Source organism: Pinus tabuliformis, chromosome 3_2 (assembly GCF_031772625.1).
Source record: "Pinus tabuliformis cultivar Carrire ecotype Pingquan chromosome 3_2, CPIR1, whole genome shotgun sequence".
In the NCBI taxonomy this organism is placed as follows: domain Eukaryota; kingdom Viridiplantae; phylum Streptophyta; class Pinopsida; order Pinales; family Pinaceae; genus Pinus; species Pinus tabuliformis.
Window position 1 is genome coordinate 1,114,560,611 of NC_142302.1, and position 72,089 is coordinate 1,114,632,699.

A 72,089-nucleotide genomic window follows, 5' to 3' on the forward strand; every position below is an offset into this window, starting at 1 on the left:
TCCTCATTTTCGTCAATTGCATTAATCAAAATTTCTTTGCCAGGCATTAGCATCAACATTTTCTTGTTATGCATTGCAACATCTTTGTTTTTGTAAAATAAATAGGGAAATGTTGGATCATTTGGTACAGGGCGCATGCAACTTGTATTCATGTATGTTATATCGTCAGATGTTTGACAATTTGTTCGCATTCTATTTAACGTTGATATGAATCTCTTATTTGTTTGTCGCATCGTCATATGCAATTCGAAGCACTTGACATTATCCTTCCAGAAATCATGTGTTATTGTTTGATTGTTGATTGTTGGTTGTTCAAAAATAAGAGAGTCTTGAATAGGTTGTGCTTGATAGAAATCACCACAAAATATGATGTCAATGTTCCCAAAGTATTTTGTTTGGACATGTTTTATGTTTCTGAGTCTATTGTCAATAGAATATAAGAACCGACTTCCAATCATCGAGATCTCATCTATGAAAGCTACTTGCAATTCTTGATATAGCTTTGATAAGTTGTCCAATACTTCTTTGCTCAGTGAGAACAGTTGAGACTTGTTAAAAGGAATTAGCAATGCAGAATGGATTGTTGTTCCACCTGCATTATATGCAGCTTTTCCTGTGTATGCTAATATTAGACCTTTTGGTTTCATAGGATCAGTTGTGTTTTGTGAATCATAAATTCGTATAAGCATTTGGAAAATCGCTTTTGCTGTGAGCGTTTTACCTACACCTGCTCCACCTGTAATAAAAAGGTAAATTGGTTCCTTGGGGGTTTTTTTTTTTTTAATTGCAATGTCTTTTACAATTGCTTGTTGTTCTTTGTTCAAGATTCTTCTAAGTTTGTAATATTCATTGTTCTCCATTAAAAATGGATGGGCAGTAATTTGAAATCCAAGATTGATTTTTTTCTTCATTTCAAATTGTTTTGGAAATTGCAAGTCCGATTGCAAATCATATTCCTCATAATGGGAATTGTTCTCTTGGTTTTGCATATTCATTTCGTTAGTATTCAAAGAACTAATTTTCTCATTTGCTGCAGTCTCTAAATCACCCCATGTTGGATTGATGTTATATGTAAATTTGGCTTCATTAACTTGAATTGTTTTTTCATGTAATGTATATGCAGAGAGCCATGTAGGCAATTCTTGTTTCAATGTATCTTCACAATTTTCAAATGGCATATATAACAATAATTTCTCTCGACAAAAGTTTTCAATATCATTGTGTTTGTTATATTTGACAAATCGTATAACATTTGGTTTTTTCCTTTTAGATATGGGTTTGCCATTTTTCTTGTAATTTGATACAAATTCTGCAAGGCAGATTTTGCTAATGGAACTTGGTCGTCCAATGTAGTAGTCAACAATGGAATGGCACATAACATCTTCTGAATCATCAGGTTCTTGTTTCAAAAGAATAGGCGGTTTAAGCATAAACGTGCGTTCATCAACTGGAGACGTGTTTACAAATATACATTCCCTTGAACTAGAACTCAATGGCAATGAAAGTGCTATATGCACTGCTTGTTGAGCTGACATTTGCTGTAGATTGAGTAATGTATTTCCAAGTTTACGAATCATTTGCATAGCATCAATTTCATCTTTCTGATGCTCTTTGCGTATTCTTCTAAATGCATTTGTCATAGACTTGTCAATTTTGGTCATATATGAACTACAATATGATGTTGCAGCATATGCATTTAGCACAAATTGTGCATTTGTATTTGCATTCCATAAAGCAGGGATACCGTTTGCAAAACTGTTATTCCAAATGTGAGAAGGTTTTCGTTTCAGGAAAATTGTTGGTTGCTTTACTGTATGTTGTAATAGTTCTATGTACTCATTTTGTAGTAGGCCTATTTCTAGGAGGAAATTGTCATGTGTTGTTGAATCATTGTAGTTTGTTTGCTCCAAGAATGCAAAAAACGATATTGATTTCTCTACGATTTTTTTATTTTCTGCATTGGTTGGTTCAATGATCATTGTTGATTTCATTGGTGGCATGGGGAAGTTGTATCTGCAATTTGAATTTTTTCGCTTCTTACAACTTTTTGTATGGTGATGTTTATGCAATTTAGCAACATCTGGCTCCAAATGATCTGTATTACAAGTGATGTAATTGTCAAGAAACTTCTCAATTTCTGAGTTGCTTTCTTTTCCATATATTGGAGCATTCTCTATCCATAACAGTCCATGTTCATGTTCAGTTCCTCTATTTTGGAATTCTGTTACGAAATAGTAATCAGATATTTTTCCAAAGAATGTAGTATCTTGAGATATCAATCGCTTTATAGCATTAATTCTATGTCTATAGTATTGGCTACATGTGACTGGATATTTTCTTATAAGGTAGTCAATGTCATCATCTTCTAATATATCAATAGCATTTTTATTTGCTTTATTTCTAAACAATGTGACAAGTGTATCTACTAATGGTTTCCATCGATGTTCTGCACTTGTGAATGTCACAAAGAAAGTTGGAGGCCCCAGTTGTCGTATCATTGCAAATATGTTTTTCCTAATTTGTTCCAAATGGTCAGAAGATATGCGAATGTTTTTGAAATCTATGTATCCAATGTCAGACTTCAATAACTTTTCCAAATTTGCTCGATACTTGACATCTTTTGCTAATATTTTCCTGCCTTTTAGTTGTCCTTTTCTTATTCGCACCCATATGCAATAAAGCACTTTATCAATTATTATTCGCATTGTCTTGAAAAACAAATTTGTTGTATGATATTGGAAGTCACCACTTGCTTGTAACAATTCCCATTGTACAATTTTTTGGTAACTAAACCCATTTGTGATGTCATGATCACGTGCATTGCCATAAAATAATGTTGGAAAGTTCATTTCTTCTGCATATTTGTCCTTGAAGATGCCTAATGGTCGTTGTCCTTCAGCAGGTGCCAATTCAATAATCTTGTCTTGCAGATCGTAGATGCGTTGTGATTCTATTAATCCATGCACCAATGTTTCAGTAGGTGTTTCATTATTTGCATCACTATCTGTATCACTTTCATTGTCACTGTTTGAATTTTGTACAATGTATTCATTATTCTCTTGTAAAACATGGGCCCAATTCTCATTTATACAAATGTTGCTATCTTTATAAAGACTTCTAGAACATAGTTCGTTCAATGCCTTCATGACAATAATCGGACGCACTTTACCTGTTTGGTATGCATTTTTGTATTGCAATCGTCTTTTCAATGCAACTGCAATTGTCATTGTATCATTTAGATATTGTGGCAATGCTTTTTGCACAATGTCCATATGAACTGGTACATTGATAATCGATCCTGTTAAGCCAATTTGTGCCCATCTATGTCCCCATTGTCTGATTTGTGCAAATGCAATTCTCAATGACACAAGTCTTTCTTCTAGGTCTGAAAGTATATTTACAGTTGGCAATGAAATGTTACGTCTTATTTGTTCAGGTGCTGCAAATTGTGGTAGATTTCCATTCTCGAGTGCTTTCTTGCAAGAAACACATATGTTTTCATTGCTAAAGGTCCTATTGTTCAACGTCAAATTCATATGCTTTTCTTGCAAATCTATAGTGAAAAATCTAATATTTTTTGCAAAATGCAATTTGTTGCAAACTGCACATGTATTCCTAGGCGTGTCTTCGACTTTTTCCATATAAATTTGTATTGCATTTTTCTTTCTTGACTTCTTATTAGAAAATGCTTTTTTGCATTTGTCATTGCATTTGCGTTTTGTACGTATGAATTGCTTTAGCTTGTGATAATTCAGCCTACAATCCTTGGTTGCATTTGCTCTAAATGACATACTATCTCAAATGCAATATTATTGCTAAAATGTATTTGAGATATACATTGCTCTTTTTCTAGTACATGCTCATGACACAATTGATTACAAACATCATTTGCTTCGATGCACAATTGTTGAGAATTGTGAACATATTCTTGTATCATTGCATGGTAGTGAATATGTGATGTATTTGTCATGAATGAAAAGATGTTAACAATATCATTACATCTCGAATAAGCGAAACTGTAATTGACAAAGTTATTAGTAACAGAGGACCATACTTGGATATTGACTTTAAATATGACAGATATTCATTGTAGACAAAATGGTCGGCCTTCCACTTGTCCTTTTTCATATGGCATTGCCATATTTATCAGATATTGTTGCCAGTTGCTATTCATTGTATAGTGTATCGCATCAACTACTAGGTATTGCTCTAAACAATGCAATGCCTCTTGATTCTTATGCATAACTGCATTGCAAAAAGATTACACAATGTAAAGTCGCAAACACTCTGCATTGAATTCTGTTGCTACTAAATAGCAAATTGCATTAAAGAGACTGTCACCACAATTAGATGTCACTTGCTTTGCAATTGTTAGTCCATTTAAAAGCATATTATTTGCAATGTGCATCCAATTTCTTTCAATATCTTTAAAAATAGGTGATAGGTAGATATTAGACTGGTTGCAAATGCAAATTGGAAACTTTTGGTAAACCAATGGTTCATAATGACCACTAACAGGATTTGCATCGTGAAAGAGAATGAAATATGGAATTGCATTTTCATGTTGATTAAAGAGCAAATATCTCGTTTTTCTTGTCAATGACCAAACTGCAATTGATATATCTAGCCATTTAGCTAACCAACGTATGCAAAAGGTATCACCCCATAAACCTCGTTCAGACTCCTTTATATTTGTAGATGCAGAATAACGCATTTTATGAATATATGTACCAATATCATTAACATCATGTAACTCGTATAGGAACTCAGGTGCTAGTTCATATTGATATGACTGTATTGCTTCAATGTCATTGTTCTTTAAGCAAAAAAGAAAGTGGTCTATTAACCCATTTCGAAATTCATTTGAAGTATAACGAAAATGTAGAAGCATTTCGAATGAGTCAAATAGACAATCTCCTACAGTATATGAAAATGCATTTAGTCTAAAAAGACCATTTCTTTTCAATACAATATCAATGTTCTCAGGAAAAATGCATTGCAATCTGAATTTGTAATTGTCAACATCTATTATTTCTTCCATCATTTGCAATTGCTTACCAGAGTTGGCTTTTGCAATTGTCTTGTACAGCTTTGCAAAAAATATTAATGAAGTTAGCAAAAACTGAACATGGTTGTTTTGAACAAAATGTATGTATATTAAAAAAATAGGCTATTGCATTATCTTGGTAAACAAATATCAAATTTCTAGCAACAAGCCATATTTATAAATAACAAAGAAATTGGAAATGGAAACAATGCAAAGACATAATGAAAAAATGGAGCATAATTCTAAGAATATTTGTGCAAGTTAACAAAAGGGAACAATCGAAACACAAAATGAAGTTAACAAAAGGAAGCAATGGAAAGACAAAATGAACAAATGCAACAGAACTTTAAGAATATTTCTGAAAGTTAACATCATTGTCAATTGCATTTGTGAAATAAAATAACCATGAGGCTATTTATGAGTTTTACATAAGTGGTGCACCAATTCAACTGTCAAAATATAAAAAGTATCGTCTCTGATTTGTGCTAGGTTGCAAATCCAACATATTCCAAGGTAAAAAGTTTCCTACTATTCGGTATCAGACTATGGTTATACTATATGGATCTAAACAGAATTCAAGGATCAAGGAACCCAAACAAGGCATTGAGAACCAGATACGAGTAGTGCATAAGCGTACTTCCATAACGCTTCTCAACAAGATCCATCATTATGGGACGCTGCAGGTATGATCCATATAAATGATGAACATGTAATATGTTCAAAGGACAGCTTTGGCAAACACAGCAACAATCTGCCTAAGCAAATTGTCCCAAGACTGTTGGCAATTGTGGCATGTGAAAAAAGATGCCCAAAAATTACAGATATTTGATGATTCACAAATTGTGGTGAATTGGATGAATGGAACAAATTCATTGGATAATTATAAATTTCAACCTATATTTCAAGAGATTCAACTTGCTTAAACAGAGTATTTAACACATTATGTTTCAACATGTTTACAAAGACAGGAACATGGAAACTGATGGACTGTCAAAAGCAAGATTACACTTGGTAGCATGAGCTTGGATCATTCAAGAGAGAGTGGAAGGAGAGCTCATGGAATGTCTTGACACACTTTTCATGTAATCATGGGATTGTTTAAATGTCAATATCTATATGTATATTTTTTTATGGCACTGTTTATGAACATATCTAGGACCTAATTTTTTATGAGACAAAACTGGTTTCAAACCTGTGATGTATGTCAGAATGACCATGACAGGGCTGTCATATTGAAATTTTTGAAAACTAGTTATGAAGCAACATATCTTCTCAGCCATACTTTTATCACTTCCTATGCTTAAGCATATCTCTATATCTATATTTTTCTATGGGACTGTTTATGGACATATCTAGGAGCTAATTTCTTATGAGACAAAATTGGCTTCAAAGCTGTGATATATGTTAGAATGACTATGATAGGGCTGTCATATTGACATTTTTGAAAACTATTTATGAAGCAAGATATGTTCTCAGCAATACTTTTATCACTTCCTATGCTTAAGGATATCTGTGAAATGCAGAAACATATATAATAAATGTAATTTTGTTTTCATAATAAAATAATTTTTTCTCTGTGAGCAGAATAAGGTAGTTGAACATCATATCAGAACCAATCTGGTTATAACTAGCTAACATGAGATTTTAATCTAAGGTTTAAATAGACAAAATGTCTTGATACATCATTATACGGAGCTAGTTGCATGCATTACCCAACTCCTACTTGTTGGGATCATGTCAAATAATATTATTGTTATGATTATAGCAATTGATAATATTAATATTAATATTAAAGTAAACACAGAATAAACAATGACAATTCCAGATTTGAATTCCAATATAATTGAATGAGAGAAAAAATATAAATGACCGAATACAACTTAAATATCTATATTTTTTAAAACAATCACAGAGTAACTCGACTATAAATCTAGAGTAACTGAACCATAAACCTACACAATGCAAAAATTAAAAGCCTAACAAATTCACAAAAAGCAATTAATAGAAAAATTGACAAAAAGCAATTAGTCGAATAACGCTGTACCTGGAACAAAGCCGAGTGTTCAAATTCCTTCTCGTCTAGACCATATTCATGCACAACAGAGGTTGTACCAAGAATCACAGCTTCACCTAGGTCATCTCGGCCCAAATGACAAGGAAGTCACATGGTGCTCGAAACTGACATTTACAGAAATTTCCATAAAACCCATGCATGTAAGAGAAACCCTCAGTATCACGGAAAAGCTTATAATTTTCGCAAACGAAACATTTCATCCAATATATAAACAACAACAAACGAACAACATCTAGTACTAATATAGCAAACCTTCAATTCAGCACTTCTTAACAAAGCAAATGAACTTAACACTAACTAAATGAACTTAACAGAGTTGTTAACAAAGCAACCTTTCGTTCTAGGAGTAATATCAGAGTCGAATATTCATACATCCATAACAGAATTACAAACTTAAAGAAACATTATGGACCAAAGTAAACATACACATAAATTATACGAGCGAAAAACCTTGAATACACGCCTAAGATAGGAAACCGTGCAGTTACAAAACAGACTGCAATCTTCAATATTTTAACATTTCAAACAGTTCAAAAACCCCAATTTATTTAGATCTTCATGTGCAAAAACAGTTCAAACTACAAAAGACTGCCACTCAATCTGTACCAAGAACCATAGCTTCACCCAGGTCGTCTCGGCCCAAATGATAAGGAAGTCACATGGTGGTCGAAACCGACATTTACGGAAATTTCCATAAAACCCATGTAGGTAACAGAAATCCACAGTATCACGGCAGGCAGGAACCACATTTTGTTTTCACCGCAGACAATACAACAAATACAAACGAAAAATCGCACAGATTGCAGAGCTAAAAAACCAAGTAACAATAATAACCCAAAGGGCGCGAACAGGGTAAAACCCAAGCCGAGTAACTTTCCAGGATCTCGAGCAGGGACAGTTGTCCGCCGATAAGACCACCACAGCACATGTCGTAACCCAAGTTAATTGTAAATCAATCTGAATTTATTACCAAATCAATTGTATACTGTCTGATTCATACCAACATTACACATCAGCTTGGGAGTCACGTGACCACGTGCCCTTCACCTCGAACGATGCGAAGCCCCCAATAAGACCCCAAAACCTTTCCACCCCCAAAACCTTGGTTCGACTTAGGTTATATGGTTCATATAATCAAAAATCACGTCGGTCAACCAACGGCCAGCGATCGATCGATTGCATATAGTCCCCGGAAGGGATCACGGAGTAACTCGACTATAAACCTAGAGTAACTGGACCATAAACCTACACAATGCAAAAATTAAAACCCTAACAAATTGACAAAAAGCAAGTAATACAAAAATTGACAAAAAGCAATTAGTAGAATAACACCGTACCTGCAACGAAGCCGAGCGTTCGAATTCCTTCTCGTCTAGACCATATTCATGGACAACCCAGCCTGTGCCAGTACCATGAGAAAATGTGCAAATGACGAAATTGGTTAACGAAGTCTGCACACAAAACCCTCAGTATTCAACCAGAATGCCATTAACTTATAATGCTCAAATAACCATGGATTGTTGCATGCAGGTAACAGAAACCCTCAGTATTTAACCAGAATGCCATTAACTTATAATGCAGTAGCCGAACTTAACCTCTAAACAATACAACCAAGAATCACAGCTTCACGCAGACATTTACCGAAATTTCCATAAAACCCATGCAGCTAAGACAAACCCTCAGTATTCAACCAGAATGCCATTAACTTATAATGCTCAAATAACCATGGACTCTTGCATGCAGGTAACAGCAACCCTCAGTATTTAACCAGAATGCCATTAACTTATAATGCAGTAGCCGAACTTAACCTCTAAACAATACAACCAAGAATCACAGCTTCACGCACACATTTACCGAAATTTCCATAAAACCCATGCAGCTAAGACAAACCCTCAGTATTCAACCAGAATGCCATTAACTTATAATGCTCAAATAACCATGGACTCTTGCATGCAGGTAACAACAACCCTCAGTATTTAACCAGAATGCCATTAACTTATAATGCAGTAGCCGAACTTAACCTCTAAACAATACAACCAACAATCACAGCTTCACGCAGACATTTACCGAAATTTCCATAAAACCCATGCAGCTAAGACAAACCCTCAGTATTCAACCAGAATGCCATTAACTTATAATGCTCAAATAACCATGGACTCTTGCATGCAGGTAACAGCAACCCTCAGTATTTAATCAGAATGCCATTAACTTATAATGCAGTAGCCGAACTTAACCTCTAAACAATACAACCAAGAATCACAGCTTCACGCAGACATTTACCGAAATTTCCATAAAACCCGAGCAGGCAGGAACTCCACCGCAGACGAAAAATCGCACAGACTGCAGAGCTAAACAAGCAAGTAACAATACCAACCCAAAGGCCGCGAAGACAGTAAAACCCAAGCCGAACTTTCCAGCATCTCGAGGAGGGACAGCTGGCCGGCCATCAGACCACCACAGCGCATGCCGACCACAGCTAAGACAAATCCTCAGTATTCAACCAGAATGCCATTAACTTATAATGCTCAAATAACCATGGACTCTTGCATGCAGGTAACAGAAACCCTCAGTATTTAACCAGAATGCCATACAGTAGCCGAACTTACCAAAGCCACACCGAGCAGGCAGGAACTCCACCGCACACGAAAAATCGCACAGACTGCAGAGCTAAACAAGCAAGTAACAATACCCGAGCAGGCAGGAACTCCACCGCAGACGAAAAATCGCACAGACTGCAGAGCTAAACAAGCAACTAACAATACCAACCCAAAGGCCGCGAAGACAGTAAAACCCAAGCCGAACTTTCTAGCATCCCGAGGAGGGATAGCTGGCCGGCGATCAAACCACCACGGCGCATGCCGACCACAGCTAAGACAAACCCTCAGTATTCAACCAGAATGCCATTAACTTATAATGCTCAAATAACCATGGACTCTTGCATGCAGGTAACAGAAACCCTCAGTATTTAACCAGAATGCCATACAGTAGCCGAACTTACCAAAGCCACACCGAGCAGGCAGGAACTCCACTGCAGACGAAAAATCGCACAGACTGCAGAGCTAAACAAGCAAGTAACAATACCCGAGCAGGCAGGAACTCCACCGCAGACGAAAAATCGCACAGACTGCAGAGCTAAACAAGCAACTAACAATACCAACCCAAAGGCCGCGAAGACAGTAAAACCCAAGCCGAACTTTCCAGCATCTCGAGGAGGGACAGCTGGCCGCCGATCAGACCACCACAGCGCATGCCGACCACGTGCCCTTCACCTGCGCCACGTGCCCTTCACCTCGAACGATGCGAAGCGCGTAATAAGACCCCAAAACCTTTCCACCCCCAAAACCTTGGTTCGACTTAGGTTATATGGCAAATATAATCAAAAATCGCGTCGGTCAACGCAAAGTCAGCGATCTATCGATCGCATATAGTCCCCGGCAGGGACTAATAACAATAAATAAATAAATAAATAAAAATAAAAATAAAAATAAAAGTAATAAAAATAATAATAATAATAATAATAATAATAATAAATAAAATAAATAACAATGAAAATAAAAATAAATAAAGATAAACTAACTAAAAATAAAAATAAAAATAAAAATAAAATAAAAATAAATAAATAAATAAAAATAACTAAATAAATAATAATAATAATAATAATAATAATAATAAAATAGATAAATAAATAAATAAAATAAATAAATAAATATTAATAATAATAATAATAAATAAACAAATAAAAATACAAATACAAATAAAAATAAAAATAAAACCAATAATAATAAATAACAAAAAAAAAAAATAACAAAAAAAAAAAGAGATGAAGGAGGCGGAAAAATGCCTAAGAAAGGAGAGCCGGGACCCAACACCTACTGATTTTCCAGCCATCTTCTCTGTTGAGATTGTTAGGCCTCTTTTCAATCTCCAGTGCTTTTCAATCTCTGTTGACGTGGATGGTCGGGTCTGTTTGGCGTGAACAGTTTGGGTTTTGCTGAAGCTGGAGTACCGCGCCAGTCTGATGTGGACAGAGAAGGTTCGGTTGCCTTTCCCCGCCCTTCAGCGTTGGGTTTGTCTCCTGCGCCCGATTTGGTTTCGCGTAATAGTCACAAGGGTATTAAAGTCGATAGGATTTGTAATTTAAGTAGTAATAATAACCTTAATATTAACAATAATAATGTTTATATGAATAATAATATTAATAATTTTAACATTATTAATAATAATAATATTAATTATAATTATAATAATAATAATTTGAATAATAGTAATAACATTGTTAATAAAAATATTAATTATGATAATATTATGATTTATAATAACAATTTGATTAATAAGAATGATAATAACAATAGGACTAGTAATATTAATAGGAACAGTAATTGTAATTATAATTTGAATAATAATATTAACATTGATAATAATAATTGTAATATTAATAATTTTAACAATTATGATAATCATTATAATAATAAATTCATTAATACTAATAATAATAATTTGTTGGTTGAGATTAATGAAGATTCAGGATTTAATACAAACTTCTCTAACATAGAGAATAATAAAAATAATAGTTCTTCGTGTTCTAATAATAGGGTTATTAATCTTTCCAGTTTCTCCTTTCCCCCCTCCGTTTTTAAAGTTTTGGGTAAAGGTTTAAATTTTGCCTTAGCCCCGAAAAAGATCCCGGTTGATGATATCATTTGTGACATAGAGTATGGGATCAGAGGTTTACCTGATAGGATCAAGGATACTATTAGGCAAGATTGTGCGGTTGTCTTGAGAAAGGCTAAGCCCCCTAAGAGCAACCTTAGCAAGGAAGAGTCTGCAGCCCTCAGATCCTTAAACCAAAACAAGGATATCATCGTTCTGAAGGCGGACAAGGGTGGTGCAGCCGTCATCCTTAACAAGGCTGATTACCGCAGCAAGATGTTGGATCATCTTCAAAATAGTGGTAGCTACAAAAAGCTTCCCAAGAATCCTTTAAAGAAGGTTGCTAGGAATGTGGCCCTTGCCATTAAATCCATTAGCTCAATGAGTCCCTTGCACCATAAACTCATTGAAAGCAACCCTATCACTCCCAGAATCTATGGTCTCCCCAAGATTCACAAGGATGGAGCCCCCTTAAGGCCCATTGTCAATACCATTGGAGGTCCGACCTACCTTCTTGCTAAGTTCCTTGCGTTAAAGCTTAAGCCCCTGGTTGGTCGTACGGAGTCCTTCGTAAAAGACTCGGCTTCATTTATTGAGGAGCTCAAGGACATCAAGCTTGACCCTGGGGACATTCTTGTTAGTTTTGATGTTGTTTCCCTGTTCACTTGCATCCCTATTAATGAGGCCATGGATGTGATCAACCGTCTAACTGATCCTGACACTGCTAAGTTAGTTGAGATCTGTCTCACTTCCACCTTTTTCTGTTTTGAGGGAGAGTTCTATGAGCAAACCTGCGGGGTTGCCATGGGCTCACCCCTTTCCCCGGTTGTTGCGAATCTTTTTATGGAGGATTTTGAGTCCAAGGCTCTTAGCTCTTCCCGCCTTTTGCCTAAGCTTTGGAAAAGGTTTGTGGATGATACCAATGTTATCTGGTCGCACGGCCAAGAAGAATTAGATCTCTTCTTCGATCATCTCAATAATCAATCATCTGCCATTAAGTTCACTAAAGAGCAGGAAGTTGATGGTTGCCTTCCATTCCTCGATATTCTTATTTCTAGGAATAGTGATGGTTCCCTCGCCCACCAAGTTTTTCGGAAGAAAACCCATACTGAGTAGTATCTTCATGCTAGTTCCCTCCATTTTCCGGCTCAAAAGATGGGTGTTCTCAATACCCTTGCTACTAGAGCCCTAAGAATCTCTGATAAGCAGAGCTTTGAGAAGGAGAAATCCCATCTCCTTGATGTCTTTGTCAAGAATGGTTATAGTAGATACATGGGTCTGAAGGCTTTCCTTAAAGCTTCCCAGAATTCTCTGTCTAAAAGGGAACCAAAGGAGCGGGTTCCAGGTGTCCATATTCCGTATGTTCAAGGGACTACTGATAAGATTGGAAGGATTCTCAGGAGGCATAATGTCCCTGTGACCTTTAGGCCCTTGAACACCATTCGTGCATCGCTTAGATCAGTGAAGGATCCTATCGACCCTAAAGATATGAAAGGTGTGTATTTGATCCCTTGTTCTTGTGGGACCCCCTATATTGGGGAGACGGGTCGCTCCATTAATCAAAGGATTAGTGAGCATTCAACGGACCTTAGACATAGGCGAACTAAGTCTTCCGCTTTAGCGGAGCATGCTGAAAAAACCAATCATCATGTATGTATTGAGGAGGCTAGTGTTATTGCCAAGGTTGCGCACTTCCATCATCGGAAATTTAGGGAAGCGCTGGAGATTGAAAAGAGGCCTAACAATCTCAACAGAGAAGATGGCTGGAAAATCAGTAGGTGTTGGGTCCCGGCTCTCCTTTCTTAGTCATTTTTCCGTCTCCTTCATCTCTTTTTCTTTTTTTTTGTTATTTATTTTATTTTTATTTATTATTATTGGATTTATTTTTATTTTTATTTGTATTTATATTTTTATTTATTTATTTTATTATTATTATTATTATTATTATTTATTTATTTATCTATATTATTATTATTATTATTATTATTTTTATTTTTATTTATTTATTTATTTTTATTTTTATTTTTATTTTTATTTTTAGTTTTAGTTTTAGTTTTAGTTAGTTTATCTTTATTTATTTTTATTTTCATTGTTCTTTATTTTATTTATTTTTATTATTATTATTATTATTATTTTTATTACTTTTATTTTTATTTGTATTTTTATTTATTTATTTATTTATTTATTGTTATTTATTATTATTTTTATTATTTATTTATTCATTATTTTATTCATTTATTATTATTATTATTATTATTATTATTATTAATTTTTTTAATTTTTATTATTTTTTATTTATATTTTTATTTGTATTTTTATTTATTTTATTTATTTATTTATTTATCTTATTGTTATTTATTTTATTTTATTATTATTTATTTATTTATTATTTTATTTATTTATTATTTTATTATTTTTATTATTTAGTTATTTTTATTCACATTTAACTCGTATTCCCATTTAATTTATTCATAGAAGTGGTCCTTTGCAACTAATTTACTTTTAAAGAATAATTAACCTATAATTTTTAACTATTTATTAATAAACTATTACCACTAATTTAAATTATTTTTATAACTTATCTCCTTTTTATTAAAAATGTTTTGATCCCTCTCCATAAGTCAATATTAGCGGTTGGTCAAACTAGCCGTTGGAGGCTTTGCTCGGTGTATTTAGCATGCTAAGCTGGATCTGTTTCTCCAACTTGTCCTGACGATGAACCACACTGGTTGGTTCGAAACGCGTCCGCAAATGATATTTCATGTGATTTTCGCCGAAAAATCTTTTGTAAACTTGATATGGATCACAGAAGCCTAAACTCTACAATCTATTACATATTAAAAATTAAAAATAAAAACACACACATAATTTTTTTTGTTGAAAATAAATATTTTTTATTACATAATTTTAAAATATAAAAATTTTAATCATGCATATTTATAATATTACTATGTGTAATTTTTAATGGAGACTTATTCATATTTATTGCATAATTTAATATTTATTATTTAAATACTTAATATATTTTAAGTAAGGGTTAATAATAAAAATAAATTTTTATTATTTAAATAATTAATATTTTTAAAGTAATAAAATGAAAATATAAATAAATAAAATAAAATATAAAATATATAGATTAGTTACAACTTGCAAAGTATTATGTAAAACTCAATTATACTTTATTTTGCATATATATTATTTCAATGATTTTTTCTCTCTAGAAGCATACAATTTAAGATCTTTTTTTCTTGGTTTAAAATTCTAATTTTGTCTATTCTCTTAAAATTATAATTGGTATTGACACTTATAGTAAACCAGAGATAATCACTTATATTATTTTTAGATTCATGAGAGCTATTTGCATATTAGAGAGATGAAAATGATTTGAAAAATCTTGATCATTGTATGTAGGAATAATGCAATTTGAGAAATTCTTGATAATGTTTATATACATGGAATGATATTATGAGGTTTCCTATGACATGAAGGCTAAGTGTAACAATTTTTGAAACTATGTTTAGGATATGAAGCAAGGAGAGGTGCTTGAGCATGAAAGTTAAGGGTACGATGATGTTGTCAAATGCATGAAGTATGATACATGCAGGTGAAGTTAGAAGTACTTTGTGTATGAAGACCTTAAGTTGGTGCTTAGCCAAGGACACTAATGTCTCTAGCCTACACAATATGTTTAAGATATCAAGCAAGGAGAGGTGCTTGGGCATGAAAGGTAAGGTTATGGTGATTTTGTGAAATGCATGAAGTATCATACATGTAGGGGAAGTTAGAAGTACTATGTGTATGAAGACCTTAAGTTGGTGCTTAGCCAAGGACACTGATGTCGCCAACCTACACAATATTTTGATGAATTAGTGCTCAGGTAAAGGGATTGATGCATCCAATAGATCGGTGTCTATAAAGATTTATAAAAATAAGTTTTTATGGTTTTCTTGGGCAAAGGATTCTAGATTAAACTCTATATACTGTGATTTCAATTTATACTCATTCAATATTTTGAAATTAATGAATGATTGTTAAATGTTCATTTAAAATAATATAAAAAAATAAATTTATATAAATTCACCATCCTTTTAATATAAACATAAATTCAACAATATTCAAAACATAGAGTATCTAGTAAACCCCATTTAATTTTAGTTACAGTTTGACTAAAATTATGCACAAGCTCTAAATCTAAGAAGGTTAAAGAAACCCTTAAAATAAGATTCACCAAATTACCCATTTAAGATTTCATCACCCCATAAACTTTAACAAAATATTATTAATAAAATAATTAACATCATCTCAACACAGTTATTTAAGACTTAGAAACCTTTCAGATTTCCCAATTCAAACTTCTATGATCCATATTTAACAATTAAATATTTTCTTAATACCCTGTAAATTTTAACAAAATATCATTAATAAAATACTTGTTTTTCTCTGTTTACATTTATTGAGACCGCTATTGTTAAAATAAACTTTATAAATAAATTATACCTTAACCATCCTCGTCAGAATTCTCCTTCAATCTGTCTCTCGAGAGTGATTCAATTGGCACAACCGCCAACATGACCTTTCATGCTGTTAGTCTTCATTCTTTTTCCAAACTTGGATTCAACCGCCACCACATATTCTTGCCCGAATTCGTTCTGCATGCCACGACATCCTGACAGTGGGCAGTAAAGCAGGAATTAAAAAATAAATAAACTGTAGCCTTTGGTTTTGTCTATACTGCGAAAAAAATGGTTACGGAAACTGTGGTTCCAAGATTTCTTTAGCAGGCTGCATCAATAGCCAGTGTTTCGGTGCAGTTATACGTGGATATAGATATGTGTAATTTGGTGTTTGGAATTGTTTGTATGTCGGTATTTTGATAGCTAATTATATGATATTTTTAGAATCTGATAATGAAGAGATCAATTATTTTACGTCTCGCTTTCTTTCTTAACAATTAGATTTCTGAATATTCGAAAGTATTCTTTCTTAACTGTTAGATTTTCTTAACAATTAGATTTCTGAATATTCCGAAAATCTACTATGAGAGATGGGCCCGATCAACTCCAAAAACAAAAATAATTCCAAGACACTCAACATTGAGAGAAGTGGCAACAAAAGTCATTCTTCTAACAACTCCGTCTTTCACTCAGACTATGCGTTGCCTTCTCCTTCAAGGCAGGCTACACATTGCAGATCAAATCTCTGCTCTGCACCTGATGCGATGGAAAAGCAAATCATATTACATTTTTCTCATTATAATCTTGGCCCTTTTATAACTCAGTCATTCTCAATTGTTCTAACCTGGAAAATAGACATTATTACACATCGTTATGTATCAGTTCAATACAATATAATAGTATACATGTCTTTTTAAAGCTAGATAAACTACTTTGATAACACAGTGTTATTATTTATTTAGCTGAATAAATATTTCAAGTAAATAAAATTAAAAAATATCTTTATAAACAAACTACTTTGATAATAACACTGTGTTATTATTTAATTGGATAAATATTTCAAATAAATAAAATAGATACTAATTAATTAAAAATTATCTTTCAAATCAATTTATATCTGAGCTAACTCCTAAATATTAAAAACAATTTCTTAAAATGAACACTACCTATAATAAGCGATAATCTCGTTCGAATATACATAACAATGACAAGTCATAGCACTAGTTGATATGTATCGCAGACAGCATCAGCGCATCAATAATTATACATGTGTTGATATGTTATGGTTTATAGTAAAACCAGGAGAATTGAGCATTGAATTTCATTCTATCATCCATTTTTAGAATATTTTGAAATCAATTAAATAGAATTGAGGTAAAAAAAATTGACCTCATTCCCGTGAGTCCCAATTCAATTTCAAAATATTTTTCAATGTTTGCAATAGACGTAAAGATGGAATTGAAAAGGCCCAGTTTACGAAAGCAATAAGAGATCCGCGAAGAATTCAGACCAACTGTTAGCAACTCGGAAGAAAAAGGATGGACAATGTAATTGAACAATCACTTTTAGCAATCACTATCGTGAGGCTCTTTTCAAAATTTCAATATTCCTCCAACTTTTATTATTTGTACTAAACCTTTAAAGCGTACGCTGTTCTTTCTAAGCGTAACGTGTTATTTCTAATTAATACTGGATGTTGTTTTTCAGAGGTTGGTAAAAAAAAATCAAAATTAAACCAAATCAGAGGTTGGACAATCGTTTCTAATTCCACCTTTTCAATGATAATATAACTTTTGTGGAGATTTGCCGTTACATCAATACCCAAAAACCCGCAGGTGTTGGTAAACCTAACAAACAGTAATTAGGATCTCGAGGGTGGAAACTACTGATTTTATAGAGGTGGGTGATTCTTCCAACACTCCCCTCAAATGCAACTCGGGGAATGGAAACTGGGTCCAAGCTCTGATACCATGTGGAAGTTTGCGGTTATTGGTAAATCGTAACAAACAGTAACTAAGATCCCCAAGATGAAAATTACTGATTCTACAAAAATACGATGATTCTTCCAACAATTTTCACCATCTCTACAGCTCTGTATGCAACTGCTCGCCCCCTGAAATACTAACCTTTGATATACGTTACGTTGAGATGAGGTGTTGTTAAAAAAAAACCCTTAACAGTTCTCAACTACAAAGCAATGAAGTCAACATTTCACAATATATCCTCTGCGCAATTTGCAATTTGTGTGCGAAGATGATGTGGACTATAAACTCAAAAATAATATATCACTACTCACTGTCATGTACATCATAAAAACAAACTATTCTATTTGGTGTGATGTACATCATAAAATCTATTAGCTGACTACCATATCTTTAAGATTAAAAGAATATGCCAATGAAACGGAGACATATTTTTAAGAGGAAATAAAATATGAAGACAGACTTGGTGTTAAAAATATGATGATGACGGCATGGCCTTCCTCAACAACAATTCCCCACCCTTGGATTTCACAAAATAAATTTGTGCACCAATGTTTAATGTTGAAGTCCCCACACAACGTCACTGCTGATGGGCTCACCTTTTGTTCTATTTCAATAGCTTTCATAGGAATTAAAGTTGAGGCGTGGTAAACCAAGTACGTAGTGAGTTCCATGACCTGTCAACGAACCCAAATGCCTGCAAAATGAAATGAAATACGCTCGAAATGAAGTGAAATGCAGGGGGGAGGGAGCAGAATAAATAGAGGTTGGTTTCAAGTGTGGAGGGTGAAAAGATGGGCATGGGCGGTAGCCGGGAGGGGATTTGAACCAAGCCCAATACACTCATTGTCTGTCTCTGGAAACGATCTGTTGAAGAATCGTCCTCCGTGGAAAATCAAGAAAACAAATTAGAGTATTGGTAGGGATGGAAGTGGTAAGTGGCCACTACATGATCAAGAACCCCTCTCACTGGTTCGAATCGAATCACATGGATAGATCATATCCGATGTCATCGTCAGGGAGTATAGACATAGAGCTGTGGGAAGAAGACCTGTGGCCTGTCGACGTAGAGCTGGATGCCGATCTTGAGGATAGCAAAGATAAGAATTGTAACGACGGGCAATTTGAATCCTCGTCGTCCGCCGGGCTCCGACACCATCATCAATCGACGCCCGTTAACGTGCCTGACTGGACCAAAATACTGGGAGTCGACAGCCGGAAAGAGCAGTACCGCGATGCAGACGATTTCGAGATGGCCGGCGACGAGGAGGAGGAGAGGCTGCCACCGCACGAGTACCTGGCGAGGGAGCACGCCCGACGTCGGATTTTTAATACATCCTCCGTCTGGCTAGGGGTCGGGCTGAAGAGCCGAGACATGAACCGGGTTCGAAACGCGGTGTGGCAGCAAACCGGATTTCTTGGCTGAAAAATAACCGTCTTCCTCTAAAAGGAAGGATATTTGGTTGTGAAATAGGTATTTTTCTTTGTCTAATTATTTTGTTTTATTGCATGAATGATGAATTTTGTATCGTTCCTAAGGGGATCGTCACTACTTTCTGATACATAGATTCACACACACCACGTAGTGTATTTCGCAATTCCCATTCACATATAGCACATAGTGTATTTCGCAATTCGGAAGTCTTTCAGGCTGGAACCGAAATTGTTATTTTGTCCGGAATGGAACCGTTGAAGTTTCGCTGGTTTGACTAATAACCTAAAATAAGAAATATTATATAAATTATTCACTGAATAGTTTCTGTAAAGTTCCTATAAAAGGCATGGACAGATTTATGGTTAATCTATTTGTTTTCAATTTTTGTGAACACACTGTAAAGTTCTTATAAAAAGGATAAAAAGGACGTATGGACAGATTTATTTAACCCTGGTGAATGAAAATGAAAATTGTTTGTTTAAATTTATTGGCCATATTTAAAGAAACATAAATAATATAAGCATATATATATATATCAAAAATTAAATTTGAATAAAAAGTGGCAGGTAGAAATTGTACTGGTGGAACAAAAGTATTAATATAGTGTTATTTAATGAAACTAAGTATCTCTTTATCTTTTTCTACTAACTTAGTGAGTTGGCAAAATTATTAATATAATTTTATTTAATAAATCAATTTATTTTATTTAATAATTTTGATATATATATATATATATATATATATATATATATATATATATATATTTATTGGTTATTTTAAATATAAAAAATTAAACATTTTTTTTCTAAATTCATGTTAATATCACATGGTAAGCAGCTTCACACTATTTAAAATTCTCAAGAACCTAAAATAATATAAGCAAATTGAATATATATATATATATATATATATAACAAAAATGAAATTTAATAAAAAGTGACAGGTAGAAATTGTATTGGTCGAACAAAAGTATTAATATAGTGTTATTTAATAAAACTAACCATCTCTTTCTACTAACTTAGTGAGTTGGCAAAATTATTAATATAATTTTATTTAATAAATTAATTTATTTTATTTAATAATTTATATATATATATATATATATATATATATATATATATATATATATATATATATTTTAGTTATTTTAAATAAAAATAAATAAATATTTTTTTTCTAAATTCATGTTAATATCACATTGTAAGGAGCTTCATACTATTTAAACTTCTCAAGAACCTAAAACATCTAATTTTCATCCTTATTAAGAAAGAGGATAAGAAACATTTTTTTATCCAGAAAGAGAGGATAAGAGACATCCTTGATTATCTCTGAAATTGCATGTAATTTCTTTTCACCAACCCTCAATGGTCCTAAACTTGCCAATAACATTCTCATATAACCTAGTCACAACAGCTCTCATCTTGGGAGAAACCATTATCTCTTCTAGCCTCTTCCATAGCTTATCCCGAAGAAGAGGTCAAAAGCTTTTCTAATGTCAACAAAGCAACATAAGAGCTCAATCTTATTGTTGTGAAATTCTTGCACAATGATTCTAAGAGTAATAAGATGACCTATAATTGGGTGATGTCTCCTAAATCTACCTTGCCCTTTATATCTTTTACCATTGCTTTCAAGCCAAAGGTTAATATCCTTTTCCAAAATGAGTCCATACAACTTGGAGAAAATGTGGCTAATCATAATGGTCTTATAGCTAAATGGAATGTTTTTATCCCAGTTTTTATAGATAGAAAAATAAGGCTTTGCATCCAAGGCTTAGGGATACCTTGCTTCACTGTTAGATTGAGGAATTTGTGTATATGAGGGATGAGGAAAAACCTTCCCATTTTGATAATTTCAACATGGTATCCTTCAATATCCATAGCTTTCCCATTAGCGAGTTTCTTAATCTTGAACTCAATGTCTTCGAAAGAGAAGATATACTCCTCTATATGAGTGCTCAAAATGGTTCCTCCTGTCAGGGGAATCATAAAGATTCTTAAGATACATATCCCAATTCTTTAAAGGGATCAAATTATTTTCTTTTGTTTTAGAACAACTATTTTCCTCCAAAGCTTTATGGCCTCAACTTTAGAAAGGTGAAGAAGATGCTTACGTCCTGTTTATAAAGGAGTGATATAGGATCTTTTCTTCTTTTTGATAAGACCTTTGTACATATTTATTTTTCCAAGATTTACCTCATTAGGAGCACCTCTAAACGCTTTCTTGGAAATTTTACAATTATCATCATGATACCAAGGGTTGGAACTTCTATTATTATTTTTATACAGCGCCTCATTAGGGAACTTGTTAATTGTACTAGTTGAAAGGGTTGTAGTAAAATTGTGGTAGGTGTGATCAATGTTATCATTATACATTAAGCAATCTAAATCACAATTTAAATACTTTAAGAAGATATCCAATTTATTTATCACAATTCTCCTGCATGTGGATAGTATGAAAGTCAAGGTTCAGAGTTAGAGTTTTATGGTCAAAATCAGGCTCATGGTTGTTTAGGAGGTCAAATTTACAACGCCATTGAGAACATGGATATTAGATATTGCGTAATCCACAACACTACTGCGAAGCCCATCAATACAAGTCATCTAGTTGGAGGTTGACCACTTATTAATTCCATTACAAATTAGTAGGTCTTCGGAACTATTAGCACTTCTTAGTTCCTCCAAACTGAGGAGGGGAACCCAAAGCCTAAAGGTAAACACAAACCAATATTTAGGGCTGGAATCTAGCCCTTCCAAAGCAAAAGAGGGCTCTCTCTTATGAAATATTTTGGATCTTACGCTAGGTCTACAGATTAAGGTAGAATAATTTCAACAGTTTGATAAGAGGGGAGAGGGAAAATCCATTAAAAATGGAGTCACATTAAGCTAATGATTTTCAGTTCTATGATGGGAAAATGAATGATCATTAGATGGGGACAAGGTAGGAAATATTTATGGTGTGTTTGTCAAATTTTGTTTTAGAGAGGTGAGTAGAGGAATAATGAAATTGATAATATCTAAAGGATCTAGTTGAGGATGAATTTTAGATATTGTGGTGGAGGAAAAACATTGAAATGTTTAGTTTCTTAGAACAGAGCACCTGGAAATGAATTCTGAAATAAATTAGTTTCACTTGAAGAGATAACATTTAAACATTGATATAATAGAATATAAAGACAGAATCAGGAGATAAATATCAATATAAATGATTACATAGGAATCCTGAACATGTAGAATTTGACCTTCATCATTCACTAAAATTTTCAATCAAAATTATACAATGCACAATGTCTTTTCTCTATCACTCAATGACCAACCCTTTTCTTAATCAAAATTAAATCATATATACATAAAAACATATTATGTCTTCCCTTTAAGATTGGAATTACCTAAAAATATTTAGTTTTCTACTAGTATAAAACCACCTTCTACAAATTAGGAAATTGTTTGACTAAACTTTTTTTTAACAAAATACATTGAATGCCTACATAAAAATGAAGTTCAAATCTCCAAAACACTTCCAGACACAAATCATAACCATATGAATAAAACTTCAAACACTTCAAGGCATGTCATAACTATATGAATAAAACTTCAGGACACTTTTCATAACCATATGAATAAATTATAGGAGATTTGGAGTCGAATTGAAAGGTCAAACTACAGACTTTGTGGAAGTGGAGCAAATTTGGTGCACTACTTCGTTCTTAAGAAAAATGTCAGCGGATTCATCATTTGCATATTGGAATGAGATTATTGCTTATTATAGGGACTGTGTAGAAGTGGAGCAAATTTGGTGCACTACTTCCTTCTTAAGAAAAATGTCAGCAAATTCATCATTTGCATTTTGGAATGAGATTATTGTTTATTATAGGTAGTGTTCATTTTAAAATTTTGTTTTTAATATTTAGGAATTAGCTTAGATCTAAATTGATTTGTAAAATATTTTTAATTAATTAACTTCTATTTTATTTATTTGAAATATTTATTCAACTAAATAATAACACTGTAACACTGTTATCAAAGTAGTTTGTCTAACCTTAAAATAAACCTGTATACTATTATATTATATTCAACTAATACACAAGGATGTGCAATAATGTCTACTTTCTAGATTTCATGTAAGAATAATTGAGAATAAGTGAGTTATAAAGGGCCAAGATTATAATGAGAAAAAAGTAATATGTTTTGTTTCTCCATAGCATCAGGTGCAGAGCACAGATTTGATCTGCAATGTGTAGTCTGCCTTGAAGGAGAAGGCAACGCATAGTCGGAGTGAAAGACGAAGTTGTTAGAGGAATAACTTTTGTTGCCACTTCTCTAAATGTTGAGGGTATTGGAATTGCTTTTGTTTTTGGTTTTTGCTGTTGATTGCGCCCGAAATTTAATGGTTAGGAAACGTCCAATAATTTGTCTCTCTCAATTATCAGATTCTAAAAATATCCCATAATTTGCCATCAAAATACAGATCTGAGGATTTGCACATATCTACATCTACGTATAACTCCACCAAAACACTGGCTTTTGATGTAGCCTGCAAAAGAAATCTTGGATTCTACGTATAACTCCACCAAAACACTGGCTATTGATGTAGCCTGCCAAAGAAATCTTGGAATCACAGTTTCTGCAACCATTATTTTCGCTGTATAGAAAAAACCAATGGCTACAGTTATCTTTTTTTGTAATTCCTGCTTTACTGGCCACTGTCAGTATGTCGTGGCGTGCATGAATATGTGGTGGCTGTTGAATCCAAGTGTGGAAAAAGAACGAAGACTAAGAGCATGAAAGGCCATGTTGGCTGTTGTGCCAATTGAATCACTCTGAAGAAACAGATTGAGGGAGAATTTTGACACGGATGGTAAAGGAATAATTTATTTATAAAGTTTATTTTTCTAAAAGCTGTATCAATGAATGTAAGGATAGAAAAACAAGTATTTTACTAATGATATTTTGTTAAAATTTGTAGGTTATTAAGAAAATATTTTCTTTACTTAATTGTTTAATATGGATTATAGAAGCTTGAATTTAGAAATTTATAAAGTTGTGAAGCTTTAAATGAGTGATTGGTGTATATTATGTTAATGGTAGCATACACATTTATATGTTGAGATGAGGCTAATTATTTTATTAATGATATTTTGTTAAAATTTATGGGGTGGTGAAATCGTAAATGAGTGATTTGGTGAATTTTATATTAATGGTTTCGGTAACATTCATAGATTATTTAGAGTCTGTGCATAGTTATAGTTAAAGTGTAACTAAAATTAAATGAGGTTTAAGAGATACTCTACATTTTGGGTATTGTTGAATTTATGTTTATATTAAGAGGATGGTGAATCTATATAAATTTAATATTTATTTTATTTTAAGTGAACATTTATCAATCATTCATTAATTTCAAAATATTAAATCCATATAAACTGAAATTATAGTATATAGAGTTTAACCTAAAACCCTTTGCCCAAGAGAACCATAAAACTTATTTTTATAAATATTTATAGACACCAATCTCCTTAGGTGAGCACCAACTCATCAAAATATCTTGTAGGGGGCATCTTACTAGAAACATTGTCATTGGATAAACATCAACTTAAGGTCTCCATACGCAAATTACTTTTAACTTCCCCTGCATGTATCATACTTCATGCATTTCACAACATCATTATACCCTTAACTTTCATGATCAAGCACCCCTCCTTGCTTCATATCGTAAACATAGTTTCAAAAATAGTCACACTCAGCCTTCATGTCCTAGGAAACGCCATAATATCATTTCGTGTATATAAAGATTATCAAGAATTTCTCAAATTGCATTATTCCTATATATAATGATCATCAAGATTTTTCAAATCATTTTTAGGAATCTAAAAATGGTATAAGTGATTATCTATAGTTTGCCATAAATGTCCAAACAAATTATAATTTTAAAAGAATAGACAAAGTTAGAATTTTAAACCAAGAAAAATTCATCTTAGATTGTGTGTTTCTAAAGGGAAAAGATCATTAAAAGAAAAGATATGAAAAATGAAGTATAACTGCATTTTACATCATACTTTATAAGTTGTATCTAATGGATATATTTTATATTTTTATTTTATTACTTAAAAAATATTAACTATTTAAATAATAATAAAAAAATACTTATTGAAAATATTTAAATAGTTAAGATGTAATTTTGTTATCAAAATTATTTAAATAGTTAAGATGTAATTTTGTTATCAAATTATTTTTCTTGAAGTAAAAGTTAGATCAAAATAAGAATAAAATATATTTCACTTTTCATAAAAGAAAAATATATATATATGTGTGTGTTAAATATTGAATTATGCAATAAATAGGAATAAGTCTTGATTAAGAATTACCCATAGTAATATTATAAATATCAATAATTAAAAAATTTATATTTTAAAATTATGTAATAAAATCATATTTATTTTCAATAAAATTATATATATATATATATATATATATATATATAATTTTAATTTTAATTTTAATTTTTTAATATGTAATAGATTTTTTTATTTCAATAATAACTTTCTAAGACTTTGTATTTCAATAATAAAACCACTCAAGATTGTGGAAGTTTGTATATTTATTTAGCTAAATAAATTGGGTTTCTCTAGACAACCCCAATAAATTGGGCATGATATTTGGTTTTCATTTATAACTAAGCTTGATAAAGAAATTGGAATCTTGTGAATGTGTGGTTACCAATAAGTTGATATGTGCACGTGCATGTAGAAATTCTAGTTTTAGAAAAAAAATATTATGTTGGAATATTTTTGTCCTAGATTAGAAGACGTGTGACTAATATCCTTAAAGAGACACGTGTGGAGTTGCAGGACAACTTGCTTGGTACAACATGGCAAGGAAACTGGTATATTTTTTATTTTTAATAATTCACTAATACTTGAGTTGGTGTGGCAACACATAAGATGACCTAGTGGCAGTGAAACAAAATAGGTATTGTGGCATGGTGCAGTAGGTTATGGACCAAGCTCATTGAGAATGGGAAAGAGGGACACCCCTCCAAAGGAAGAGAACCTTCAGGAATTCAGAGGTTGAGCTCCAAGACTTGGATGATAAGTTGAAGATATGCAGGGTATAACTTAGAAAGCTCACTGGGAAACAGCAAGAATTGGTTGAGTGGAATGTTAAGCTACAAATGTAGTTGCGAGAAATGACACATAAAAATGAATCCTCAAAAAGGAAAAATGGCACAAGTAGGAAGAGGCCACGTGAAGTTAAAAAGAATAAGAGGATAATATCCTTTTGGTGTTGTGGAGAAGAGAATCTGAGAAAGGATTGACCCCACACGCATGAGAATAAAGGAAATAACCCCTACGAGCCATAGGGACACGCATCAAAGATGCAAGATGTCGAGAAGGAGGAGGGGGCATTTCCTCAAGCTCCTTGACATATATGTGTGTGTGTGTTGAAAAGGTCCCTTGTGAAATTTTGGGGGATGTAAGACTTCAAGGTTGCTATGATCCTTGTGAGGAAGTCTTGAATTGAATTGGTATATGATTATGTGTATGTGCATGTATACATATGCACTTGTATTATTGGTGGACGTATCATTAACACTGAATTCAAGGGGGTAAAATTTCATTTTGAGGATTGTTTTATGTTAATACCTATAAGTGTTGGTTTTAATTTATCATTTCATGACTCACATCATTTTAATTTCAGATTTGTACATGACCATGTTGTTTTGTGCATGGTTTCCTCTATGACTGCAATTATGGATTTTATTCTTTTGTGGCATTACCTCTCATTTTCCATTTTGATTTTCCTATTGATATTATGACAAACCTTTGATTAGATACTTGGTGCTTAAAGCCAGAGTCAAATCAATTGAAGGTGGAAGGGAGGCCACGAAGCTTGACAAAAGAGAGCCAAAGAGATTCACATGTAATGGACATGAATAGTGATCAGATCAACAAGTTCTAGGTGACAAGGAACTTAGAGTTGGATAGATGGGCTAGAAAAGGATCCACTTTTGAAACATACTGGAGAGTTACTCCTGGACACAACAATGAACATAAGAAAAACAATAAGTGTTTGGAAGTTGCCACATAACAACATTGTGAAAGGTAAAAAGGAAGAATTTTGGAAGAGAATTCTATAAACTAATGCATGCTTTGTTATGTATAGGGAGTTATCTGAACCATGGTTTTATTTGACATAAGTCATTTTTTGTTACGTCTATCACTGAGTAAACAACAACATGATGGCCAACTGGCTAGTTAGTCTATGGGAATGATGGACAATGGCATGGTAGCCATGAGAGGAGCACAAGGGAAGTTCTCTCACTTTAACTCGATATACATATAAATGTATGATATTCCCATGATCATGCCCATTTTCTATGCAAATATGAACATGCAATTTTATCTGACAAAGTTTTGTGAGTGGCCTTTCTTATGGAATAGGGACTAGTTAAACTTATTTAATGCATATGTGAATGGCATAAAAGGGTTCCTGGTTAATGAAGAATCAAGTGGTTGAAGGTATCTCTAACTGATATATAACGTTAATATCATGTGAACATGATTTATAAATTATTCCCACGTTATATTACGAATAGGGAATGTTAAAGGATATAACAAAAAAATGGAAGCAATATGATCGACGACATGTAGGGAAAGACACTAGAGATAGTGTTTCCTGTCGTCTGTTGGGGTGAAAATTGTGGTTAGGTAGAATCCTTCAACACTTAATTGTCAACCCAGGGGTTTCGTAAACTTAGAGACGAAGCACAGGAAATGAAAGAAATGATATGAACTTTTCCTAACTCTACTCCTACTTCCTTAATTACAATCTTGCAGAATTGAAAAGAAAAGATCACCCAATAATTTACACCAAAGAAATTCTAGTGCTAGAATGTGAAAGAAAATATGTATGCAGAAAAATAAATGAAAGGAACTCTCAAACTTCTTGTAAGCAATCCTGACTAATGGAAATGTAAATCTATGTTTATCTTCAGTATATTTGTACATCAGGTTAATAATTCGACCCTTCAAGATGTCTAAACTCTTTATGGATATTTCTCCTTGCACTAAGTTGTTATTCCTGTACACCTGCAATATTCTTGCACTAGTACCAAAACAAAGTTTATATGCTGGAAGTATATTTTACATATGTACTAAAGATTTATGTCCTCATGCAGGGACTCTAAGCCTCAAGACTATAGCACTATGTTCCTGTATCAGGATATCAATCCCTGTACTAGAACAAAGATTCCTGCACTAAGTTTTCAAATTCCTCTTATAACAAAATAAATAATGTGATAACTTAGAGAAAGAGTTTGCAAAGGTGAACGGAAATCCAAAATAACTTCCTCAAACAAAAAGATGCTTCAACCAATGTCAATCTTTAAAATAAGAATTAATTTCTAAAGTCAAAGCAGCTTTCCTTCAATCAAGGAACTCCTTCATGCAACTAAAGAAATCATCTAGTTGTGATAGCAAGCTTCAACCCTATAATAGTTATTCACACAAATCCATTCTGCATTCGTAAACTTCTTAGCTCAGAAAGATTCTCTTTAAAATAATTAAATATGATGTTTGATCCTTCCCTCAAAAGTATGAAGTGCAGGTAGAGGTTAATGTGTTATAATAGCATTCATTATCTAATTACCAAAGCATATCTAGTTCAAGATATCAAGAATACTTCAGAATGATAATCACACACTTGCAGAAACACATCAAGGCTCATATGTCATACACGAACAAAAGACTGTTACTATAATAAGCCAAAGGAATCAATCTGTGAAACTGTAAATGCACTAGTGCAGGAATGCGTGCTTGCATGATCCAGGAAGAAACAATGATAAGCTTTGAAGAAAAGAAATCACACGGGATAAAATAAAACTTAGTTAAGCATGCACACCATGAATCCGTCACACAGTGATTACAAATGAAATCGAACATGGACTTTGTGGAAGAATGAAAACATCTATTTAATTCACACCTTGCATTAAACATAATCAACACACCTTTAGTGAAAAATAAGAATGAGAGGGAGAATGAGCTGGGTTGGTTGGGCCCTAGCCAACCAGCTCATAGGAAACTTGGAAATTCAGCTCTCAACGATGCACCAACACAGATTTACAACACAATATTGAAATAACATGGCACAATCCCTTTCTATTAATAATCAACAAATGTACATAATGAGTTCAAATCCAGCCAAGAACGAGGGCGATACCAACAAAATTACAGAAGATGAAAACTACAGTATCATTATTATAACTATCGCTTGCTACCATTGTCTATCTGAACCCTATATTATATACATCCTTTCAGGCCTACGGTCATAACCAAATTACATCCAACATTACAATCTGAGCCTTTTAGCTATAACAAAATGCTAATCTTGAACATTTTTCTAGTGACCTAATCTCCATCATATCCATAACTTATCTCTGCTCCAAGCCCAACTCGAGATGACTTGTCTGGAACAAGGTGTCTGCGTTAGGTAGTGAGCTATCACGATAGCTTAGGATTTTCCAATAGTGCAGGAATCCTACCTACACTCAACCATGCTAAAAACATGATCAATATGTTGCTTATCAAATACTTTAGGAAAGGAAATATTAGTTGTAAAGAATATTAAAGGTATAAAATCTATAAAAACAATTAATTAAGCACATTTGTAACCCTTAAATCTTTAATATAAAGCTAGTGCATGAAAAGGCATGATTCTTGGAATAGTGTAGGAATAAGGAGGTTGCAAGGTTAAAACAAAGGTCTAAGGTTATGATTTTAAAGTGGAAAAATGGTTAAAAATGAAGAAATTTAGCCTACCAACATCCTCCCCTCCTTAAGTTGTTGTGGGTCCTCACACAACCTTCACCTCCTGCAAAAAAACCAAAACAAAAGAGCCTCCCTTCAATTTTGAACTTGTATGTTAATCCCTACTTTCACTATCTTTGCCTTCCTGCTTCGGGCCTTTTTTAGTTTCTTGTTCACCTTTTGTTGACGTTCATAACACTTTGAGGCCTAAAATTTCCATATCTTGACTTTTCTTTTCTGTTCCTTCACCTGTCCTGCCAACTCTGCATTTGCTCGCTTTTGCACTGTATTATTCTCTTTCATGGCTTGGTTTAATACCTCCAAGCCGTAAACATGCTTCTTGAGCTCTTCTATCCTATTGTTCAGAAATAGGGTGAAGTTTTCTACTCCCAATTCCTTTGGCGGAGACTTCTCAACAGTCGATTCCAGACAGGTGCCAACATTATTAGGGTCAAGGTTATCCTGGCCGCCCAGTTCCTGCATTTCAATATCGTCAAGGGTTTTAATACCATAGTTTCAATGTCACTAAGGGTAAAAGTGCCCTGCACATTATCTTTATTAGGGGTTATAGTACCATGCTCTCTAATTTACTAGGGGTTTCAATACTTGAAACTTCAAAATCATTAAGCACTTAAGTACCCTTCTCATCCATCTTACCAAGGGTTTTAGTACTTGCAACTTGAAAATCATTAAGGGCTTCAGTGTCTTGTGCCCTATCATCCACCTGGCACTCTGCCGGGTCTTTGCTTGCCCTCAACATCATTTTTCTCTTCTTCATCCTACCAAAGAGGATCGACAAGGGTCTGTCGTCTTCCTTCTCCACATAGTCTTTGTCAACAACTATATGGGTCACGCCTCAATGAGAACCATGATGTTATTGTTACCTGGTGAAGCAAATGGTGAGTCATCCAACAGTATCGGGGAGGTTGACTGAACATGACCCACCCTTGAATAGGCAATCCTTCTCCTAGCTAATCTCTTGGCCTCAATAGGGCATGAGGTCAGCATCTCAAATTTTTCATTCTTGCTTGCACTCTTCTTCTTGGTCGACTTCCTTGCACTTTGCCCTTGAAACTCCTTTAAGAATTCCTCCCAGGTCACATTTTTAGCCTCCAACTCCTTATTGATTAAAATTGTGATCAGTCCATGGTGATATAATTTGTATGCAACCTGGCTTAACTTCCCTTTCTAAACACCTTTTGACATTTTTCTAAGCTCCTGAGAAAATAATAAGGAAAATTAATGAGCTTACGAGACTCAAAATGAAGGAGCAATTGTATGTGATAGAGGAATGTTAGTGAGTAACGACCCTCGCAGGTAAGAAACTTCTGCAATGCATAAAGGATATCCTTCCATTTTCCAATGATAGCATTATGCTAGAGATCGTTCTTCCATTCCACCTTTTGGTTCAGGTTGACCACGAATCAGTGCCACAACTTCTTTTCTATATTCTCCTTATCAAACCATTGTTCACCCACTTTGGTAAACCTATAGCTTGAGATATGGACTCATCTGTGACCGCAAATTCCAACGAACCAACCTTGGCTCGGCTCCCATCTGAAGTCCAATTGAATGCTAACGCCACGACTGAGTTGAATCCATCAATTTTTTGTAGAAACGGGAGGAACCCAGATTCCTGCAATGTTACAAGATTGTTTCTATACTCAAATATTTTATCCATCTCCTTTACAGAGCGTGGCACAATCCATATAGGCGCCATGTCTATTTGAATTCACCCAATATTTTCTAAATTTTTGAAAGAATATTACAATATAAAGAACTCAAAATGATAGTCGAGCTACACATCTGCTGCCATATTAACCACTTCCCAAATGGTCATGCTTCATCATTAAAATTACACAGCTGTGAATACGAATTGGTTCAAGTACAGGCAGGCAATGATGATTGGAAGATGCGACGATTTAGATAATGATTCCATGTAATGATCATGTAAGGTCAGATGTGCTGTAAGGCCATTATTATTAGGTGACGAGTTTTTCAAGGAAAGGTAAGTATTGGATTTCGAGAGAATTTTAACATCCCACATTTACTCCATGATCTCACAGAAGGTGTACTTAGTACACATTAAAAAGATGATATTTCATAACCTAAAATATCTTTGTACTTAAACTGTTTCTTCCTAATTTAGTAAATGATAAAATAAAGTGTTAATCATAATACAAATTGAATGCCATGATCTACATGTGGTACAGTTATTCTTCCTATACAAAAATTCATGAAACAAAAGATAAGCTTTTCAATAAGAATATTTGCACCAGGTGTTACTACACTAGAACATGTGTTTTTCTAATTGGTCGTGCTCAGCAATGCGGATTCCTGTATTGAACCTGGCTGCACTAAATGTGCTTGCACTAACCATGCCTACACCGAGCATGCTTGCACTAGCCATGCCTGCACCGAGTATACTTGCACTCGAACATGCATTCCTGCACTAGGGATATTTGTAGCATATATGGAAAGATAAAGGGAACCAAAAGAAAATCCTTATAGGATATAATTAATAGGCTAGATTAAAAAATTTACTAGATATACAAGGGAGGTTTTATTCATCATTCTTTAGTGTTGACATATGCCTTTCGATCTGATTTGTGAGTTCACATCAGATCCTGCAATCGATCCACGAGGGAAAAAAGAAGTGGGAAAATAGGGTAAATTTTTAGAATTAGAAGGAAAATACGATAGGGAATTCAAGAGCGAGACAACCAAGAGGGACAAATTGAAAAGGGATTTTAGGGAAAAATTTTCAAGGGAAAGATAGGGAAATATGAGATCGGATAGGAAAGTTTCTTTGAAGAATGGGATGGTAAACTTCATTGGATAAAAATAAGAAAATAAGGGGATTTTTTTTTACGAAAATGGGAATAGAAGAAGGGCAGAATTTCTCCTGACATCTGCCTGTATAGTGTTGATACATAAAGTAAATACAATGGGAATTGAGTGTTGCTTTCATATGTTGTTGTTCTATATTTTTGAGGTTGAGGGAGTAAACACATAGGACAACATCAAAACCAATTTGGAAGCTGGGATCTAGCCCTGCCAACTTCAGAGAGGGATCTCTCTATTCAATTAAGCTTTGTTTTTATATGAATTTTAGGCTAGCTATGACTATACTTGCATGTTTGTTTTGTTTGAAAGGTTTGATTAATTTGAGTGTTATAATTCCATTGAGCTATGGAGTCTATTAACTAAACTCAAGTTTTTTCAAAAATTTTTTAGAGGAGTTCTCACAGGGAAATCTAGGTTGCATTAACTGGATCTTTTTAGAATTTAAATGGATGGTGGAAAAGTAGAAGTGTAAGGTTCAATAAATATCAAAGAGCAGTTAAGAATTCTTTGACCCAACTTCAGTGGAAAACATTTAAATTAACAATAGCCAAAATAGGGTGCTCTTGATAATGAATCATATTTATCACAGTTTCTGTTCATTAATTCATATTTAGAATGATAAGGGAAAGAAATAACAATGTTTAAACAAATAGACAGAAGAAACAAATCACCATTTAACACACCACATGAATCCTGTGAAAGGTCCCTGTAATATTGATGCTCTAGTACTTCAAAAGTACAATATGCAACATAAATTACATTCGAAAATCAACACTAATACTTCAAACAGTGAAGTGTTTATAATAAAAATTACAATAATGCTTTACAAATTGTTGTCAAACCAATAGTGTATTATTAGCCTAGTTACAAACTAATATCATCTAATCCTCGAAAAATAATACGCCATGTAGGTTGTTTAGGAAAACGGTGGCCTTGTTTGGGTGGTTTCTGTTGTTGAGTCATTCAAAACAGAATGTGATGCTGAACTGAAACTTGCACTAGCTACTGTGTTGGAAATTTTTTTCACTACTATTGAGTTATTGCTTAGTCCAGTAAATCAAGTAACTCTTCCCATCTCATTTCATCTGGAGCTGTTAACTTTGTCACCCTACAGTAGATTTCATCTACCTGTGTATACTTAGAAAAAGTTGGTTTCATGGTTAAAATGTGTTTTACCTCATTCTGCACGTGGAAGTCATTTGACATGGTCTCTAGAAAATCCTTTAATGTCATGCTCCCTTTGATTCCACTGAACTTGATGCTGATTTTTACTAGATCTTTCATCTTCTAGATGTAGTCCTCCTGAGTGATCAACTTTTCATTGATGACATAGATACTGGCTAGTCCCTTCTGCATTAAGGCTTCAATCCTATTTGTAAATTTGTTTACCTACAGCTCCAAGGTCTCACACCTTTCCTCTAACTGGTCAATAAGATTTCTCTTAGTCAAGACCTTCTTGACCTCCAGAATGATGGTAGTTCTATCACTAATTCCCACTTCCTCCATCTCATATTTGGACTTTGAATTTAAGAACCTGATAATATTAGCAGCTTCAGTTTCCATTTCTCCCTGCTTTTCCCTTCCTTACACAATGGTCTCAGTGGCCTTCTCTATTAACTCTTTCTGTTCAAATATAATCTGAATAGAAGGCCAAATCTCATTCATTGAGTCAAGTATGTTCATCCAAAATGTTTCCTTGGCTTGAGCCAAGGTTTGACCAATAGATGTGTCTCTCTCTACCTAGAATAGCTTTTCCAAAAGTCTCTAAGATTTTTCCAATTCAGCAGCCTAAGCAGCTTCAGCTTTGACCTTTTGGGCTTCCAAAGCTTTGAGTTGTCTTTGTAAGGTCTCAATTTCCTTTGTTTGTAAAGGCATATTTTTCACTGTCTGTGTCACCTGTTCAACACTAGGAGTTTGAGTAGAAGTATTAGGTGCAGTAGTTGTTCCTGTGGATTGCAGTTGAGAAAGAGGTACAACAGCCAAGGGAATAATGGCCATCTTCAAGCTATCTTCCTTCTCCTTTATCAACTTTTCCAAATTTTCTTCCATCTTCTTGATCTGTATGTTTTGGTCAATAATTAGTTTCGTCATGTCTACTTTCTAAGCTTCACCTTATGCAATGTCCTCGGTCATTGGATATTCTGTAGCTGGCAGCTTGAGATGTTTCCTCAATGTTACAATGTCCAAGTTTTTCTTCTTAATAATTTCTTGAGCAACAATAACATCCTTAGGTTCATGCCCTATCTTAGTCACCAAGTCCTCCAAAGACTTGATCTTGTTGTCTTTAGCCAAGGAGGAGACCTTCTCCATCTTCAATTGTGACTGCACATTTGAAAAAGAGACCTACAATTTGGATCAATACATGGTAGTGTTAGTGAGAATGGAGGATATCTTCTCACCAGTTTGTTTGTGCATCTCCATTTGATCAATGGGATGTATGTCCTTTATGCTGAACCCCAAGGTGGTGCTCTTGTAATCAACTGCTAATTTGGGTTGTGAAGTCTAGGCCTCAAGGAAGGCCATCTTCATTATGCCATGTTCAGTATCATATACTGACAGAAGTATACTTTGTGAACTAGAAGTTTTCTTCCATAAATGGTTGTAGGTGTTGTTCTTCAAGATTTCATTTCTGATATTTATTTTTATGTACCTATCAAACACTGTTTTCTCTTTTTTCTATCTACACAGTGTGTGTTTCCAGCTCGTTCTCCTTATGACCTTGTGAAGATGAAGGTTCAAAAGGAGAAGTACTGAACTTCATGGTTGCTGGTGGAGAATCTATGATGATGATAGTTTCATGTTCTTCCATTTCTTTGTCTACATCTAGTTTGTGAGTCACCTTGGGCCTCTTTCTGTAATTGATTCTAAATTCTCTGGCTTGAATCCCTATTGTAAATGATGACCCTTCCTCCCTCTACCTTTTGTCAGATTCTTCTTGACAAACAACAGTCTACAAACTGGAAGTGGACACAATCTTCTCTTCAGCTTCCTGCAAGGTATTTTCTGCTGATTCCAACTAATTGGCATATTGTTCTATGTCTGGCCTAGAACTATGGATGTAAGGAGTATTCTTATTGTCCACTCTAAGTTTTGAAATGATTCCACAAGGGTCATAAGACCATGTGAATCTAAAGTTGAACTTCATCTCTTTCAATATCTTATCTACCTCCTCCCCTGTGGTTCTTGTGTTATGCACAAATGGGCCTACCTGTGTTTTAATCTTGAATTGTGCCTTCTTCTTTGCTACTACAAAGCGGATCTCATATGAGTTCAAAATTTGCTTGATATATTCTAGTGTAAAGATCCTCATTGGGAGGTACTTGGGGAGCTTGTAGGGGGCCAATTCACATCCATAGACTCTAATCTCTGTGTAGTTTTGGTATAGGTACCAATCTCCAGTCTTTGCTTGGTTTAATTGATGTAGTATTCATTTGATCTCCTCACTAATCCTTGGTTGCGCTGTACTATAGAGAATGTTCATAGCTAGATGAAAAATGCCTTATATAAAATGTTTGTAGGTGAATTCCTATTGTTCCTTCATGACCAACGAGGTCCAAAAGATCACTGGTTTTTGATCCCGTGCATCATCCAATTTATGCAATGAAAAAGTGAACTTCTCTGCTTGATAATATATGAACATGTAAATAAAAACAGAGGTGTATCTTAACACCTGCTCTATGGGAAACTTGATGAACTTCTCATGGATATTGTCAGCCAAGAATTGACTGAAATTGAAAATTGTAGAGGGCTTGCTGTCTGTGGAAAATGTGCAGTGGAATCCTAAAATAGGTTCATCTACCCATTTGTTAGAATGGTAGCCTAGAATGTTAGAAACGATAGAAATAATATTCTTCACTTGATTAGGGAAAATGGAAGAAGGATAAGGAGGATTCTTCTTGAGCAATTGGGTGCTCTCTAGTAGGAAAATCTAAAAAATACTAGCTTTGGTGGCAAAATCCATCTTTTGATAAATCTAGGTGAGCGCTTCTAGGCAGAAAGGGGAAGCATTTTCCACACAAGGGGCTAGCATCATTTTATCAATAGATTTGGCTATGATGGTCAAAAGGATTTCGCCTATAGTTGCAATTATGGCTCTTTGGGTAGGGACATAGAAATATTGGCATCTTCTGGTGAATTCTAGGGCTTGAAATGTCACAGGAAAGATATAGTGGGGGAGGTTTGACTCCCAGAGTCCTATCTCATCAGTTTTATTAGTGTTTATCCTCTAACTAGCAGTATAACTTGAGGAAATCGCAGTCACAAAGTGTTGAAACTATCCAGTAATCCCTATCTGCCAATGGTGTGTGATCCAGGTCTATAGAAGGTGGAATTAACGGGTTAATGGCCTGGTCCTAGGTCTTAGATTTAGGAGGCATTGCTATAGAAGTTTCTGAACAAAATGAATAGACAAAGGAGGCTTACCGGGCTCAGAAAAATAGTTTGTCAGGCGAAAAGAATAGGGAGGTCAATGACTGTCGGGATGTTGGTGGCAAAGAAGTTCTAGTGGAGGTTGAAGCAAAGAAATAATGAATAGCAGAAGAAATGAAAAGTAAAGGTTGAGCATAACGGGTCTCGGATTTATTTAAATGCAGAGGTAGAGTCTCGTTGGAACTGGTGTGGGGTTGTTACTGAATGGTTACCTAGGAGAATTAAATCAGAAACGAGTATTAAGCGAGAAGACATTTAATTGGAGTGATAGTTGAGATAGGTGGGGGCATGATAGGAACAAATGAAAGACAGGCGATTTCTAGAAGGGGGTCATGTCCAGGAAGAAGTATCGGCAGGGGGGTGTGAAATCACCGAGACGTGCCATGTATGGAGTAGCCCTCGATAGAAGAAACCACCTTCCAGAACCCCTGGTGGTAAAGGGAGAATGTGAAGTGGGTGCCGAAAAAAGACAATGGCCATGGATGGAGCGAGGGACCAGATCCCAAGGTGTTGAAGGCAATGAAGGTTTAATCATAAATGACAAAATGATTTGTCTACTTGCGCTCACATGATTTTCTTTTCAAACTTAGGATAAGGGGGGAAATATAAGGCAATGAAATACTTTGTCCCTGCGCATTAATTATCCTTTAAACTTAGGATAGGGGATTAATAATAAACATTTGACATACATAATGAATAGCTTGCACTTCTGCCCTTTTTTCCCTATCCCTGAACTTAGGATAAAATTTATGCATGCTAATATTTAAGCAAACCACCTAATCTACCCACCCTTAGCTAGAATAGCAATTTTTATTTTAATCTCTAGGGTGCACCTAGACTACAAAATCCATTTTCATTTTCTTTTATGCAGAAAGAAAAACACTATCTAACCCATCCCTTATTTCTGCTATTGACCCAGATTAAACTGTTGGGTCAATGTCATTTTCTACCTAACTAATGATTTATCCAGATTAAATTGTTGGATAAACCTTTATTCTTTATCTAATCTAAAGAAATTTAAAGAAGTCTAATCATGATTATGTAGTATGACTAAACTAAAGCAAGTGATTGTGGCATTTTGAACAAGCTGCACACAACTTTATTTTACAGAAATGAAGCAAAAACCATGTACGAGTAGTGGCATTTAGACTTGCAACACTTTCAATATTATTCTCTTTTTGATTTTCTTTCTTTTTGGTGGGGTTCAATCTTTTTCCTTTTTCAATATTTTTGTTTTTCTCTTTATTCTCCTTCTTTATACCCTCTTTTCATTTTTTATTTAATTTTTTCTTTTTATTTGGAAAGCATTAGTAGATTGAGAAGTATTTACAAAATAGGATTCTTGAGACACATCACTCAATTACCTTGAGATCCTATAAATTATAGGACCCTAACAAAGTAAAAATTTATGTGCCAGCGATACCAAACTTGGATAAGGGCCTGGTTCATGTACTTGAACTTGCTTCTTCATGGTGACAGTTAACACATCTAAAGATCAAGCAACATTCCCATTTTATTAGAACTTATCTTCTTGCTAGCAAGTTGGTTTTCAGGTTGATCCGTCTACAATCATGTCAGTAAAAGTGATTTTCACAATCACAGGAAAATATTTTTTCTTTAATTATTTTTTCTTTTAATTTTTTTAATTTTTATTATTATATATATGTATTTTTGGATTTTTTTTTAACTTTATTTCAAGAGAGAAGAAATCAGATTACAATAGGCTAGCATAGCCACCTACCAACTAAAGTTCAGACTACAGTTGCACTTGCTGCATGAAGTCTTCCTTTGTGATGGGCTGCAAATATGCCTTAAGCCTATGCCCATTCACAAGGAAAACTGAATTTCACCCATTGATAGTTTTGAATTCTACAACCCCATTGGAAAAACTTGAATTACCTCATACGGTCCCAACCAATGAGTATGGAACTTCCCTTTAAAATGTTTAAATCTAGAGTCATAGAGAAGTACCCAATCACTTGGTTGGAACTGTTTCTTCCTGATAAACTTGTCATGCTACTTCTTGCATTGTTGCTGCACCAAAATAGTATGTTGAAAAGCATTCCTTCAAAATTCATCTAACTTGTTTAACTATAATAGACGTTGTTGTTGTGCTTCCAAGAGATCTAGACCGAACTGAATTATGGTGCTGAAAGTCTTTATCTAAAATTCAATCAGCAAAAGGACTTGTTTTCCATACACCAACTCATATGGTGTATGCCCCATGTTGTTCCTCCAAGTGGTTCGATAAGCCCATAAGGCTTCAAGAAATCAGCTAGCCCAATCCTTCATGTGCATGTTCATTGTTTTGGTGAGGATGGATTCGATCACCTTGTTTGTAGATTCCACCTGGCCATTTGCTTGTGGGTGATACGGTGTATATTTCCTATGCCGAATCTTGCACTACTTCATGAACACCAAATCTAGTAAAATTTTCATTGAACATAAAATCAACAACAACTTTTTTAGTGGCAAAAGAAACAGCTTTAGCCTCTACCCATTTAGCAACAAAATCAATACAAACCAGGATATGCTTTTTATTTAAAGATGTGGGGTTTATGGGTCCTACAAAATGAATAGCCCATTTTTCAAAGGGCTCAATCATGATTTGAAGACATAAAGGAATTTCATTAGCTTGAATAGGTCGACCCATTCGTTGACAACTATCACAAATCCTTGGTCTATTTGATGTAGTATTCATTTGATCTCCTCACTAATCCTTGGTTGCGCTGTACTGTAGAGAATGTTCATAGCTAGATGAAAAAAGCCTTATATAAAATGTTTGTAGGTGAATTCCTACTTTTCCTTCATGACCAACGAGGTCCAAAATATCACTGGTTTTTGATCTCGTGCATCATCCAATTTATGCAATGAAAAAGTGAACTTCTCTGCTTGATAATATATGAACATGTAAATCAAAACAGAGGTGTAACTTAACACCTGCTCTATGGGAAACTTGATGAACTTCTCATGGATATTGTCAGCCAAGAATTGACTGAAATTGAAAATTGTAGAGGGCTTGCTGTCTGTGGAAAATGTGTAGAGGAATCCTAAAATAGGTTCATCTACCCATTTATTAGAATGGTAGCCTAGAATGTTAAAAACGATAGAAATAATATTCTTCACTTGATTAGGGAAAATGGAAGAAGGAATAGGAGGATTCTTCTTGGGCAATTGGGTGCTCTCTGGTAGGAAAATCTAAAAAATACTAGCTTTGGTGGCAAAATCCATCTTTTGATAAATCTAGGTGAGCGCTTCTAGGCAGAAAGGGGAAGCATTTTCCACACAAGGTGTTACACAGTAATTTGTCACTGTCTCCCTGTCTGTCTCCCTACTGTGTCATGAGTTCAAAGCAATCATGCTCATGCTCTCTAATCTTGCCAAATGACCCACTTTGCCAAAGTTTTTCCCATCATCGCGACTGTTATTAAAATAACCGCACTAACTCGCGCCTCATAATATAACGAATGCACTGCCAGCGCGGAAGCACACGAGTTTTCCACGCTGGTCGAGTTTCATGAACCAGCGTATCTTCTATTCATATTGGGTCGCGCTGACATAACTTTCCCTGTTATTCAGATGCGATGTCAGCGCTCCAGTACAATTATACACCCGCGCTGATCAAGTTTGGGCGAGTTTGTTCTAACAACCGGCCTTCCAGATGACTCCAGACCTGGTTGTTGGCCTTGTCAATGTCGCCCTCCCTTCTCTGGCATGTTTGTTTCGTCATTTGAGCCACCTTCCTTGGAGATAAGCTCATCCTCCCACCATTCATGGAGACTCCTTCTCCTATTTAAGCCTCTACCATTCACATGAGCAGCTAGTTTGGACAGGGTGGAATTGATATTGCTTAGAGTGCTGCTGCTAGTAGGTAGTTGGTGTGACAAGTGTGGGATTGCTAGAGAGCTTAAGGAAGGTTGTGAAGTGTTGCTTTCTTGTGTGAACTTGTGTGAGAGAGAGTTTTTGTCTTGGGAGATCTACCTCCAAGGGTGAATGCTTAAGAGACTTGCTGGCTGGACCCTCTTGAGAAGGATTCGACGTCAGAACTTTGGTTGTACTCTTCTCTGTTATTGATTAATAATAGATGACTACTATTATGGTTCCACTCTCATTTGCCTTTGTAATGGTTAATGTGAGTTACGTCCTTTCTGACTGATGTATAATTGCATTTATTAGATTTCACGCTTGTGTTTGTGTTTCTCTTTGTGTGTGCAGGTGTCTATCCACGAGGATTGTGGAGGATTGTGACCGGCCAAAGCAAAGGAGCGAGAGCAACATCTCTTCATCAAACATTAGCGTTGGAATCCAAGTAGGTCTTCATTGCCTACCTTTTATTTGCAATTAGGAACTTGCATAGTAGCATTGACTGATTGTTGCTAGACCCATTCGGGGCTAGTAGGGATCACCTCTATCCGTAGAGGGGATTTACCTCTCCAACACAAGGGGCTAGCATCATTTTATCAATAGATTTGGCTATGATGGTCAAAAGGATTTCACCTGTAGTTTCAATTATGGCTCTTTGGGTAGGGACATAGAAATATTGGCATCTTCTGGTGAATTCTGGGGCTTGAAATGTCACAGGAAAGATATAGTGGGGGAGGTTTGACTCCCAGAGTCCTATCTCATCAGTTTTATTAGAGTGTTTATCCTCTAACTAGCAGTATAACTTGAGGAAATCGCAGTCACAAAGTGTTGAAACTATCCAATAATCCCTATCTGCCAATGGTGTGTGATCCAGGTCTATAGAAGGTGGAATTAACGGGTTAATGGCCTGGTCCTAGGTCTTAGCTTTAGGAGGCATTGCTATAGAAGTTTCTGAACAAAATGAATAGACAAAGGAGGCTTACCGGGCTCAAAAAAATAGTTTTCCAGGCGAAAAGAATAGGGAGGTCAATGACTGTCAGGATGTTGGTGGCAAAGAAGTTCTAGTGGAGGTTGAAGCAAAGAAATAATGAATAGTAGAAGAAATGAAAAGTAAAGGTTGAGCATAACGGGTCTCGGATTTATTTAAATGCAGAGGTAGAGTCTCGTTGGAACTGGTGTGGGGTTGTTACTGAATGGTTACCTAGGAGAATTAAATCAGAAATGAGTATTAAGTGAGAAGACATTTAATTGGAGTAACAGTCGAGATAGGTGGGGGCATGACAGGAACAAATGAAAGACAGGAGATTTCTAGAAGGGGGTCATGTCCAGGAAGAAGTATCGGCAGGGGGGTGTGAAATCACCGAGACGTGCCATGTATGGAGTAGCACTTGATAGAAGAAACCACCTTCCGGAAACCCTAGTGGTAAAGGGAGAATGCGAAGTGGGTGCCAAAAAAATACAATGGCCATGGATGGAGCGAGGGACCAGATCCCAAGGTGTTGAAGGAAATGAAGGTTTAATCATAAATGACAAAATGATTTGTCTTCTTGTGCTCACATGATTTTCTTTTCAAACTTAGGATAAGGGGGGAATATAAGGTAATGAAATACTTTGTCCATGCGCATTAATTATCCTTTAAACTTAGGATAGGGGATTAATAATAAACATTTGACATACATAATGAATAGCTTGCACTTCTGCCCTTTTTTCCCTATCCCTGAACTTAGGATAAAATTTATGCATGCTAATATTTAAGCAAACCACCTAATCTACCCACCCTTAGCTAGAATAGCATTTTTTATTTTAATCTCTAGGGTGCACCTAGACTACAAAACCCATTTTAATTTTCTTTTATGCAGAAAGAAAAAAACTATCTAACCCATCCCTTATTTTTGCTATTGACCCAGATTAAACTGTTGGGTCAATGTCATTTTCTACCTAACTAATGATTTATCCAGATTAAATTGTTGGATAAACCTTTATTCTTTATCTAATCTACAGAAATTTAAAGAAGTCTAATAATGATTATGTAGTATGACTAAACTAAAGCAAGTGATTGTGGCATTTTGAACAAGCTGCACACAACTTTATTTTACAGAAATGAAGCAAAAACCATGTACGAGTAGTGGCATTTAGACTTGAAACACTTTCAATATTATTCTCTTTTTGATTTTCTTTCTTTTTGGTGGGGTTCAATCTTTTTCCTTTTTCAATAATTTTGTTTTTCTCTTTATTCTCCTTCTTTATACCCTCTTTTCATTTTTTATTTAATTTTTTCTTTTTATTTGGAAAGCATTAGTAGATTGAGAAGTATTTACAAAATAGGATTCTTGAGATGCATCACTCAATTACCTTGAGATCCTATAAATTATAGGACCCTAACAAAATAAAAATTTATGTGCCAGCTATCCCAAACTTGGATAAGGGCCTGGTTCATGTACTTGAACTTGCTTCTTCATGGTGATAGTTAACACATCTAAAGATCAAGCAACATTCCCATTTTATTAGAACTAATCTTCTTGCTAGCAAGTTGGTTTTCAGGTTGATCCGTCTGCAATCATGTCTGTAAAAGTGAGTTTCACAATCACAGGAAAATATTTTTTCTTTTAATTTTTTTAATTTTTATTATTATATATATGTATTTTTGGATTTTTTTTTAACTTTATTTTAAGAGAGAAGAAATCAGATTACAATAGGCTAGCATAGCCACCTACCAACTAAAGTTCAGACTACAGTTGCATTTGATGCATGAAGTCTTCCTTTGTGATGGGCTGCAAATATGCCTTAAGCCTATGCCCATTCACAAGTAAAACTGAATTTCACCCATTGATAGTTTTTAATTCTACAACCCCATTGGAAAAACTTGAATTGCCTCATACGGTCCCAACCAATGAGTATGGAACTTCCCTTTAAAATGTTTAAATCTAGAGTCGTAGAGAAGTACCCAATCACTTGGTTGGAACTGTTTCTTCCTGATAAACTTGTCATGCCACTTCTTGCGTTGTTGCTGCACCAAAATAGTATGTTGAAAAACATTCCTTCAAAATTCATCTAACTTGTTTAACTATAATAGACGTTGTTGTTGTGCTTCCGAGAGATCTAGACCGAACTGAATTACAGTGCTGAAAGTCTTTATCTTAAATTCAATCAGCAAAAGGACTTGTTTTCCATACACCAGTTCATATGGTGTATGCCCCATGTTCTTCCTCCAAGTGGTTCGATAAGCCCATAAGGCTTCAAGAAATCAGCTAGCCCAATCCTTCATGTGCATGTTCACTGTTTTGGTGAGGATGGATTCGATCGCCTTGTTTGTAGATTCCACCTGGCCATTTGCTTGTGGGTGATACGGTGTATATTTCCTATGCCGAATCTTGTACTACTTCATGAACACCAAATCTAGTAAAATTTTCATTGAACATAAAATCAACAACAACTTTTTTAGTGGCAAAAGAAACAGCTTTAGCCTCTACCCATTTAGCAACAAAATCAATACAAACCAGGATATGCTTTTTATTTAAAGATATGGGGTTTATGGGTCCTACAAAATGAATAGCCCATTTTTCAAAGGGCTCAATCATGACTTGAAGACATAAAGGAATTTCATTAGCTTCAATAGGTCGACCCATTCGTTGACAACTATCATAACACCTAACATATTTCTTGGCATCTTTAAAAGAAGGCCAAAAATAGCCAGTGTGTAAAATTTTATATGCAATTCATTTATTAGTGAAGTGGCCATCGCAAGATTCATCATGGGCATATTTTAAGATATGAAACATTTCTTCCTCTCTCACACATCTATGAATAAGAAAATGTGGTCCAGTGTAAAAGAGGTCTCCCTGTATCCAAGAATATGAAGCACTTTTCTTAATAACATTCAGCTTTTCACGAGCGGATAATTGAGGTGGTTTTTTCCGGTGACTAAATAGTTAGCTATGTCAGCAAACCATGGGGATTTTTTTGGCATAGAAAAAAGTTGTTCGTCAGGGAAATCATCATCAACAGGAATTACTTCACTAGGATTGTTTAATCTAGAATGATAATCAGCTACAACATTGGACTTTCCTGGTCTATCAATAATTTTAACATTGAATTCATGTAATAGAAGCAACCACCTAATCACTCTACCACTAGTTAAAGGTTTATTCACTAGATATATTATAGAAAAATAATCAATATGCATATAAACTTCATATCCTGTAATGTAATGTCTAAATAATTTTATTGGAAAATTGGAAAAATTTTCAATGAATCTCCGGTAATAACCAACATGTCCTAGGAGACCTCTCACTTCCCTTTGGGTTTTGGGTATAGGAAGACGAATAATGACTTCAATTTTAGTATGGTCCACCTCGATACCATTTTCAGAAACCAAATGACTAAGAAACACTCCTTCTTTGCACTTTAATCTACATTTTTTTATCAGTCAAACCAGTATGAGCCTCTTGGCAAAGTAAAATCACCTTTTCTATATTTTTAAGAGCTTCATCAAATGAGTTACCAAACACAGAAAAATCATCCATATAAATCTCAACACATTCAAGATCAGCAAAAATAGCTAGCACATCCATTTGAAAGATGGCAAGTGCATTACACAACCTAAAAGGGAGCACTCGATAAGAAAATGTACCCCAAGGTCATGTAAAGGTAGTTTTGTCTTGATCTGAGGGTACAATATGGATTTGGTTATACCCTCTAAAGCCATCTAAAAATGAAAAGTACTTTTTACCCGTAAGGGTATCTAGTACCTGATCAATGAAAGGAAGGGGAAAGTAATCCTTGAGAGTGGTTTTGTTTAACTCTCGATAGTCAATGTAATTATGCCATCTCAGATCTTTCTTAGGGACTATCACTAATGGAGAGACCCAATGACTCTAAAAATTAGGGTAGATGAAATTAACATCTAAGAGTTTTTGTAATTCCTCTTTAACAATATCTCTTAGTGCAATATTCATTCGTCTCCAGGGTTGTCATATAGATTGGGCTCCCTCATAGATATAAATATGATGAGTAAAAGTCCCAGGACGAATGTCTTTCATGTCTTCGTAACTCCAAGTGAATGCATCCAAGTGATCTCATAACAAGGTAACAATTTGTTCTTGCTGAAATGAATCCAGGTCTAAGATAATGTGTAAAGATTTGCCTAGACTAATTTTAACAAGACTGGTCTCAGGCTCAATAGTATAGGAAGATGATGCTACAGTATGGGATAAGGAAGTTTGGGAATCAAAATTTTCTTGAAAATCTAGACTAAAGATCTGATGAAGTGTATGAAAACTAGGCATAGCATCTAGATCCTTCAAGAAATCTCTTAATTCACCATCCTGGGTGGACTTGGTATACTAAAATCGGTTGAGTCTCTTCATCACTACTATCATAATCTAATCATAAAGTGTCCTTGAGTTCCCGAATAGATCTAGCAGGTGGATATAAGGTGACCTTTTTCCTAGAGTATCCATGTGAAATGTACATATCACCGAAGTGACATCCAATACAAGAATCGACCCTAGCAAGCCATGGTCATCCCAGAATGAAAGTATGTCCTCCCACTAGATTCTTTTGTTGATGCACAAAGAAATCTTCGGGGTATTCCCATGAATCTATAGAGACAACCACTTCGTACAATACTCCATCGGGCTTGCTTTTAGATATGTCTCCACGTTCAAGCATGGTAGGTTTAGGATGAATATGGACCAACCCAAGTTGTTCCATGGTTTTCCTGGTCATACTATTGATGGCCACTCCCAGGTCTATTAATACATTAGAGACAAGGATATCACCTATCTAGACAGAAACAACTAGGTTTCCAAGATTTGTGTATTTCTCCATTGATACGCATCCTATCATCAACTCAGCTGCTCTACCAACAAACTGAATAGCCTAAGGTTGTACTCTTTTCCTCCTTAGATTTTAAAGACATAATTCCCTAATGATCTTTGTACAGATGGGAATTTCTTTGATATTCTGAAGTAAAGGGGCCTTTATACAAAGATTCCTTAATTCAGAAGCCAGAGTGGACTCGGGGTCACTTCTCCATGGCCTACCTCTGGATAGGGAGGCTAGTTTGAAGAAGATGGTGAATCTGAAGGTACTGGAATGGGCTGAATGGTGACATTATTTTTTGAAGGACCCAACGTTACCTCCTCATTTTCCTCCTCAATGATCACCATGGATTACTTTTGTTTTTGTGGTTTAACTACCCTTCTCGGTCTCAACTGAAGCTCATTTATCCCAACCGGTAGGGTTCAACAAGTAGGAAGAGGGGATGATCTAACCAAATGAATTTGTTGCACCACCTTATTATTAGGATTCAGTACCGGTTGAGCAGGTAGTTGATGTGGTCTAAATGGCGGTGGCAAAGACAATGGTGGCAATGATTGACTTTGCTCAGGTAGAGAGCGAAAACATGGTTGGGTGACATATGGTGTGGTGCATATGAAGGAGGATATGATGGCATCTGAGAAGGATATGAATGATATGAATGGTTTGGCCCTCTCCATCCTTGTTGCCAAGGTTAAGAGGACTGTCCATGATGAAAATGGTTTCCGTGTTGCCAATGTTGAGAGTGATTATTATTATTATTATAGGAATATGGAGGTGCATTATAACCATAAAAATGTGGTTCAGGAACCATACTTGCACTTACCTGTGGTTAGTTTCTCCATGCTCCCATGGCATGTAATGAATTAGGTTCAGAATGCTCTCCTTCAAGTACAACTTTTAATCCAGGTATGGAGGGGCATTCCTCAGTGGCATGCTTCTTTGCACATATCACACATTTATTAGCACTTTTTATATCAGCAGGACACTCTCTTAAAGGATGTTTTTTCCTACATTTTGGACTAAAAATATACAATGAATCTTGTTCTTTTTCTAATTTTTTCTGGAATTTCAAAGAGTCTATTTGTTTGCTAGTGGATCTAGATCGATTTCGTGAAAATTTTCTTAGCAATGTCTCCTTGTCCTAACAAATTCAAATTATGTCTAGAATCCTCAGTAAGTCCTCATAGGGACAAGGTTTGAATAGTAATTAAATCAAATTTGTGTTTGGACCTTTGGAGTATATACAATAATATTTCTAAATAATCCTCCAAATTCTCATCATCACCTTGTACAATGGTGAAGATCTCGTCTTGCATTTCTCTAGTTTTAAAATATTCCTGATATTTATTCAAAAATAGACTCTTCATTTGGTCCCAAGAACTTACAGTGTTTCCTCCTAGTCCCATGAACCAGCGCAAGGTTGAATCCTTGAGAGTTGCAGGAAACAACTTTAATTTCTAGGCATCAGAAGAATAATCATAACTTCGACATAATATATCAAACTAAAAAAGAAATGAATTTGTATCTTCGTGCACCTTACCATGAAAGTGGGTAAGAACTGAAGGTGAAATATTCTTTATTTGCACATTCACTTCTGAGTTCATTATTGGAAATCCATAAGTGGACTTCTCTTAATTTACCTGGTTCTCGCTAGTCCCCTCTACATGGTCTTCATGATCATCCATTGTTGTGCCTCCAATCGGACCACTTCTAGAATATGAAGGTTGAATATTATTGAATTGAATTTTTGGATCACTGTTAGCCTCCTTCCCCTTTTTGGGTTATGCCACACTCAAATCATTGTTTCTAGAATCCAAGTGGACTATTCTGGAGTGATGAGTCTGGCTCTGCTTGGACTTTCTACATACAAAAGAAGGTCCAATATGAGAAGAGTTTTCATATTTTTTAGTATTTCATTGGCCCTTTTGGGATTTGGACCCCCACCTTTCTTAGGCATTCATTTAAAAAATCAAATCCAAAAGCAAAATTCAAATGCTTACAAAGAAAAAGAATCTGTTAATTGCTGCAATGAATAAAACGTCAACATCATAAAATCCTTAAAACAATAGAAGCATACTACAGGGAAAAATAATAGTAGACTTACCCATATTGCGGAAAATGTAAAGTTCTTACCAATTTCAAATCCTCTTCCGAGCAACAGCACCAAAATTTTCGGGTGCAAGAATTGTGGTTAGGCAAACTCCTTCAACACTTAATTTTCAACCCAGGGGTTTTGTAAACTTAGAGACGAAGCACAGGAAATTCCAGAAATTATATGAAATTTTCCTAACTCTACTCCTACTTCCTTAATTACAATCTTGTAGAATCGAAAATAAAATATCACCCATATATTTACACCAAAGAAATTCTAGTGCTAGAATGTGAAAGAAAGTACGTCTACAAGGAACTCTTAAACTTCTTGTAAGAAATCCTGACTAATGGAAATGTAAATCTATTTTTATCTTCAATATATTTGTATGTCAGTTTAATAATTGGACCCTTCAAGATGTCTGACTTCTATATAGATCTTTCTCCATGCACTAAGTTGTTATTCCTATACTCTTGCAATATGATTACACTAGTACTAGAACAAAGTTTAGATGCTGGAAGTATATTTTACACATGTACTGAAGATTTATTTCCTCATGCATGGGCTCTAAGCCTCAGGACTAGAGCACTCTATTTCTATATTAGGATATTGATTCATGTACTGAAACAAAGATTCTTGCACCAAGTTTTCAAATTCCCCTTAGAAGAAAATATAGAATGTGTTAACTTAGAGAAAGAGTTTGCAAAGGTGAAAAGAACTTCGAAAAAAGTTCCTCAAACAAAAATATGCTTCAACCTATCTCAATATTTAAAATAAGAATTAATTTCTAAATTCAAAGCACACTTTCCTTCAATCAAGAAACTCCTTCATGCAACTAAATAAATCATCTAACTGTGACAACAGGCTTCAACCCTGTAATAGTTATTCACACAAATTCGATCTGCATTAGTAACCTTCTTAGCTGAGAAAGATTCTCTTTAAAATAATTAAATATGAAGTTTGATCCTTCCCTGAAAAGTATGAAGTGCAGGTTCAGGTTAATGTGTTATAACAACATTCATTCTCTAAAATTTACCAAAGCATATCTAGTTCAAGATATCAATAATACTTTGGAATGATAATCACACACTTGCAGAAATGCATCAAGGTTCATATGTCATACAAGAACAAAATATTGTTACTGTAATGAACCAAACAAATCAATTTGTAAAACTATAAATGCACTAGCACAGGAATGTGTTCTTGCATGATCTAGGAAGAAATGATGCTAAGCTTTCAAGAAAAGAAATCACAAGGGATAAAATCAAACTTAGTTAAGCATGCACACCACAGATCCATCACACAGTGATAATTATAAATGAAATCGAACCTAGACTTTGTGGAAGAATGAAAAAGTTTATTTAATTCACACCTTGCATTAAACAAAATCAACACACCTTTAAAGAAAAAGAAGAATGCGAGGGAGAACGATATGGGTTGGCTGAGCGCTAGCCAACCAATGCATTTCCCTATTTAGGAAACTTTTAAATTCAGCTCTCAACAACGCATCAACACAGATTTACAACACAAGATTGAAACAACATGGCACAATCCCTTTCTATTAATAATCAACAAATGTACATAATGAGTTCAAATCCAGCCCAGAACGAGGGCGATACCAACAAAATTATAGAAGACCAAAATTACAATATCATTGTTATAGCTATCACTCGCTACCATTTTCTATCTGAATCCTATATTATATACATCCTTTCAAGCTTGCGATCATAACCAAATTACATCCAGTGTTACAATATAAACCTTTTGGCTATAACAAAATAATGACAATAGTACATACTAAGCCTTTCATCTATAAAAAATGCTAATCTTGAGAATTCGTCCGACGACCTAATCTCCATCATATCCCTAATGTATCTCCACTCTGAGCCCAACTTGAGATAACCGATATAGAACAAGGTGATTGCATTAGGTAATGAGTTGTCACGACAGTTTAGGATTCACCAGCGGTACAGGAATCCTACATGCACTTGACCATGCTAATGAAATGATCAATATGTTTCTTATCAAATACTTTAAAGGAAATATTAGTTGTAAATAATATTAAAGGTATCAAAGCTATAAAAATAATTAATTAAGCACATTTGTAACCCTTAAATATGAAATATAAAGCTAGTGCAGGAAAAGGAATGATTCTTGTAATAGTGCAGGAATAAGGACGTTGCAAGGTTAAAACAAAATTCTAAGGTTATGATTTTGGATTGTCAATGTTCTTGTGTACATATCATATTATGCTATGTGTATTATACATGTGAATTCGTTGTGTGTACCATATGTATGTGTATGTGTTACACAACATTTTGTCATTGTCCCTGTACTCCCGATTCCTTGATCTTGGAGAACCTCTATAGTGAATCCTACATGATTTCCCTTCATGAAGAAACTCCCATTTTGTCCCTCTTCATGAGAAGAACAATTCCCTTTTGCACCATTTCCCCAAAATCTTATGTTTTCCCCAGTCTACAAGACTGGAACTAATAACCCTTTCCCTCATTGAGCCAATATGCAGGGATTAACACTGTCCCTAACGCTGACCAGACCGACTAAGCATTGTTCTATTCGCACTGATCCTCTTATGGAATTTTTTTTAAATAAAGAGCCAAAGCTTCCATCTCTAGAAGCTTTGTAACAGAAGTTTGGTAAATGTTTTGGCTAGATGGGGTCGAGGATGTAAGTTTGGGCTCCTTTCCCCTATAAGGATGGAACTACCTCAAGAGATAAGACCTTCTCCCATGAGAAGAGAAACCATCTCCCATCCATTCATGCTATATAAACCTCCATTTTTCCCAACCACAAGCTAGTGTTAATGTTGGTGTGCTAGTTCTAATTAAGTTTGGAGTAAACAATAAGCTACTCATAGTTGTATCTCTCCAGTTTTGTGAGGGAGAAGTGTGAATTTGGTTTAGTGTGAATCCTAAAGGGAAGAGCGTTAAAACTATCATTGTTGAGGCCATCATGGAATGCTAATGGAAGTGTGTGGGAACCTGGCTTTGTCAGAGGAGAACATCAACGTAAAGAAAATGGTTGTAATCTCTTTTTGGTTCAATATATGTGCAACTATCGATTGATGTCCTACATAATGTGTCATCTTACATGTTTATGGCTTAATGCTTCTTGACTTGTTAAGTAGGTTGAATTACAATTTGTCTATTATCACGGTTTTTGTTCGTTGTTGTTTACTTGTTTCAAGTGTTTGAAGAATGAAACAAGAGATAGTTGGAGAAAACAAGTGAGGTCATCATCAAATGGGATAAGCATACTAAGAGGTAGGCCTTCTTAATTGGTTCTAAGTAAGGAAATCTTCCATAGAATGTATCGGTTGTGGCTAGGCCCATTATCAGGCTAGAGGAATTGTTTGTGCATGTACTCATAATTTTACTTCACCACAAATTAGGGACTCCACTGGGTAACCAATCCTTCTGTTTTTCTGCTTGGAATTTCATGGTTTTGTGTGAACTTTTTTAGTTTCGCCATTTCCATTTGGTTCTGTTTGCTTTCCTTTACTTACTGGTCTGAGTTTGAAATTCATAGTAGTAAGTATGGTCCCAAATTTAATTTTTTTTAATTTTTTCTTAGCTTCCTCGCTCAGTGCACTTAATTTGTTGACAGCCATGCTGATCAACACGATATGTTGAGAAACAATCACGGCGACCCCATTCTAGCACTTGTTGTCAGTTAGGCAGTCATGCCGATGTGTGTAAGTGAATATTAGGGTTTGCCCCAAATATTCGCCAGTGTGTTTTTCTCTCATGATTTCGACCTTGTAAGCCTTTTAGACTATCTTCTCCCTAACTAGAAAGCTACTCTTCATTTGGTTTGTTTGCTTGTTTATTTTTCATCTTTCTTCTTGATTTCTTGGGTCATTGGATGGTTAGTGGCACTAGGGTATCTAGATTTTCATCCATTAAGCTGATTGTGAACTCAGTGAGTTCAGTTGTTGGTGAATTTACTCGCATTTCGTTTGTGGTCCTTCTACAACTTTAACCTCCACTACACAATTTAGAAAAGTTTTCATTTTCTTGTCTAAATGTTTCTTTTCCGGCATGGATCACATTGCTTGTCTTGTTTTTGGTAAAGTCATTGTTTCATTAGTTTGAAAGATATTATCTTTTCGTGTTTTTCATTTTCTTGAAGAGATATTTGTCTCGAAAATTTTTCCATTGAAGTGTTTTATGAAAAAATTCATTTCGTCGTTTCGTGAAAAGTATAAAATTCTAGTTTGCTACATTAGTATGCTACGGTAGCTAGCATCATTGAAGACTAGGATTGCATTGGAATTTGAAAACAAAAAGAAATCTCTTTGCTTTTGTAAGGACTATTGGGAATGCACTTGTCAGGAAATTAGGAATTGGAATGTATTTTTCATTAGTTTATTTTCTCAAAGAGTGAAGTAGTGAAAAATGATTTTGATTTTGGTTGCTTGGTTGTTTGCATTCAATTGTTTGTTTCCTACCCTCTCTAGTGTAGACAATTCATCGAATTGTAAGGGTTTTGTCTCATTTAGTTGCATTTAGGGTCTTTTTCGAGTCACATCACTAAGGCCTAAAAACTGAGACATAACTCAAGATAAAATTTAAAATGAACTAAATTAACCTAAGGTGAATTTGAAATCTAACGATCACATCTAGAAGGACTAGGCTAGAGATGTGTTTCAGCATATTTAAACCTAGCAGTTGTCATTAGCTTCGGCACTAGACAACACTAGTACAGATTTGTGCTCCCCACACCATCGAGTATATAATGGGAGACCCCTCTAGGCTGCAATCCTTTATCCACAGGAAGCTGATTCAGCCACCTTGAAAATGTGATACATCGAACACAACATTTGGGGAGATTGCCTGCTCGTACTTCTCGGTTCATGGGGAGGTATTTTGCAGTTCACAGTTGCCTGGTAATCATTTTTACCTAGATCATCGAGAGTAGTCATTTGATATTTTTTACTCATTAAACTTAAAATATCATTCGAGTGCTTGTCCTTCCGAGCCTGTTTCCAATCGAAATAGAGATATTCATCTTTATTTATTTCTCGACTCTTAAAACATGAAAGAGCACTGGTCTATTTATGTGTCTTAAAAAATTGATTGCCCACGATCTTATAACATCCTGTTAGTATTTTCTAGACCAAATCATGAGTTTTCCCTCAAGAACATTTTAAAGCCTTGAAGTTTATAATAGATTTTTCGGTGAAAATCAAGTTCACTAAGGAGCAGGAGGTTGATGGGTGCCTCCCATTCCTTGATATTCTTATTTCAAGGAATAGTGATGGTTCCATCGCCCACCAGGTTTATCGGAAGAAAGCGCATACTGAGCAATATCTCCATGCCAGTTCTCACCATTTCCCAGCTCAAAAGATGGGTGTTCTCAACACCCTTACTACTCGGGCCCTAAGGATCTCGGATAATAAGAGTTTTGAGAAAGAATAATCCCATCTCCTTGTTGTCTTTGTTGAGAATGGCTATAGTAGATACTTGGGTCAGAAGGCTTTCCGAAAAGCCACCATGTATTCCCTGACAAAAAGGGAACCGAAGGAACGGATTCCAGGTGTTCATCTTCCTTACGTTCAAGGGACCACTGATAAGGTTGCAAGGATTCTCAAGATGCATAATGTCCCCGTGACCTTTAGGCCCCTTAACACCATTCGTTCATCCCTCAGATCAGTTAAGGATCCTATTGACCCCAAAGATATGAAAGGGGTTTATATGATCCCATGCTCCTGTGGGACCCCTTATATTGGTGAAACCGGTCGCTCCATTAATCAGAGGATTTGTGAGCACGCTGCTGACCTTAAACATAGGAGAGCTAAATCTTCCGCTTTGGCTGAGCATGTTGAAAAAACCAATCATCATGTTTGCATTGAGGAAGCTAGTGTTATCGCTAAGGTCTCGCATTTCCATCATCGAAAATTTAGGGAAGCTATTGAGATTGAAAAGAGACCCAACAATCTCAATAGAGATGATGGCTGGAAAATCAGCAGGTGCTGGGTTCCAGCGCTTTCTTCTTAGTCGTTTTCTGTCTCTTTTTATTATTTATATTTTTATTTTATTAGTACTTTTATTTACTAGACAATTTCTATTAAATTTTCAAATAAGAAACTATTAAACAATTACTTTATTATACAGTTACTATTATTAATTATAATAATAAACTAATATTCGTTTTTCGTGTCTTTATTTATTTTATTTTTAATAACTTATTTCTATTATTATCATTAGGAATATTATTATTAACTTAATTATTATTTATTTATTATTTTTATAAACCATTATTTAGTAATCGTTTTTCTTGTTATTATTATCAATTTATTTATTATTATTGATTTTCTTTAATTATTATTATTATGTATTCTATCTTTTCCAACATCATTTGTTTAGTATAAGGAAAGGTCCATTATTACTTTTAATAGTTTTAACTAATTTTAATTTTATGTATTTTATTTACCCCCTTTCCTTTTAGTTTTTAATACCTATAACTAACTATAATTTAAGTTATTTTATTTCCTCTTCCTTTTTATTTATTGGATTATTTAATTTATTTAATTCTAACTAATTTAACCCGGTGCGTAACTACTTCCCCTTTAATTTTACCTCACTAATGATTCCATTTCTATTTTTTCATTTATAAAAATTAAATGAATAATTTATTTACTATTATATTTATGAATTTATATTTTTTCATAAATAAATAAATAATTTATTATTATTATTTAATAAATGAATAATTTATTATTATTATTATTTTTTATAATTCTTCAATTGTTTATTTGTATTACACCTTATATAACTAAATTTGTATATTTATATATGAATTTTTATATGTGTATTTACCTTAATAATGGTACCATTTATTTTTATCTTATTTTTACTATTATATTTATTTATTTATTCATATATTTATTTATTCATCTTACACCTAATATAACTAAATTTATATTTTTATATATAAATTTATTTATCTTTATTTATTTATTATTATATTATAATTTATCATTTACCTAATATAACTAATTTTGACCTTGCTCCTTAAGTCAACCTTTTGCCCAGGTAACCGTTGGTGTCTCTGCTCTGGCTATTTAAACAGGCTAAGCTGGATCTGCTCTTCAACTTGTCCTGACGATGAACCACACTGGTTGGTTCGAAACGCGTCGACAAATGATTTCTCATGTGATTTTCGCCGAAAAATCTATCATAAACTTGTTATGGATCACAGAAGCCTCAACTCTACCTTGAAGTTTATCTCTCTCTTTTCTTTTTAACTAAGACAAGGTCATCGTGGCTGAACCATCTGGTTCAGCTAGTTCCACTTCCTCTCGTTCATTTGAAAGATTGCCTGAGAACCCTTTTCCTGAATTACCAGAGTCACTTGAGGACAAAGGTGTTGAACTCAGAATCATTCTGAGCATTCAACCTTTGTCATCTCATCCTCCGCCTACTTTAGACACTCAGTCACTTACTGATTTTGGCCCAGAATCTCCAAACAATCCCGTCCAAACCCCTGAGAGTTCGTTGACTACTAACTGTAATATTTGACTAGTTATGTATCCTCTGAATACTTTATTGAACCCTGTTGTGATATCACCGTAGCATCCATACAATCTGTATGATCAGCTAGGTGTTCCTTCATAATTATCCCCTTGTACCTCTTCGGTAATCCTCCATCGTTTGTTCCCAGTTATGGAACCTGAAGGAAATGCTCTAGTCACCTCTCTGAATGAGTCAAAAATTTCTACTCCACACACTCTTCAAGAGGAAGAACATCCATTTCCTCCTGAAGATTTCTCCTATACAGGGAGCATTCCCATTAGTGTGTATCGAGAATTGCCGCCTAATTATGTATCCTTGGCATAATTGGTTTCAGGCACACCTAGTGCCTCATCACTTTACCATAGCCCTATTTGGGCATCTGGCGCCATGCCTACTATAGGTTCGTTCATCGCAAACTCAACCTCCCAGCAAGTCGTTACCTCAGTCCCAGTGTAACCCACCATTCTGAACCCTCTTGTATCGTCTGTCCTAGTCACTCGTCTAATTCAACTGGTGGTCTCAAAGAATGTCTCTATGCATTCTTCAATCCCTCCAGTAAGTGGCCAAGCTGTGCCACAACCCAAGGAACAAAATTTTAGTGTTTTTATGGTGTCAGGTGCCACCAATGTGAGTGGCTCACAGGCTCACATGGTTGGTATAAACCAACCTTCTTCTGGCATTATTCAAAATCCTGTTGGTCCTGCAGGATCAAGCAATGTCTAGTACCAATAGGTTCAAAATCTTATTAGTTCGTTTGTGTCAAGAAATTTCCAATATCAGCAACCTTATGATGCTCAGGTTTAGTACCAAACTCCTTACATTCAATATGGTTGTCAGCTAATGGTCAATCCACCTTATGTCCTTCAGTCTGGGCAGTCCATTCAGCTTGGCTCATCCACTTTTCAAGGTGGCTATGGCCAGATTCAGTTCCAAAAAATTTTGAGCACTGTTCAAGTACCCTTGCAACAACAAGGATAACCTCTGTAGCAACAAGGGAAACCTTTTTTGTAACAAGGGCCATCTGCACAACAGCAAGGGAAAATGATACCATAGCAAGGTGAACTACAACAACCACAGGGGCAAAACTCACAATAGTTGCAGCAAACCATGCAGCATCAGATGTAGTATGCTTTGCAAACCTCCCAGCCTATGTCTTCACATGACCAACCTCTGCAGCCCCAGGGGTAGCTTTTGCAGCCGCAAGGTCAACCCTTGCAACAATAGAACCAACTCAGGTAGCAGCAACCCTTATATACATATCATCAGGATCAACCCTTGCAAGGACAGAGCTAGGGACAAGTCCTACAGCAGCAGGCCTAAAATCCCAATGCCCCAGTTCAACAAGTATAATCCTTATGCCCAAGGGCATGACGTCCAATATCCTCTTGTTCAGGGGCAATAGGTTCAAAACCCGTATGTTTAGGGACAATAGGTACAATACCCATATGTCTAAGGTCAATAGGCTCAACAACCTCTTAACCCGTATGTTGCTTATCAACAACCTATGACTGGATAGTTCCAAGGTGTTCAAGGTAAAAATCCTCCCTATGGCGAAGGTAACCCACAATGGGGGAAGAATAAAATGGCATATGGCCAAAATTCCCCACTATGGGGCCAAAATCCTTACCAGCAGGGATGGGTTCCTTCAGTTGGACCAACTTATCAACCTCTAACACTTTTTAATACTCAATTTCTATTCTTGGCCACACTAGAGTTGCCATATGTGTCTCGCATTACAAATGATCCCATCCTTCATTCACCATACTAGCCTCCAGTTCCATCCAAGATCCTGAGCAATTGTCCTAAGTTCGATGGGAAAGCCAAAGAAGATCCTCAAGCCCATGTGATGACCTATCACCTCTAGTGCTCTTCGAATTCTTACATTCATGATTTTATTCATCTTCGTATTTTCCAACGAACCCTCACAAGCGTTGTAGCCAAGTGGTACATCGAGCTTCCTCGAAGTACTTACCATGACTTTAACTCTTTAGCCATGGCTTTCCTCACACATTTCCAGTTTCCGATTCGTTATGAAACTGACACCTATTTACTCATGTCGCTTAAGCAGCATACTGCGACACACATCTCTGATCACATCCACGAATCGAGACGTAGACATTGCCTAATCAAATTCGAGATTGTTGATTAGTTTCTCACCAAATGATTCACTACGTCATTCGTAGCTCGAATTTCTCGCAATATAGCTATGGGTGGATGCGTTATTTAAAAACAAGCCATTTCTCGTGCCCACTACTTAGATCTAGTTTACTCTAAGTTTGGCACTTTGTATGAGTTATTACCTGATGCTCCATGACCATCATTGGATCTCACGGCATCGAAGGCGCATGCTAAACCTCCTATTGATGGAGTAATTTGTTAGGGTCCCACCCTAACCCCCTTATTTATGTAATAGGATCAAGTCATAGTTATAGTTAGTAAAGAGTCAATAAAGCCCATATTAATAACTGTAAGTGGTTAACACACATTTAATGACGGGACCACAGTTAGTTGCAAATGGGCCATGGTATTAATAAGAACCATGGTATTGCCCCATGGTATTGCATGTATGAATCCTATATAAAGGATAAAGACTCCCTACGAGGAGCATCATGTCTTATTTTGTAATCGAGCTCTGCTCTATTGGAGGTTGCCCCCTCGAAGAGGCAAGTGAACATTGCTTTTTGAATAATAAAATACTTGTTGTTATTTCTCACTGTTCTAGAATCTGGGTATATTTCTTCGCATATTTGGTATTCTAGTATCATCTTGTAGGTTAAGAGCATAACAAGTGGTATTAGAGCGCTTTCTAGGGCCGGTGGGATCTCCATTTTTTAGCAATTTTTTTTTGGCTAGTGACGTGTTCTGGCGTCTTTAAACCACAGGATTTGTTGTTGAGCACATAAACCTACAGATTTGGGGAGGCATGCACGTAGGAAATACAAGAGGTGGTCACGCTTGTTGGACTCCCTTGTAACCCCTGTGGGTACCCCTTCGAGTAGTAGTGCATTACATAGAACCGCGCACGGACTGTTTTCCAAGTACCTTTTGGGTATATCGGAAGCCCCCTAGCTCCCTTGAAACCTCGCCATAGATAATCGTCAGCCGTCTTGTTGCTATAGTACACCGAGAACAGCACTCAAAGAGATTACTCGCCCGTATGATAGGGTAGTCAGGTTGTACTGCTAAGGGTACGGTTGATCCTCCTTGGTTAGTTCCTTGAAAAATCGGGCCGAGTACTACTGTCAAACCCTTATGTATATTGTGATCTGTAGCACCTGACACTCCTGGAGACCATAGTTCCCTCAGGATCACGCATAATCTCTGCCAGATTAGATCTCGCAAGTGGGGTTTTGCAGCAGCAGCAGCAATCAGTTTTGCCTTTCAGATTTATCAGAACATCCATTTAGATCTACTAGATCCATCATATCCGTAGCAACAATCAGTTCCGCTGTTGAGATCTATCAAATCAGCAATCTAGATCTCAGTAGTTGTGTGGGTTCCTATACCTGGGCATGATTTTCGCAGGACTTTTGGCAGCATTGACATTTTCGGGATTCGGCAACTGCAGTATTCCTAATCAGGGAGTAAAACCCCATTAGGAGTTGAAAAAAAGAAAAAAGAAAAAGGAAAGAAAAGAGCAAAAAAGAGAGTCTAAGACCCCCCGGGGCGCTTATTGGTGACTTAGCCCATAAGAATCAAGACAGCGAGCTGAGCAAGGTGGTACCATTCAATTGTTAGTGCCAAAAAATTCAGGTGGTCCCAAATTTCAAGTAAATCAGCTTGATGCATGGTACAAACTGGAAATCAAGCTATGGAGAATGAGAGGATGGACAGCCTTGAAGCATCCTTGAAAGACATCCAAGCGTAGCTACAGGCAATAACTACAGCACTCTCTAAGGGCAAGGTGGAAGCCCGCGAGGAGGCATATGTGGGCACTAAACATAGTGAGGGTGAGTCTATCCTATCTCTTCACCTCTTTTGCACCCACCAACAATCTCGTCCGCAACCACCCAAGCTGGACATGTATAAATTTGATGGCTCTCACCTGGCAGCATGGATAGCACAAATGGAGCAATATTTCAATCTGAATTACATCCTGGATAATGTCACTCATCTTAGTGTGGGTATCATGTACTTGGACAATGAAAGATGGCAATGGTGGCAATGGCATCAATGTTTCTATGGAAGGCCCTTGACTTGGGAGACATTCAAAAAAGCTCTTATGGATCGCTTTGACCATGACTCCGCCTTTTTGGGTCGTCCCACTAAGCTTTGAAAAACAGAAACAGTGGATGAATATATTACAGCCTTTGAAGCCTTAGCTTTCCGCACTGGAGGTCTACAAGATGAGTTCTACATGGAATGTTTTATCGGTGGTCTTAAGGAAGCGTATTTGGGCCACATTTTGGGGCGTGAAGGTGTCAGGGTGGACCCCAAAAAGATCCAGGCAATGCAGGATTGGCCTCAACCTAAGACCTTGAAGAGCCTGAGAGGATTTTTAGGTCTCACGAGCTACTATCGCAAATTTGTCCATAATTATGGTCGCATTGTGAGGCCCCTCACTCAACTCCTCAAGAAAAACTCATTCCTCTGGAATGATGAAGCACAACAAGCCTTTACAGCTCTCAAAGATGCCATGTTTTCCACTCCAGTCTTAGCACTACCCGACTTCACCAAATCTTTTGTCGTTGAATGTGATGCTTTGAGTATGGGTATTGGGGTGGTCTTAATGCAGGAAGGTCGACCCTTGGCCTTCACAATCCAACAACTCAGTGGGAAGAATCTGGGACAATCTACCTATGAGAAGGAGATGATGGCCATCTTACATGAAGTAGATACCTGGCGATTATACTTATTGGGGCCATGCTTCCAAATCTGCACATACCATCAAAGCCTTAAATATTTTTTGGAGAAACTCCTATCCTCACCACAACAAAATAAATGACTCGCCAAAATGCTGGGATATGATTATGAGATAATTTACAAGAAAGGGCATGAAAATATTGTAGCAGATGCATTATCTCACCAATTTGAGGATGAAAGTACGCTACTCACAATTTCCCTTCCCATTCCAGAATGGATTGAAGAGGCTCGCAAGGAATGGTTTTCACATCCCTGGCTCTCCCAACTCATTACTCAATTGCAGGCGGATCCAAATTCCACAAAGGGCTACTCGTGGCAGGATGAGATTCTTTGTTACAAGGACAGAGTCGTAATATCACCAACATCCACCCTTAAAAGCCGCATTTTGGCGGAGTTGCACTCATCTCCAACTACAGTACATTCAGGCTTTCAGAAGATGTATGCTCACACTTGAAGATCATTTTTTTAGACAGGCATGAAAAAGGACATTCTTACTTTTGTAGCTAAATGCGATGTCTGCCAGCACCACAAAGGAGAAACAGTCAAAGCACCAAGCACATTACAACCATTGCCCATCCCGACATCAATATGGACGGAGGTTTCTATGGATTTCATTACAAGTCTTCCAAAGTCAGGAAATAAGTCAGTCATCATGGTTGTTGTGGACAGACTTTCTAAGTATGCTCATTTTTGCTCCCTACCCTACCCTTTTACACTGACTTTGGTCGCTCAATATTTCCTGGATCAAATCTTCAAATTGCATGGCATGCCCACTTCCATTGTGTCTGATCGTGACCTGGTATTCACCAGTAACTTTTGGCAAGAACTCTTCTGGCTACAAGGTACCCAACTACAACTCAGTACTTCCTATCATCCACAAACTGATGGTCAAATTCAAGTAGTCAACAAATGTGTGGAAACCTACCTTAGGTGTTTCACTTCAAAAAAGCAACATCTCTGGGTACAGTGGTTACCTCTAGCTGAATGGTGGTATAACACCAACTAGCATGCCACCACCAAAATAACTCCATATGAAGTAGTTTATGGTCAACTCCCTCCTTCCCTTACGTCTTAACTCAAGGGGTGCTCGAAGGTAAAAGCAATGGATCAACTCCTACAGAACCGCACAGCCATGCTGGCCCATCTTAGAGAGAATCTTCATCAAGCTCAAAACTGCATGAAGCAACAGGTAGATCAAAATCACTTAGAACGCCAATTTCAAGAACGGGATCAGGTATTTTTGAGGTTGCAACCATATAAGAAAACATCACTCAAAGACAAGGGTTGTCAGAAACTCTCTCCAAAATTCTACGGACCGTATCAAGTACTTCAGCCCATTGGAGAAGTGACCTACAAGATAGCTTTGCCACCCACTACAAAAATCCATCTAGTTTTCCATGTCTCATGCCTCAAGAAAGTGATTGGGAACAATTGCAAAATTCAAACCAGTCTACCTGAACTGGATGAAGAAGGGTCAATCTGGCTCCAACCTGAACAGGTCCTGGACACACGAGAATGGTACCTGCATGGCCTCATGATCAAGGAAGTCCTCGTCAAGTGGAAAGACACCTCTTGGAAGATGCAACTTGGGAACCAGCCACTATTCTTCAGTAGTTCCCGTAGTTTCAGCCTTGAGGACAAGGCTATTCTTATGGGGAAGGGCATGTTAGGGTCCCACCCTAACCCCTTTATTTATGTAATAGGATCAAGCCATAGTTATAGTTAGTGAAGGGTCAATAAAGCCCATAGTAATAATTGTAAGTGGTTAACCCACATTTAATGACGGGACAACAATTAGTTGCAAATGGGCCATGGTATTAATAAGAACCATGGTATTGCCCTATGGTATTGCATGTATGAATTCTATATAAAGGATAGAGACTCCCCGCGAGGAGCATCCTGTCTTATTTCGTAATCGAGATTTTCTCTATTGGAGGTTGCCCCCTCAAAGAGGCAAGTGAACATTGCTTTCTAAATAATAAAATACTTGTTGTTATTTCTTACTGTTCTAGGTTCTAGGTATATTTCTGCGCATATTTGGTATTCTGGTATCGTCTTGAAACTATGAAACTGGCACCTATTTATTTATGTCACTTAAGAAACATACTGCGACATACATCTCTTATCACATCCACGAATCGGGACGTAGACATCGCTTGATCAAATTTGAGATTTTTGATCAGTTTCTCACCGAATGGTCCACTAAGTCATTTGTAGCTCCAATTGCTCGCGATATAGCTATGGGTGGATGCGTTACTAAAAAACAAGCCATTTCTTGTTCCCACTACTTGGATTTAGTTTACTCTCAGTTTGGCACTTTGTATGAGTTATTACCTGATGCTCCATGACCATCATTCAATCTCACGACATCGAAGTCACAGGCTACACCTCTTGTTGATGGAGTAATTGGTTTAGTGTCCCAGACCCCTTCTAAATCTTCTTCCAAACAAAAGTCAGTCTCAAACACTGCTTCCAATAGTTCTTCCCAGAATCCCCTTGGCCCTGGTAAAACCTCAGAGGTCCACGCTATCCAAACTACCTCAACAAACAAATCCTCAAAAGGTAAGAAGAAAGGCCAAAGCAAGGGTAAAGTCGATGCCCCAAAACAGGGTCCTCTTAAGTTTTTTGCTGGTGATTCTTCACAACGGAAGCCTAGGTATTCATGCCTCATTTGCGAGGACGATCACTATACCAAAGATTGCCCCCGACAATCCGAAGTTAGTCATTTGCTCAAAGGGACCCCAACTGTCCAAAAAGATCCATTTCCATCTCAGCAGACCCAAATTCTATACCAACCTCAATTATCTGCTTCCTCAGGATCTCAAGTGTTCATGATGAGTACGCCTACTAATTTGGCTACTAGATCAAAAGATTACCAAAGTCTTTCTCCGATAGCCAGAAAAGAGAAATAGGCCACCCCTTCTTCTTTTGCCTCTAGTTCTAGCCCTCTTCATATCGAGCGCCCTAACCCTGACCGCTATACAAACACGCTCTCGAGTTGTGCTAAGGAAATCCTCATACAATCCAAATGCTTGAGCCACTCAGCACTACAATATTGTTGAAGATTTGGCTTAGGCATCGTGAGCTATGTTAGCTCTCGAGGTGCTCCAAAGTTGTCTATCTCAGTGGAAATCTTTGCTATTAGCTATTGGGGGTATTGATCCTACCAATTCCAATTTGATTTTTTTTTATCTAGAGAACCATGCTCTGTGCCTACCTCATCAAATTTCATTTATTATTCAAGTAATCATCAATGAGAAGACCGTCCATAGGACTAGCATTGATGAAGGTGCTTCTACCTCGATCATGTCAATCGCATGATGGAAGGCCATTGGTTCTCCTACTTTTAACCAAACCCCACTTTGGAAGCTTTCAACAGGCGCGATTCGTGACCCTTCAGTGTCTTACCCAACCTTTCCATTACTTTTGAGGGAAAAAAATACAAGTCAAGGTAGAGATTGTTGACACTAATCTCAATTATAATCTTTTACTCGGCCGGAGTTGGACCCATGTCATGCATGTTGTAGCCTCCTTCCTATTCTGTGTGATTCATTTTCCCCATCAAGGGAAGATTGTCATTGTTGACTAGCTGTCATTCTTTGCCTCTTCCTCCTTAGATGGAAATGTTCCATATGTGAAGCACACTAGTGCTCCCTATGAGAGTGTGGGGGTAGGTATTTTTAAAGATTCTACCTTGATGGGAATTTTTCCACTCCCACCTCCTGATGTTGCCTCTGTCAACATGATCTTGGTCAAATCTGATCCTTGGGTCATACCTTCACCAGATATTATTGATACTTGGGATTAAGTTATGTTACTTAGTCCTGCTGAAATCAATTACGTGGAGATTGTTTTGGCCTCGAGTTCCATATCCTCTAATTCTCTTTTTTTGAGGACTTCTCTCGATATGTATTCTCAATCCCCATGGCTTGGTGCTTTAGAATCTCCTGATCCCTTAGCTGATACTTTTCTTGCTAACGAAAGTATCATGGAAGTAATGTCTCTTGAGGAACCACCTGGAATGATACTCATCATCGTTCCTCATTCTTGCCTCGCCCGACAGTCATGTCTACTAGTCTCGAAGAGTTCTCTTCTTAGTTTCCTTCCCTCCTGCTTCCACCACTGATCCTAACTGATGAAGTATGGTCGAAAGGAAATTTGGGTAATATTACCCAAACGATGCCAATTGATATTTCTATCAAGATTGGTATCGTTGAACATGTCCATATCGGGGTAACTTGTTCTCTGAATGAGATCAAGACCTATACTTATTTGTTTCAAGAATTCCATGATGTGTTTGTGTGGTCATATGAAGAAATGCCTGGCATTGATCCTAGCATTGTTGTGCACGAAATACCAACTTATCCTCACGCGAAGACCGTTCACCAATGGCTCTTCCCAGTGCATCCTAGGAAAGCCGCCACTATCAAGGGTGAAGTTGAAAAACTTCTCAAAGATGGATTCATCTATTTGATCCCTCTTACAGATTAGTGTCAAATATTGTCCTGGTGACCAAGAAACAAGGCACGATCTGCATTTGCATTGATTATTGTGGTCTCAACCGCGCCTGTCCTAAGGATAACTACCCTACTCCCTTCATTGATCTGATGATTGATATATGTGTTGGGAGTGAATTTTTTTCCTTTATGGATGATTTTTCTAGTTACAACCAGATTAATATTACACTAGATAATCAAGAAAAAACAACTTTTGTTTGTCCATGGGGTACATTCATGTACAAAAAGCTCCCTTTCAGCCTAAAAAATGTTGGGGCTACATTTTAGAAAGCGATGTCCTATGCATTTCATGATATTCGCAACATCATTCAGCCTTACTTGGATGATCTTCCCGCTCATTCTCATAAGTGTTGAGATCATCCTGCCCATCTTCGGTAAATATTTCTTCATTGTAGACACTACAACATTCAGTTAAACCTGCATAAGTGTGTTTTATGTGTAGAATCTGAACGACTCCTCGGCTTTATCATTTCCAAGGACAGTATTCGCCTTGACCCACTTAAAGTCGAGGCCATTGTAAATTTACCCCCTCCATCTTCATTGCACCAACTCCAGCGCCTGCAAGGAAAGGACAATTTCCTCTGTCGTTTCATACCCAATTATGCTGGGCTAGCCATAGGATTTACCTAGTTGCTCAAACAAGGAACGCCCTTTGCCTAGGATGAGTTTTCCAAAAAGTCTTTCGATGACCTTAAGGCTATCCTCGTAAATGCTCCTTTGCTGCATCCCCCAAATAATCATCGAGATTACTTCCTTTACCTAGCTGCAGCCCCTAGCACCATTGCTATAGTCTTGGTCCAATATGATGACGAAGGAAACGAACATGTTATCTACTACCTTAGTCGTAACCTTCTTGACACCAAAATGTGTTATGCCCATGTCGAGAAGTTAGCTTTGGCTGCATCCAGGATGTTAACGCTTTCGACACTACATCCTCTTATGCACTGCTACTATGATTTCTGAATGCAACCCCATGACCTACATCCTGACTCGTCAGTTACTGGGGGGCAAGTATTCTAAATGGATTGTCATCCTACAAGAATTCGATTTGGTATTTACTACTGCCAAATCTAGGAAGTCACTAGTTTTCACTGAGTTGAATTGTTCCCTTCCTTCTACGTCTCTCCCTACTGGTGCAGATGAAAAGCTTTCGGACGAGACTCTTTTCTTGATCAGCACCCTTGACCCGTGGTATGGTGATATCATCGTGTATCTCTAGAGGTCCACGTTCCAGTCTTCGTTGACTAAGGATGATCATCGACAAATTCAACATCACTCCCAACCCTACTGTATTATTGGCGATACTTTATACCGTGTCAGTGTTGATTCAGTTCTTTGTCGATGCCATACTCTCGAGAAGGCTGATAGAGTTCTCATTGACTGCCATTCCAGGGCATGTGGCGGTCATATGTCAAGCTATGCCACCGCTCAAAAAATCCTTCGCACTTGTTATTTTTTGCGTCCATTTTCAAAGACTCATCCTTGCTGTTCGCAAGTGCCATGAATACCAAATTTACCAACGCAAGATGCATGCCCCACCCACTCACCTACACCCTGTCATTACCATTTGTCCTTTTTCTAAATGGGGAATCGACTATATGACATGTAACCCTCGTTCAATCGGGGGGCATGGTTATATTATCGTTTCTCTAGATTATTTCACCAAATGGGCCGAAGTGATGCCTACATACTCCGCAGATAGTAAAACAGTAGCTCAATTCATTTTCAATCACTTTCTTTCCAGGTTCGATGTACCTCAAGCCATTTTCACAGACCATGGCTCCCATTTCCGAGATTACATGACGTCTGAGCTGACCTCTACATTGGGTTTGCACCACGATGGCTCAACCCTGTATTACCCTCAAGCCAACAATCAAGTTGAAGCTGTGAACAAAGTTTTGGTTACAATGCTTCAGTGTACTATTGCGAGGCACAAGTCAAATTGGTATCTCATGCTCATTTCAACTCTGTGGGCTTACCGAACCTTGACCAAAGATGCAACTAGTTTCACACCATTCTAGCTTGTCCATGGTCTAGAAGAAACGTCGTTGATTGAATGCGAGATTCCTTCACTCAAGCAAGCTGTCGAACTTCTCCCCGAAACATCACCTCAAGAAGAGTGCCTTTTGTTAGTGTCGGTATCTTCATCCCTCCATCAGTGATCAAATTCTCTTGTTGCTTTGGATGTTAGGTGTCTCATCCGATCAGCTACATTCCATTAGGGTCATGGATCATCTGATGGTAGTGGCATATTATACATTTTCCCTCGTGTTCTTTACCTGCTAGCCCATTTTCATACATATAAATCATCTGTAGTCATTTTTGTCTTTAAATCTGCAAAAGTCAGTTTTTAGGGTTTTAGGTCTCATTAGGTCTTGGGTTTCACCAATAAAGTCTTGTCAACACTCCATAATGGTCAGCAGGCGCATGAGGAGGTCAAATAAAGTCTCAACAACAATAATTTCAATAATCACATGCTCAGTGATTGATTCAGAGTTTTTTAATGTTTCATTTAAAAAATGTCATGTAATTTCATTTTTTCTATATGTAATAATTTCAGAGGCAGCCCTGGTCACCTTGCCAAGCCTCAGCCTCTCTAGTTCCTACAAAAGAAACAAAAGTTCAAAGAATTTAGTCCATCAAAGGCAAAAAGTAAAGAAAACTGCCCAAAATAAAGTTTTAAAAATCAAGTGAAAAAATAAACATTAGCAAAGTGGGTTTTCTTGAGTGAAAAATTAAATCCATTGCTATATAAAGTGTTTTCATGACAAAGAAGGCTCATTTGTGTCCACAAGTGAAGGAGAGCAAGTGCATTTCCATTTCCAAAAGCAAAGATATGATTTTAACTTTAAAGGGTGAAAATCGCAGGTGCATCACACCTGGGCATAGGCACGGTGCACCCATCCAGCGCGGCGCATCGGGCAGTAATTTACAGTGTATTTTTATAAGGGGCGTGACGCACCGAGGCAGCATGGCGCACCTGTGAGGTGGTGCGGTGCATAGGTCTACACGGCTCGAAATTTCTCACATCTTCCTCCAAACTCTCAAAATTGCTAATTCTTCATTGTCCAAGTAAGTTGACACTCCCTCATGGCCAATGAATGATGTTTGCATAGTGTTCATGGTGATTCAACAGGGAAATATTGAAACCCTAGATCCTTGCTTTTCTTGTTGAAAAAACACTGCCTAGGGTTTACAAATTGTTGTTTTTACTGCTAAATACACCCTTATCATTTTCACTCCCTCACTTCATTTTCTCCCTCCCTTTTCATTCAAAGTTACCCATTCCATATTCCCCATATCCCTAAATTACTAACCCTAATACCTACCTTTACTTATCCCAAACCCTAATTAAACAATCCCAAACCCTAAATATTATTCCCTAAACCCTTTCATTCCCCAAAAACCCTACAAAAAACATACCCAAACTCCCTCCACAGTCCCTCCACGGTCCCTCCATAGTCCCTCATTAATTCTTATCTTTTAGTAGTAATTTCCTATTGTCACTCTAAAATCTCTTCATACTCATCTAAGAAAACTCAAGCATCGGAAAACCATGGAGTCAGATTCTTCCTATGACAGAAATGAGGAAATAGTCACTGACTCTTCCAGAGAAATTCATGCACCAAAGAGACCTCACAAGAGTGGAAAACATAACCGGGAGGAGACTACTTCACTTGCCGATCTGTTGGCTTGTACTCTTACTATCACATGTTTCCAACACCAATCTTGTTATCAGTTTTATGAGATGGTGGAAAGAGTCAAATACCACCATGAGCTAGCCAGATTGTTTGTGCTCCGTCTTCAATTGCCAAGTCAATTTGGCAGGTGTGACATTCACCTTGACACCTGATTATATTGCTCAAGCAACCGGTATTGCGAATGTAGGTGAGTAGTGGAATAAGGGGTAGCTGGTGGACATAGATCATTATGATCCTTATATCAAGGCTGGTCTTTAGAGACATGTCAGTAGGGTCTTCCCCTTCAAGTACCTACAGGGAACATATGCTCCCTTGATGAAACTCATAATTAAATATTTCAGCTATGAGGGAAGATTTTCTTGTCTGTACACCTATCATATCAGATTGTTGATGCACTTTCCTAGGGTAAGGATGATGAACCTCCCCTATTTCATTTGCCAGAATATTGACAAGATGACCACATTAGTGCAAAGTAAGCCTCCTCATCAGCAATATAACAGTATCTATCACTTTGCACTAATCAAAATTGTGGTTTTGCATCAACTTAGTCCACTGAATGTTTCATGGGAGGATTTCAACTCACATGAGGTCTTTACAAGTCCTCAAGTTCCCCCATCAGTTTTTCATGAGGGAGGAGAGCCTTCACAGTAGTAGGAGGTGCATGAGACATAAACCACTAGTGTGCCAGTGTTTGTCACATACCAAAAGGGCACTAGGAGATTGTTTGCAGCAACAAAACAAGTACTATCTCCACCCGGGGTGGAAGGGGTCTCATTTACTCCATCAACAGAGAAGGTATAGGACAAGGGTAAGAAGCCCTTGCATGATGAGGGACATTCAGGAGGTCAAGAGGCAGATTTCATTCTTATTCAGGATGATGACACTGCTTAAAGCTCAAAGCTCAAAGAGATCATTCGGGAGCAGCAAGATGCCATTCATCACTTGTCCCTCAACCTAGAAAGAGCCAAGTGGATAATTAACTATTTGGAGTAGAGGAAAAAATAGCTAGAGGATCAACAAACCATCATGGAGCTCAAAAACATAAAGGAAAACGGCAAGCTGCCAAGAGGAGGAAAACCAAGTTGACAACACTTGAACAAGAAATTCAAGCTCATCGTGAATCTTGGCTTGAGAGGAAAAAATTTCAGTTGGAGAAGATGCTGGAGAAGGTCAACAGAGAGAAAAAGATGTTGAGGCACATTGCATACCACTACTTGGCAAGAAACAAGGTGTGCAAAGCAAGAATCAGGATTTTGAAGGCCAAGTTGAAGAAAGCCATGAGGAAGAGAAAAGAGAAAGATAGACTCCAGATCTTGGCTGAGGCTTCCTTATCCCAACACAGCACCTGATGAAGAACACTCAGCCCAAATTTCAAGAAATTTGGGAGACTTTTTGCAAATTTTGAATTTTTGGCCTAAAAAATAGGTTTTTCTGCCTGGTGCGCCGCACCACTTGGCGTGCGCTTTTACTAGGGACCTCCTTTTGAGGAAAACTCGGAATTTTTGGATTTATCATGGAATAATATGAATGCCCTCACATGGCCAAGAAATTTTGACAAGTTTGGGGTTTCCAAAAGGGTCAAAAACACCTCAAAAATGACCTTTCTGCCCCTTTTTGGACACATAGGAAGCAGTGTTGGGAGAACTCATTTTTGGAGGGCCAAATGTAGAGCAGATTCAAAAATTCCACTTGTTATGGAAAGCAGATAGGTAGAAATTTCCAAAAAGCCCACTGGGAGAAAATTTGGTCTATGGGAAAGCCTCCAAAATCAGCTCCAAAGTAGCGTGGCGCATAGGGACAGGAGCGCAGTGCACAGGATGAAATTTTCTCATTTTGGCCAAAAAACTCTGTTTTTCACCTAATTTCTTCTTAGTTTGAATTTTATCTTTATAATAGTCAAACTCATGATGTAATTTGATGTGACTTGATGGATTATGATGTAAATATGCTAAATTTTCACTCATAGAGGTAGATTC

General features: G+C 36.1%; 1 protein-coding gene across 1 annotated transcript; it reads left to right on the forward strand.

Moving 5' to 3' along the window:
• The first annotated feature begins 19,008 nt into the window (after window positions 1-19,008).
• LOC149184569 (protein S40-6-like) lies at window positions 19,009-19,639 on the forward strand. Its single transcript, XM_089418942.1, has one exon. The coding sequence runs from the start codon at window positions 19,133-19,135 to the stop codon at window positions 19,631-19,633; it is 501 nt and encodes a 166-aa protein (XP_089275068.1). The 5' UTR covers window positions 19,009-19,132; the 3' UTR covers window positions 19,634-19,639.
• The last annotated feature ends 52,450 nt before the right edge of the window (window positions 19,640-72,089 follow it).

What these genes read in the sequence shown, in the direction of transcription:
- LOC149184569 (XM_089418942.1), top strand. Translation starts at nt 19,133, where the DNA reads ATGGAAGTGGTAAGTGGCCACTACATGATCAAGAACCCCTCTCACTGG.